This window comes from Garra rufa, chromosome 9 (assembly GCF_049309525.1).
Source record: "Garra rufa chromosome 9, GarRuf1.0, whole genome shotgun sequence".
Classification (NCBI taxonomy): domain Eukaryota; kingdom Metazoa; phylum Chordata; class Actinopteri; order Cypriniformes; family Cyprinidae; genus Garra; species Garra rufa.
In genome coordinates this window covers 40,735,473-40,807,561 of record NC_133369.1, presented here as the reverse complement: position 1 = coordinate 40,807,561, position 72,089 = coordinate 40,735,473, and the positions used below count along the sequence as shown (strand labels likewise).

The window sequence follows — 72,089 nt, the reverse complement described above, 5'->3', positions numbered from 1 at the left end:
CAGCCTTGTCAATAGGACCCCCCACAGAGGAATTTCAATTTCATATATCTAATTATCCCTGTCAGACTAAAGAACTCACAAAAAGCTGCCTTTTGTTCTGGCATCCCATCTCCTGCATCTCACTCTAAATTAATTTTTGCATACGAACATGACTAATTGTTCTACTACATTTGCAATAATGGCATAAATGGTAATTTTGGATAGCATTGTAAGGAGGTTCATATGAGGGCTTTCACCCATCAAGTTATGATATTTCAGCACAATGGGCTATGCACAATTCAGGTGATGGTATAAGCATGCAGATGAAATCACACAATCATTTCTGGCTTTTCACAGCTCATTTTTATAGCCTTTACAATAGCCAAAGCTATTCCAGCCTTTGTAGAGGATGGCCTAATTCACTCACATCAGTCACTGAAATTGCTACTTTGTTCAGAGTGTCGATATTAGCATCATAATTACAGAGAGAAGAAAACAAGCAGTGTGATTCATATAGTTTCAGACAGGGTTTCTGCTTTGTCCCTACAAATCAAAACGCTACTATCTTATGGGTTCTTCATCAGTACAGATGCAAACTTGACACTGACAAAATATTTTTAATAGAAATAATTTGATCAGTGTTAAAATTTGATCAATGTTATTATTATTATTATTATCATTATTATCATTATTATTATTTCTTCATTCGAAAAAACAATGCCATGTTTTAGTAGACAAATACAATAACACTTACAGAACATGTTCTCAAAACAATTATTTACCATACAGGCAAAAAAAATGTTGTGTTTGTATTTATTATTATTGCATTATCTTAATAATAACATTGGTAGTAGAAAAGAAGAAAGGGCCACAACTATTGTCATTGTGCATAACTGTTCACTAGTAGTCTTAAAGCTGAATTAGTAATTAATAGTAGTTCTTCAGTAGGTATGTCAGAATTAATGGTAACACTTTATTTTAAGGGTCCAGAACAATGCATTAGTTAAGCATTAATTAACTGTTAATTTGTTCACAGTTAAGCATTAGTTGAGCACAAACACACTAGTAATTAATGATTAATTTAACATTTCAAGGTTCCCAAACAATGTATTAGTTAAGTATTAATAAACTAGTAAATCACGATTAACTTGTTCACAATTATGCATCAGATAAGCATGAACACATACATAAATAATGATTAACTGAAAATATAGTAAGGGTGTAACAATGGGTCAGAGACGTTCGGATCCATTTGCAGGGCTTTATTAAGAGTAGTTGACAAGCAAGGGTAATCACCAGTAAACGGGAGCAAAGTAGACAATCCAATGGGTAAACCAACACACAAGCAATGTTCACAAAGGCAGGCAGCAGTAATCAGAAACGTAGTAAACAGTCCAGGGTCATACACAGGAAATCCAACACAGTAGAAAACGCTCAGAAATACCTCCATAAAGAACGATAAGACTTCGCGATGACTGCAGGAAAGTTCGCGCCATAAATAGCCGACATAATCAAGCGTGTAATGCAAAACAGCTGAGGCGGAACTGTCCGAGGTACGTGAGTTAAAAGAGTCCGGGTAGGAACTAAAACTCGGGCGAAGGTTCCCGCTGAGATCGTTCGGAGAGGGCCACAGAGGCACGATCGGTGACAGAGCCCCTCCCCTGCGAGCGGCTCCCGACGCGAGCCACTCCTTGGCGCCGAGGTCTTCCACGGGGGCGAGGAGCCGGTTTCCCCGGATGTTCCAGGTGAAACGCGGCAGTGAGTTGAGGGTCCAGTATGTCTTTGGCACTGACCCAGGACTGTTCCTCGGGACCGTATCCCTCCCAGTCCACGAGATATTGGAGAACCCCTCCTCGGCGCCGAGAGTCCAGGATCAGGTTGACCTGATAAATGTCCTCTCCTACAGGGGTTAGGGACGGGGTCTCTGAGGGATCGGCCTCGTCCTGGTCCCCCTCTCCTCCCGGATCTGCAGCGGGCTTAAACAAAGAGACATGGAATGTGGGTGAGATACGGTAATGAGCAGGCAACTCTAAACGATAGGTAACAGGAGTGATTTGTCTTATGATCTTGAATGGACCCACGTACCTCGGACTGAGCTTTCGGCAGGGAAGTCGAAGCCTTAGATTCTTGGTTGAGAGCCAGACCCACTGTCCAACCTGGTACTGCGGGGCGGCTCTTCGTAGGCGGTTAGCTTGGCGGGTCATTCGTCGAGTGGCCTGCCGCAGGTTGGTGTGTGCCAGGTCCCAGGTCGCCTCACTTCTCCGTAACCAAGTGTCCACTGCTGGGAGATTCGTGGGTTCCCCGGACCACGGGAATAATGGGGGTTGGAAACCCAGCACGCACTGAAAAGGAGTTAGTTGGGTGGATGGTTTCCTCAGCGAATTTTGGGCATATTCTGCCCACAAGAGATAGTCACTCCAGTCGTTCTGGTGTAGGTGGCAATAAGAACGGAGGAAGCGAGACAATTCCTGATTAAGCCTCTCCACCTGTCCGTTGGACTGAGGGTGATAGCCCGAAGTGAGGCTGACGTTTACGTTGAGCTGGGACCAGAGAGCCTTCCATACACGTGAGGTGAGTTGGGGACCTCGATCAGACACAATGTCCTCGGGCAAACCGTAGAACCGGAAGACCTGACTGAGCAGAGTATGGGCCGTCTCCCATGCCGTGGGTAACTTGGGGAGAGGGATGAGACGGCATGCCTTAGAGAAACGGTCTATGATGGTAAGGATTACGGTATTGTGGTGGGAAGGTGGTAAATCCGTAACAAAGTCCACAGCCAGGTGGGACCAAGGTCTTTCCGGAATGGGGAGAGGCTGTAGCAAGCCGGCGGGACGTTGGTGCTGAGATTTGGTCTGGTTGCAAGTGACACATCCCTTGACGAAGGTAATAATTTCTTGATTCATGGAGGGCCACCAAAACTTGTTGAGCACTAGCTCTCGAGTTGCCTGAATGCCAGGATGGCCCGCACTGGGGTTTTCGTGAATCAGGGTGAGTACGCGTTGGCGGAGAGAGGCCGGCACGTAAGTGAGCTTGGGAGGACATTCAGGAGGAGCCGGGTCGGTACTGTGAGCCTCCGAGATCTCGGTCAGGATGTCCCACTGCACGGGGGATACTATCACTGAGGAAGGGATGATAGAGACCGGGGAACTGTCAGACAGGGACTGATCATACTGGCGGGAGAGCGAATCGGCCTTTCCATTCTTAGACCCGGGTCGAAAAGTGATCGTGAAGTGGAATCGAGAGAAGAATAATGACCACCTGGCTTGGCGGGCGTTGAGGCGTCGGGCTGTTCTCAAGTATTCCAGGTTCTTATGGTCGGTTAGGATTAGGAACGGGATGGTCGATCCTTCCAGCCAATGCCTCCACTCCTCCAAGGCCGACTTCATGGCCAACAGCTCTCTGTCTCCAACATCATAGTTGCGTTCCGCAGAGTTGAGTTTGCGAGAGAAGAAGGCACAAGGGTATAGTTTGGCTGGGGTTCCATGGTGTTGGGATAGAATAGCTCCGATGCCGGTGTTTGAAGCGTCTACCTCCACCGTGAATTGTCTCTCTGGGTCCGGATGTCTTAGGATCGGCGCCGAGGTGAAGCGAGCCTTAAGATCGCGGAAAGCTTTCTCGCTGGAGGAGGTCCATGCTAGCTTGTTAGATCCATTGCGAGTGAGGGATGTTAAGGGAGCTGCCACTTGACTGAAACCCCGGATGAACCTTCGATAGAAGTTTGCGAAGCCCAGGAAACGCTGTAGGTCCTTGATGGTCTGGGGTCGAGGCCATTGCAAGACTGCGGAAACTTTGCTATCGTCCATTGTGACACCCCCAGCTGAAATGATGTAGCCCAGGAAGGAGACAGTGGAGAGGTGAAATGCACACTTGGGGAGTTTGGCGTATAACTGGTTTTGAACAAGTCTCTTGAGTACAGCTCGTACGTGTTGGACGTGATCCTGTAGGTTCTCTGAATAAACCAGAATGTCGTCGATGTAGACAATGACAAATTTGTTTAACATGTCCCGGAAAATATCATTGATCAAGGCCTGAAAGACCGAGGGGCTGTTGGACAGTCCGAAGGGCATCACAAGGTATTCGTAGTGACCAGTCGTTGTGGAGAAGGCCGTCTTCCACTCGTCCCCCGCTCGGATGCGAATGAGGTTGTATGCACTTCTTAAGTCCAGTTTGGAAAAGATGCGAGCCGAACGGAGCTGTTCCAGTGCTGATGGAACCAGTGGTAAGGGGTAGCGGTATTTGATGATGATTTCGTTCAGAGCTCGATAGTCAATACAGGGCCTTAGGGATCCGTCCCTTTTCTTCACGAAGAAGAAGCCAGCAGAGGCCGGCGAGGTGGAGGGACGGATAAACCCCTTAGCGAGCTCCTCATCAATGTACTGCTGCATGCTCTGGGTCTCGGGTTGTGACAAGGGGTATACTCGGCCCTTGGGGAACGTGGCTCCTGGCAAAACCTCAATGGCGCAATCCGTGTCGCGGTGTGGAGGAAGGCGTGTGGCCCCGGTCTTACTGAAGGCCGTATGGAGGTCGTGGTACACTTCAGGGAGATTTTCCCAGGATTGAGTCTCAGGTGGGGTGGCCGGGGTGCTAGGGTGGTTCCTCTGGGGATAGCTGAGGCATTTTTGTTGACACATTAGTGACCACTGAGAGATGTTTTGGTCCTTCCAGGAGATCAGCGGGTTGTGAAGAGTTAGCCAGGGGTGACCGAGTATGATGGGGTGGTGAGGTGACTGGGTGACATGGAACTGTATGGACTCAGTGTGCATGGAACTGGTGATCAGGGTCAGTGCTTCCGTGATGTGATGGATTCTCCCAGCTCCTAATGGTCGTCCATCGAGGGCTGCGACCGCCATGGGAGGAGTACATGGAATGAGAGGGATAAAATGACGTTTAGCAAAGTCCTGATCCACGAAGTTACTAGCCGCCCCAGAGTCGATAAAGGCTTTAGTCTTGATATGGCGGCCTTTGACTATCAAACACACATCGAGCAGTAGAGAGGGTGACAAATGGGTGACGCTTACCCGGGTGCTAGTGGATCTGGAAGGCCGGTTGGGGCATTGAGCCCGGAAGTGACCCGACTGGCCGCAGTAGAGGCAAAGACGAGACCTCATCCTTCTCTCCCGCTCCTCCTCAGTCAGACGAGTAAAACCCACTTGCATGGGTTCTTCGATAGGGCGAGTGGGAAACGGTGGTGTAGGGTAAGGAGAACGTGAACGACGCCCCCTGCGGGATCGGAGGAGATGATCCAGCTTGATAGCCATCTCCATGAATTCCTCCAGAGTTTTGGTGTCGTCCCGGCAAGTGAGCTCAGCTTGCAGGTCCGTTCTGAGACCCCGACGATACATGGTTTTGAGAGGCTTTCCTTCCCAGCCCGCCCGTGCTGCCAGAGTGCGGAACGTCAGAGAGTAGTCTGCCGCAGTCGAAGATCCCTGGCGAAGGTCCAGAAGCTCCTCCTCAGCCTCCTTGCCATCCTCCGCGTGATCAAAGACCTCTCTGAATTTTGTCAGGAAGTGCTGGTAAGAGGGGAAAGTCATTTGGCGTCCCTCCCACAGTGCAGTGGCCCAGTTTAACGCCTTGCCGGTGAGGAGGGAGCAAACCAGCGAAACCTTGCTATCCTCCGTGGTAAAGCACTGAGATTGGGAACTCACATAAACAGCACACTGCATGAGGAAACCCTTGCACTTGCCTGGAGAGCCGTCGTATTTCTCCGGGAGTGCCAGTCGGGCGGCGTTGTATGATGCCGCTGGGGGTGCGGGAGGTGTGACCGGAACGGCCGCAATAGGAGGATTTATAGGAGCGGCAGATTGACTGATAGCTGCGGTGAGCATTTGCATGGATCGTACAAGCTCCGCGGTCATGGCAGTCAAATGGTCCAGTTGTTGGTGGTGAACCGCGAGCAAAGAAGCTTGTCGTGTGACCTCCGACACGACGGTACTCAAAGCCGCTGGATCCTGTTCTGGCGAAGTCTTCTGTAACAATGGGTCAGAGACGTTCGGATCCATTTGCAGGGCTTTATTAAGAGTAGTTGACAAGCAAGGGTAATCACCAGTAAACGGGAGCAAAGTAGACAATCCAATGGGTAAACCAACACACAAGCAATGTTCACAAAGGCAGGCAGCAGTAATCAGAAACGTAGTAAACAGTCCAGGGTCATACACAGGAAATCCAACACAGTAGAAAACGCTCAGAAATACCTCCATAAAGAACGATAAGACTTCGCGATGACTGCAGGAAAGTTCGCGCCATAAATAGCCGACATAATCAAGCGTGTAATGCAAAACAGCTGAGGCGGAACTGTCCGAGGTACGTGAGTTAAAAGAGTCCGGGTAGGAACTAAAACTCGGGCGAAGGTTCCCGCTGAGATCGTTCGGAGAGGGCCACAGAGGCACGATCGGTGACAGAGCCCCTCCCCTGCGAGCGGCTCCCGACGCGAGCCACTCCTTGGCGCCGAGGTCTTCCACGGGGGCGAGGAGCCGGTTTCCCCGGATGTTCCAGGTGAAACGCGGCAGTGAGTTGAGGGTCCAGTATGTCTTTGGCACTGACCCAGGACTGTTCCTCGGGACCGTATCCCTCCCAGTCCACGAGATATTGGAGAACCCCTCCTCGGCGCCGAGAGTCCAGGATCAGGTTGACCTGATAAATGTCCTCTCCTACAGGGGTTAGGGACAGGGTCTCTGCGGGATCGGCCTCGTCCTGGTCCCCCTCTCCTCCCGGATCTGCAGCGGGCTTAAACAAAGAGACATGGAATGTGGGTGAGATACGGTAATGAGCAGGCAACTCTAAACGATAGGTAACAGGAGTGATTTGTCTTATGATCTTGAATGGACCCACGTACCTCGGACTGAGCTTTCGGCAGGGAAGTCGAAGCCTTAGATTCTTGGTTGAGAGCCAGACCCACTGTCCAACCTGGTACTGCGGGGCGGCTCTTCGTAGGCGGTTAGCTTGGCGGGTCATTCGTCGAGTGGCCTGCCGCAGGTTGGTGTGTGCCAGGTCCCAGGTCGCCTCACTTCTCCGTAACCAAGTGTCCACTGCTGGGAGATTCGTGGGTTCCCCGGACCACGGGAATAATGGGGGTTGGAAACCCAGCACGCACTGAAAAGGAGTTAGTTGGGTGGATGGTTTCCTCAGCGAATTTTGGGCATATTCTGCCCACAAGAGATAGTCACTCCAGTCGTTCTGGTGTAGGTGGCAATAAGAACGGAGGAAGCGAGACAATTCCTGATTAAGCCTCTCCACCTGTCCGTTGGACTGAGGGTGATAGCCCGAAGTGAGGCTGACGTTTACGTTGAGCTGGGACCAGAGAGCCTTCCATACACGTGAGGTGAGTTGGGGACCTCGATCAGACACAATGTCCTCGGGCAAACCGTAGAACCGGAAGACCTGACTGAGCAGAGTATGGGCCGTCTCCCATGCCGTGGGTAACTTGGGGAGAGGGATGAGACGGCATGCCTTAGAGAAACGGTCTATGATGGTAAGGATTACGGTATTGTGGTGGGAAGGTGGTAAATCCGTAACAAAGTCCACAGCCAGGTGGGACCAAGGTCTTTCCGGAATGGGGAGAGGCTGTAGCAAGCCGGCGGGACGTTGGTGCTGAGATTTGGTCTGGTTGCAAGTGACACATCCCTTGACGAAGGTAATAATTTCTTGATTCATGGAGGGCCACCAAAACTTGTTGAGCACTAGCTCTCGAGTTGCCTGAATGCCAGGATGGCCCGCACTGGGGTTTTCGTGAATCAGGGTGAGTACGCGTTGGCGGAGAGAGGCCGGCACGTAAGTGAGCTTGGGAGGACATTCAGGAGGAGCCGGGTCGGTACTGTGAGCCTCCGAGATCTCGGTCAGGATGTCCCACTGCACGGGGGATACTATCACTGAGGAAGGGATGATAGAGACCGGGGAACTGTCAGACAGGGACTGATCATACTGGCGGGAGAGCGAATCGGCCTTTCCATTCTTAGACCCGGGTCGAAAAGTGATCGTGAAGTGGAATCGAGAGAAGAATAATGACCACCTGGCTTGGCGGGCGTTGAGGCGTCGGGCTGTTCTCAAGTATTCCAGGTTCTTATGGTCGGTTAGGATTAGGAACGGGATGGTCGATCCTTCCAGCCAATGCCTCCACTCCTCCAAGGCCGACTTCATGGCCAACAGCTCTCTGTCTCCAACATCATAGTTGCGTTCCGCAGAGTTGAGTTTGCGAGAGAAGAAGGCACAAGGGTATAGTTTGGCTGGGGTTCCATGGTGTTGGGATAGAATAGCTCCGATGCCGGTGTTTGAAGCGTCTACCTCCACCGTGAATTGTCTCTCTGGGTCCGGATGTCTTAGGATCGGCGCCGAGGTGAAGCGAGCCTTAAGATCGCGGAAAGCTTTCTCGCTGGAGGAGGTCCATGCTAGCTTGTTAGATCCATTGCGAGTGAGGGATGTTAAGGGAGCTGCCACTTGACTGAAACCCCGGATGAACCTTCGATAGAAGTTTGCGAAGCCCAGGAAACGCTGTAGGTCCTTGATGGTCTGGGGTCGAGGCCATTGCAAGACTGCGGAAACTTTGCTATCGTCCATTGTGACACCCCCAGCTGAAATGATGTAGCCCAGGAAGGAGACAGTGGAGAGGTGAAATGCACACTTGGGGAGTTTGGCGTATAACTGGTTTTGAACAAGTCTCTTGAGTACAGCTCGTACGTGTTGGACGTGATCCTGTAGGTTCTCTGAATAAACCAGAATGTCGTCGATGTAGACAATGACAAATTTGTTTAACATGTCCCGGAAAATATCATTGATCAAGGCCTGAAAGACCGAGGGGCTGTTGGACAGTCCGAAGGGCATCACAAGGTATTCGTAGTGACCAGTCGTTGTGGAGAAGGCCGTCTTCCACTCGTCCCCCGCTCGGATGCGAATGAGGTTGTATGCACTTCTTAAGTCCAGTTTGGAAAAGATGCGAGCCGAACGGAGCTGTTCCAGTGCTGATGGAACCAGTGGTAAGGGGTAGCGGTATTTGATGATGATTTCGTTCAGAGCTCGATAGTCAATACAGGGCCTTAGGGATCCGTCCCTTTTCTTCACGAAGAAGAAGCCAGCAGAGGCCGGCGAGGTGGAGGGACGGATAAACCCCTTAGCGAGCTCCTCATCAATGTACTGCTGCATGCTCTGGGTCTCGGGTTGTGACAAGGGGTATACTCGGCCCTTGGGGAACGTGGCTCCTGGCAAAACCTCAATGGCGCAATCCGTGTCGCGGTGTGGAGGAAGGCGTGTGGCCCTGGTCTTACTGAAGGCCGTATGGAGGTCGTGGTACACTTCAGGGAGATTTTCCCAGGATTGAGTCTCAGGTGGGGTGGCCGGGGTGCTAGGGTGGTTCCTCTGGGGATAGCTGAGGCATTTTTGTTGACACATTAGTGACCACTGAGAGATGTTTTGGTCCTTCCAGGAGATCAGCGGGTTGTGAAGAGTTAGCCAGGGGTGACCGAGTATGATGGGGTGGTGAGGTGACTGGGTGACATGGAACTGTATGGACTCAGTGTGCATGGAACTGGTGATCAGGGTCAGTGCTTCCGTGATGTGATGGATTCTCCCAGCTCCTAATGGTCGTCCATCGAGGGCTGCGACCGCCATGGGAGGAGTACATGGAATGAGAGGGATAAAATGACGTTTAGCAAAATCCTGATCCACGAAGTTACTAGCCGCCCCAGAGTCGATAAAGGCTTTAGTCTTGATATGGCGGCCTTTGACTATCAAACACACATCGAGCAGTAGAGAGGGTGACAAATGGGTGACGCTTACCCGGGTGCTAGTGGATCTGGAAGGCCGGTTGGGGCATTGAGCCCGGAAGTGACCCGACTGGCCGCAGTAGAGGCAAAGACGAGACCTCATCCTTCTCTCCCGCTCCTCCTCAGTCAGACGAGTAAAACCCACTTGCATGGGTTCTTCGATAGGGCGAGTGGGAAACGGTGGTGTAGGGTAAGGAGAACGTGAACGACGCCCCCTGCGGGATCGGAGGAGATGATCCAGCTTGATAGCCATCTCCATGAATTCCTCCAGAGTTTTGGTGTCGTCCCGGCAAGTGAGCTCAGCTTGCAGGTCCGTTCTGAGACCCCGACGATACATGGTTTTGAGAGGCTTTCCTTCCCAGCCCGCCCGTGCTGCCAGAGTGCGGAACGTCAGAGAGTAGTCTGCCGCAGTCGAAGATCCCTGGCGAAGGTCCAGAAGCTCCTCCTCAGCCTCCTTGCCATCCTCCGCGTGATCAAAGACCTCTCTGAATTTTGTCAGGAAGTGCTGGTAAGAGGGGAAAGTCATTTGGCGTCCCTCCCACAGTGCAGTGGCCCAGTTTAACGCCTTGCCGGTGAGGAGGGAGCAAACCAGCGAAACCTTGCTATCCTCCGTGGTAAAGCACTGAGATTGGGAACTCACATAAACAGCACACTGCATGAGGAAACCCTTGCACTTGCCTGGAGAGCCGTCGTATTTCTCCGGGAGTGCCAGTCGGGCGGCGTTGTATGATGCCGCTGGGGGTGCGGGAGGTGTGACCGGAACGGCCGCAATAGGAGGATTTATAGGAGCGGCAGATTGACTGATAGCTGCGGTGAGCATTTGCATGGATCGTACAAGCTCCGCGGTCATGGCAGTCAAATGGTCCAGTTGTTGGTGGTGAACCGCGAGCAAAGAAGCTTGTCGTGTGACCTCCGACACGACGGTACTCAAAGCCGCTGGATCCTGTTCTGGCGAAGTCTTCTGTAACAATGGGTCAGAGACGTTCGGATCCATTTGCAGGGCTTTATTAAGAGTAGTTGACAAGCAAGGGTAATCACCAGTAAACGGGAGCAAAGTAGACAATCCAATGGGTAAACCAACACACAAGCAATGTTCACAAAGGCAGGCAGCAGTAATCAGAAACGTAGTAAACAGTCCAGGGTCATACACAGGAAATCCAACACAGTAGAAAACGCTCAGAAATACCTCCATAAAGAACGATAAGACTTCGCGATGACTGCAGGAAAGTTCGCGCCATAAATAGCCGACATAATCAAGCGTGTAATGCAAAACAGCTGAGGCGGAACTGTCCGAGGTACGTGAGTTAAAAGAGTCCGGGTAGGAACTAAAACTCGGGCGAAGGTTTCCGCTGAGATCGTTCGGAGAGGGCCACAGAGGCACGATCGGTGACAAAGGGCATATTAACCATTATTTACAAATTATTAAACGTTTAAAAACACATAAATAAGCAAAAATAAATAACAAAAATAAGCTAGTAAAAATAAATAATTAAATGTACAGTAAATATATCTTAGCCCTTATTTACAAATTAATAAGCCATTATTATTTTAATATTTTTTTGTAGTGATGTAAATATATTTCTATGATTTACCATCTATTAAGTTAACCAAATAATAAACTAGTAATTATGTTTAATTACTGCTGGTTTGCAATTATATATGAAAATAGTGTAATAAGGACTATTTGATGCATCAGGTTCTAAAGTGAAAGTTATATCCACATTAATTATGCATCAGATAAGCATGAACACATACATAAATAATGATTAACTGAAAATATAGTAAGGGCATATTAAGCATTATTTACAAATTATTAAACGTTTAAAAACACATAAATAAGCAAAAATAAACAACAAAAATAAGCTAGTAAAAATAAATAATTAAATGTACAGTAAATATATCTTAGCCCTTATTTACAAATTAATAAGCCATTATTATTTTAATATTTTTTTGTAGTGATGTAAATATATTTCTATGATTTACCATCTATTAAGTTAACCAAATAATAAACTAGTAATTATGTTTAATTACTGCTGGTTTGCAATTATATATGAAAATAGTGTAATAAGGACTATTTGATGCATCAGGTTCTAAAGTGAAAGTTATATCCACATTAATTATGGCACTTAAGTGATATTTAAGTTTATTCACCAGAATAAGCCAATAATTATGGCTAACCTGCCATTAATACAGTACTAATAAAGCCAATTTGACCCCCTATTCTGAAGTGAAAGTTATATCCACATTAATTATGGCACTTATTGAGTGATATTCAAGTTTATTTACCAGAATAAGCCAATAATTATGGCTAACCTGCCATTAATACAGTACTAATAAAGCCGATTTGACCCCCTATTCTGAAGTGAAAGTTATATTCACATTAATTATGGCACTTATTGAGTGATATTCAAGTTTATTCACCAGAATAAGCCAATAATTATGGCTAACCTGCCATTAATACAGTACTAATAAAGCCGATTTGACCCCCTATTCTGAAGTGAAAGTTATATTCACATTAATTATGGCACTTATTGAGTGATAATCAAGTTTATTTACCAGAATAAGCCAATAATAATACTGACGTATTTACAGCATCTACACGTACAAATACATATGTATTTTTTAGCATTTTAACGTACAATACATACGTTTTGACATCACCTAAAAACAAATCCTTATGAATACTGAAATTGCGGCATTAATTTCATTATTATTGTTGTTATTAATTGTCATACCAATTGCCTTATGTTTTCATTTGCATTATAAAATAGTTGAATCGTTTACATGAAATTATAACATTTCATACTGTTCTGTGTGATTTCTGCTGCCAGCTCGTTTCCAAGAATAGGTCTACATAATGTTAAGCAAGCCTACACTTTAAACTCAAATACATTTCTGCAGTCGTTTAAGCATTCATGTAATATTAACTTCGTTTGCCTGCGACTAACAACAGAACCATAAAATACACTGAACACGCATCATAATTACAAAATGAATAGATTTTATTTTTGCGCTAATCCAGATCTTCAGAATCCATACGACTGCGAGGAACAGACCCAAATTAAAACCTTTATACGGTGATCTTCATCTCCATCCCGAGCAGCGAGTCCAGCAGCAACAGCAATAAACCCGCGCTGAAGTGATTTTTTCAAATTCAAATATTGCCGCATTAAGAAACAACAGGTTTTACGGCAGGAAAATCGAACACTCATTGGCTCTCGGGTCCGTGTACGTTTTATTCATTTCATTTTCAATAGGGTATATGTCGAACGTCACCTGACCAACCCCGGAAAACAGGTCTCATTGCTTCCGCTTGTCGGAGAACGTGTTAATAGCCGTAATAAATAATGGCGATATCTACGGACTTTTAAGGTAATCAGTTAAACAAGCCAGCTGTTTTTATTGTGGACGTTTCATTCGATATTTATATATAAATGTTAGTGAAAAGAATACAAATTAAAAACTTTTATATATCAATCCACATATGTGATGGACATTGGTTATGATCATTTTTAGTGTCTACTTTGAAGGAATCTTGAGTAAATCATGTTCATATTTAGAGGCATATGCAAAACGCGTGAACCGGAAGCAACGAGACCTGTTTAGCAGAAAACGGAAGCCTGTTGCGCATAACCCCTATTTGAAACGAAATAAGCAGAAATAGGAAAACGGCTCATTTATTCGTTTTTTTCATTTGTTCAGTAAACGAAAAAACGAGATTTCGGCTCGATTTTTCGTTTTTTGATTCAAGGGTAGAAAACGGATAAACGACTTCAAAATTGGTTTTCCACATGTGGGCGGTCACGAGACGCCCCTTTACGCCGATTGGTCAACCAAATCTGGACCGGTGACCCCATCCATTGTTCGTTCAACAAAATAAAAGACTATTATTTATTTATTTTCATTCTTTTGCAGTCTTTAAAACAACAAACATACAAGTGCAATAACATTAATTACATCAAAATATAATACAATATAACTAAAAACATTGTAATAATAATAATTGGAAATGCAATTAGAAAATCACATGTACACAAGACATACAAATAGTGTAAATTGTTGAAACAATAGATTTACGGCTTTAAAATAATTTACAGCTTGTGTCGCGTTATTTCTTGATTATTTTAAGGATTGCATACCTGGCTGTTTCTATCAAAATGAGAGTCAACAAAATGATAGTCCTCTGACTGGGCTTTCTTGTGTTCAACCTAACTCGTTTCACAAATATTTACTTCACAAATATTAATCTGCAACCAGCATGTTTTATTTTGCTGAATGATTTTAAATCTGAGTATCTCCGGTACAGACAGCGCAAAGAAGAACAGATCAGTGTTCAGTCAAGTGTGTAAATGCACAGCAGTCATAACTTTTAGGCATGCTCAGTTTGGACAAGCGATAGTAAGTGCAAATACTGTAATGTATATTTACATAAGGTACCGAGGGTGGAGAATTAAATTTTTTACTGCACTGTGTGGAGAAATCTAAAATATATTAATCTTTTTTCCTGTAATGTTTGTTCTAAAATTGTTAATGTTTTACTTTGTGAAAAGATTCAGTACATGCATGCATTTCTTGCATACTCACAGTTAGGCGATGAGTGTCCAGTGGGTGGCGGTAGCCAGATGGAAATCCCCAGAGCATACCTGAAAAAAGCGGAAAAAAGGAGACGAGTTAGTAGTAGTAGTTTTATGCGTTGCTGTGTGATACGGTGCTCTGCGAGATCTGTGAAATTGCTGACTGAATAAACAAAGAACCCCAAAAAAACTGAATCACGCTTGTTGTCTACCAAGTGTGTTACAAAATACTGGCGACGAGGGATGGGATCAGCGGTGCCGTTTTGAGTAAGATACGAGGACGCTGAGCATGGACACGGAACAACTGCAAGATCGGCTGAGCGAGACATTGCTCCGGCTGCGGCTTGATCAACTGCAAGAGGTGTGTGTGTATGAAAAACTGTCGGTAGAAGGGCAAAGTAAACGGCACACGCTGATCAGATTAATAAGTGAAGCAGTGGAAAATGTAATAGAAACAGAAGAGGATGATGTAGCCCGTCAACATGTGAAAGATTTGTTAGAGTTTGCCAACGAGATAACGCGACGCAGTGATCGCACAGCACAAGATGACGCCGGCGACACAGACAGGAGTTCAGCGGAGCTCGCGTATTTAAAGAAACAGTACGCAGAACTGCAGCATCATTTTGAGTTGTCCACAAGTATGCTGAAAAATGAAATCCAACGCTTAAGTTTGAAAGTCACTGATGTGCCCAGCCCCCCTGTGTTTCCCCAACATCAACAGCCAGTTCCTGAAGTCACAATTAGACGTGATTTTAAGATTAATGGTCAAATAGGAGAAAGGGGACAGAAAGATAAGTTATCATACAACAATTTGATGCACCAAATTGATGCTGGAATAAATAAAGGACACAGAGAGTCTGAGATAATTGATGCTGTGATCAGGGCAATCAGTCCAGGTATGAGCCTGCGTGATATGCTGGAGATTAAGACAGATTTAACCCTTTCCCAGCTGCGCACAATTCTTAAAGGCCATTATAAAGAAGAAAGCTCAACCGACCTGTATCATAGACTGATAAATGTAACTCAAGAAAGCCGTGAATCACCACAAAACTTCCTCTTCCGAGCTATTGAACTAAAAGAAAGACTGTTAGCTGCTGCTCGAGAGCCAGATGGAGAAGAATCATACAGCCCAGATCTCATACAGAGGAGATTCCTACGTGCACTGGGGACAGGCCTGTTAAACGACCACATTAAATACCAACTTAAAGTCTACCTTGATAATCCTACAGTCACAGATGAAGTTCTCATCACAAAAATGAATGAAGCTGCAAGTCTGGAGTCGGAACGCCAGCAAAAGTTCAAGAAAAATGCCCACGTTAAAGAGACCAAAGTCAGTGAGTGTCAGGCAAATTTGCATCAAAGTCAAGACGGAAGGGTTCATGCTGTCACCGGAAAAGAACAGTTCGCGCACACACAAGTAAAAGCTTTAAAAACACCACAGGTCACCGACAAGAAAGACTCAGAGCTCTATGAGGCCGTTAAGCAACTTAAAGAGGAGATTGGAGAAATCAGGAAAGTGATGACAACTTACCGTTGCACGCAGCAGAGAGAGAGAAGGCGGGGATGTCGTGGGTGTCAGGAGCATGGTAGAGGTGACCAGTGTGACCACTGTTTTAAATGTGGGCAAAGTGGGCATCTTTCCAGAGGGTGCCGGGGACAACCTACAGGAAGAACAGAAAGAGGACATTCAGCTGGTAGCATGGCCATAACAGCTCACACAACATTACCTCAGTGGTCGGAACATCAAAATGTACTTCTGTGTGACAGCATCAAGCAGTTGGAGGCCCGTGAAACAGCAAAGCAGAAGGAGACCTACCGACAGCTCATCCGTTCAGTAAGTGCTAATCAGCTATCCACCAAACACAATGCACAGTTACTGAATTTGATTGGAGAGAAATGCCTGGTAAACTGTTTCTTCGATGGTGTGGCAACGCAAGCGCTCTGGGATACTGGCTCACAAGTCTGTCTCATGAATGAAAAGTGGAGAAAAGAACATCTCCCACACACCACGCTACACAGCCTTGAAGAGATCCTAGGTCCTGGAAGTCTCACCGGTCGAGCAGTAAATCAAACAGCCATTCCATTTGAAAGCTGGGTCGAAGTGACGTTCAAGCTGGGAACAGATGAAGCCACACCGCTGGAAGTGGAGGTACCTGTATTAGTGTCTGCTGATGATGGGGTGGCAGAGGAGCCCATTATTGGGTACAATGTTATTGAATATCTTCTGAACAACGGTGTTGAGCAACCTACCAGTGTAACAACCAAAGCCATGAGTACTGCCCTGTCCTGTGATTGTAAGAAAGCAGAGGTGTTGCTGAACTTAGTGAGAAGTCAGGACGATGGATGCAGTGATGGTGTAGCGAAAACAGGAAGGTCAGTAACAAAAATTCCAGCTAAACAGGCTATAGCTGTTAAATGTTGCATCAAAACGGGTCCTTTATTATCTGACCAAGACGCCCTTTTCGTGCCGGATGAGTGTGCACGGTGGCCCGATGGGTTGAGGGTGGAGGAAAACATTGTCCGCCTCCAGAGGGGAACTTGTTCGCGCATCTGCATTCCTGTGGTCAATGATACTGTCCATGACATTGACCTTCCTCCACGTGCAGTTCTGGGTCATATACAGCGAGTAAAGGCTGTATACCCAGCTGAGGTGAGACCAGCAAGAGCCCAGCAAGAGAGTGTATGCCAGACCATAGTACACACCACTCAAAGCTCACCCCTCAAAGACAGTGACATTATTCACTCTACGGAAAATGTTGAGACAACATTAAAAACTCAGAGTAGTTTATGGGACCCTCCTGTTTGCATTGATCACTTAACACCCGAACAGCAACAGAAAGTAAAACGGCTTTTAAGGGAGGAAAGTGGTGCCTTTGCCCATGATGATAGCGATGTAGGATGTATCCCATCTCTTCAGCTTATAATCCGCCTCCATGATACCACACCTGTGAAGCACACATACATGTCTGTCCCGAAGCCACTGCATAAAGAGGTTAAAGAATACCTGGAGGATCTGTTAAATAAGGGATGGATTACTAAATCGAAGTCACCATATTCTTCACCAGTAGTCTGCGTGCGCAAGAAAGATGGAACCCTACGCCTCTGCTGTGACTACCGGGAGCTAAATAAGAAATCCATTCCAGACAGACACCCCATACCCCGTATACAGGACATGCTTGACAGCTTGGTGGGCAGTGCTTGGTTTTCGGTCCTTGATCAAGGCAAAGCCTACCATCAGGGGTTTGTAGAGGAATCCAGCCGACCTCTCACTGCATTCATAACACCGTGGGGGTTATATGAATGGGTGAGGATCCCCTTCGGATTATCAAACGCACCCGCCGAGTTTCAAAGAAGCATGGAGGAGTGCCTGAGGGAACTGCGGGATGAGGTATGTCAACCTTATTTAGATGATAACCTAGTCCATTCAAAAACATTTGATAATCATCTTCAGGACCTTAGAAAAGTGTTGCAGTGTTACCAGAAGTATGGTGTCAAGCTAACGCCTAGAAAATGTGAAGTGTTCCAGAAGCAGGTACGATTCCTAGGGAGGCTGGTGACCAAAGAAGGGTACACGATGGATCCAGCCGACATTGCTCCTGTCCAAGCACTGAAGGAGAGGACCCCTAAGACAGTTGGAGAGGTGAGAAGGTTATTAGGATTTCTTTCTTACTACCGGTCATACATTGAGAACTTTTCCCGCAAGGCCGCACCTCTTTATATGCTGCTCACTGAAACAACAAAACCAAAAGAAAGAGTATTGCTGAAGCAGAAGAGCAAGGAGAAAAGTCGCCAGGGACAGCTTGCATCGTCATGTCCAATCACATGGACAAATGAGCATCAAAAGGTCCTCTCTGAGTTGATTGACTGCTTGTCCAATCCACCCGTCCTCGGATATCCAGATCTGAATCGACCCTTTGTACTTCACTGTGATGCATCACAGGAGGGCCTCGGAGCAGTGCTGTATCAAAGGCAAGGAGGCAAGTTAGTAGTGATAGCATATGGATCGAGAGCCCTAACCCCTCCTGAGAAAAATTACCATCTTCATTCGGGAAAGTTGGAGTTTTTGGCCATGAAGTGGGCCATATGTGAGAGGTTTAGAGATCATGTCTACCATGCACCATCATTTACTGTATACACCGATAATAATCCTCTTACATATGTGATGTCAACAGCTAAGTTAAATGCCACCACATACAGATGGGTAGCTGAACTTGCCGATTTTCGATTTACCATCAAATATCGTCCAGGAAAGTCAAATGGGGATGCTGACGGCCTCTCGCGCATGCCACTGTCAATGGAACAGTACCTGGAAACCTGCTCGGAAGAAGTGCACCCTGATGTCATGGTTAGTATAACTCAGTCAGTGATGGTACAAAGTGAGGAGAGAGGCCCGTGGTTGTGCCCACTTACAATCAAGTCAGCGCTGTCGGGGGAACAGGCGGAGGAGCTGTTCACGTCAGTTGCAGAGATCCCCAAGGAAGTTCTGAGGAAAGCCCAAGAAGATGACCCTGAAATCAGAGAGGTCTTGATGTGGCTCAAGTCGAAATCACGGTCCATGAACAGGAGCCAGGGCAAAGAGTCCCGTGGACTGATGAGGGAAAAAGCCAGACTATATTTGAATGAGCACGGTATCTTGTTCCGTAAAACAGCAACCCGCCATCAGCTGGTCCTGCCAAAAAGATATCATGAGCTTGTTTATAAGGAGTTACATCAAGACATGGGCCATCTAGGGGCAGAGCGAGTGCTGAACCTGATCAGGGATCGATTTTATTGGGACCACATGCAAAGAGAAGTGGAACACTATGTCACACGTGTTTGCAGTTGCCTGAAAAGCAAGCGTCCAAACAGGGTGACCCGAGCTCCTCTGACCAATATAACCACCACTTATCCATTTGAGCTGGTCTCTATTGATTTTTTACATCTAGAGACATGTAAAGGAGGTTATGAATACATCTTAGTTGTGATGGACCACTTCACACGGTTCGCTCAAGCATATGCGTGCAGAAACAAGAGCGCTAAGACAGCTGCAGAGAAAGTGTTTGGCGACTTTGTTTTGAAGTTTGGGTTCCCAACGAAACTGCACCACGATCAAGGCAAGGAATTCGACAATAAGTTGTTTGCAAAGTTACAAGAGTACAGTGGTGTGCAAGGCTCCCACACAACACCACATCACCCTCAGGGGAACGGGCAGGTTGAACGGTTTAACCGAACGTTGCTCGCAATGCTGAGGACCTTGCCTGAAACTGCCAAAGCTGACTGGAAGACATCTCTCGCAAAGGTTGTGAATGCATATAACTGTACAAGAAATGAGGCGACAGGGTTTGCACCCTATTATCTCCTCTTCGGCCGTACACCCAGGTTGCCCATTGATATCATGTTTGGTGTTCCAGCAAAGGACCAAAGCTCTTCTTATCATGAGTATGCTGAGGGCTGGAGGAAGAGAATGATGGAAGCTTATGAGTTAGCCTCAAGAATGTCAAACAGAGAGAAGGAAAGAGGAAAAGCTCTCTACGACAAGAAAGTGCACGGAGCTGAATTGTTCCCTGGTAACAGAGTCCTAGTCCGTAACTTCAAGGAAAAAGGCGGACCCGGGAAACTTCGGCCATTCTGGGAAAAGGAAGTTTATGTTGTCACTCAAAGGAAGTACCAGGATAGTCCAGTATATGAAGTTCGACCTGAAAATGGTAAAGCTAAAACAAGAATACTGCATAGAAACCTGTTGCTCCCGTGTGATTACTTACCTGTTGAAAAGGAACACCTCCCTGGAAGACCTGGAAAAGAGAAGAAAAAAATTGGAAAACCAACGACACAGAAAAATCAAATGCATGGTGACAGTTCAGACGGTGAAGAAGATTGGAGAGGCCTGGTTGGAGTGAGAATCGACGGAGAGAGTCGAAATGACAGTAGGCATCTACAGTCAGAACCTCCAGAACCTCATCCAGAGGACGCAGTGATGTTAAACGATGCAGATCTAGAGGAGGAAGATGAGCAAGGGGCAGGAGAGGAAGAAGATGAGCAAGGAGCAGGAAGGGGAGAAAATGATGTGTCATCCTCAAGAAGAGCAGTCAGAGAAACAGATTATGCTGAAGAGAGTGACACGGAGACTCCTTCACAACCAGCCTGCAAAAGAACATATCCTTTGAGAAACAGAAAAGCAAAAAGAATGTTTACTTATCATACCCTAGGTCAGCCTAGCATTGTAAATAGGTAAGCTGTTGAATTAGATCGAAAGAAAATGAGTTTTAGTTAGAATGTTAATTAAATGAGAGTTCCAGCTAATAGTTTAATCAGTTTAGTTGATAAGTGTAATAAAACAAGAGCACAATTTAAGATTTTTTCAGTTCGAATGATAAAATCATAGCCCTTACATTTAAGAAGAATATACTTACATAGTAGATCGTTTCAATGGTGAAAGGTTACATTCCTTCAGTGAGAGTACAGATTCCTGTTGATGGACAGTGATCGTGGTAGAAGATCATGGTGCACAATGATGTCTGCTGCAAACTCACTACATTGAAAAGGAGATAAATGTTGTGTGTAGCGTGTAAAAGGATAGCACGCGTACTTGGACTTTTTAATCACTGACTCCTAACTAAGAAGTAATCTCACTGGTGAATAACCTAATGTATTCTGAGAATGTCAAGACTACATTCTGTTTTGTAGGGGAGAATGTGGAGAAATCTAAAATATATTAATCTTTTTTCCTGTAATGTTTGTTCTAAAATTGTTAATGTTTTACTTTGTGAAAAGATTCAGTACATGCATGCATTTCTTGCATACTCACAGTTAGGCGATGAGTGTCCAGTGGGTGGCGGTAGCCAGATGGAAATCCCCAGAGCATACCTGAAAAAAGCGGAAAAAAGGAGACGAGTTAGTAGTAGTAGTTTTATGCGTTGCTGTGTGATACGGTGCTCTGCGAGATCTGTGAAATTGCTGACTGAATAAACAAAGAACCCCAAAAAAACTGAATCACGCTTGTTGTCTACCAAGTGTGTTACAACTGTATATCAGCCACATGAACGTTTCATTTCGCCAGGATTTAAGTTAGTATAAATGTGCACAGCCTTGATGGTTAAGTTAAATGTTGCCCAGATAGCAAAATACACTCGGGCCAGTTCCGGTTAGATTCTCGCCTGCCGGAGACTTACCCCACGGTCCGACTCCGTCTGCTGCCTGTGGACTCACTGGCCGATTCCGGCCCGAGTCAATCGGGCCAGATGCGGCGGCCGTTAGCATGCCGACGCTGCCGCATCCGAGCCGGAATCGGCCCGCGAGTAATGTGCGCTGCGCCCCGGAGCTGGCGCGACTAAGTCTTCATACCTTGCTATAAAACCTCACCATCGTTAACGTTATTATAACCATTTGTGTTGATATAACAGCAAACGCAGGCTATAATGTAAACGCAAAGTGTAGGCACTGCGTTTAACCTTTGAATAAAATGCAAACAGTATACATAACGCAAATAATCAAACAAAGGACAAAATAAATTTTAATAATCATTTATTGATTGCACAAGTATTAAGTAAATAATAATAATACAATTGAATAAATAATTTTGTAGTACACAACAATTAAAGAACTTCAATATAAAAGTAACAATAAAACTGCAAAAGACACATTGTAAACAAATTTAAGTACACAGGAAGACTTAAAGAAAAAGAAAAATCTGAAATTGCACACGTACGTTTTTAAAACAACCCTGTTTTCTCAATAGACTTGAATAAAAAGGTTTGAAAGTGCACAAGCATTAAGAAAACAACTTAAAATACCTATTTAAAAAAATATGAAATCACACAAGACATTTTAAAACAGCTGTTTTTATATAAACCTGAATATAGAAACAAATTTAACAAGTAGCAAGAAACATCTTACAAATTCCTATATTTAAATAAGCTTCAAAACTGCAAGTAAAAAAAAAAAAAAACTACAGAATTCTGAAGAAACATCTTGAAACATTTTCAATAAATGTTAAAATAACAACAAAAAAATAAAAAATATAAAATTGCACAAGTATAAAGACTTAAACTGGATTTTTTCCCCCAAGGTGTTAGCCAAAAGCTTTCCTAGGATACGCCACACTGCTTCTTTAGTGGAAAACCCACCAATAATTCCAAAGTATGCTACCTATGAAGCAAAAAAACAAATGAATAAAATTAAACTTCAAATAAAAACAAATTGTTTGAAATACGCAAGAATTTACCAAATGAACTTGAACTTACCAATTTCTTCATTTGTTCGGGCTGCTCCTTGAGTTGATTTTCAAGCTTTTCCAAATCAAACAAATTGGACAAAGGAAGGTCAAATGTGCTTACATCTGGAACTTCATCACGCTGCAGAGTACTGTTTTGTTTTTGCTGATTTTTGAGGATCAGGACCAGTTGCTGCTTTATGACCTCTTGTGATTTTAAAACTTCAGTCAGTAGTGCTAAAAAAAAAGAATAATGAATTAGTATAAATCAACCTGTAGCTTATTCTTATACATTTCAACAGTGGGTTAGATACTGCTGATGTTCTCTAGTTGATCTTTACTTTCTAGCTGCATTAAGCCTTTACAAATGTAGTGATGTTTTGAATTCTTACAAAGACATGACGAGTTGCAATAAGTTCTGTCTTGATCTCCAACTGCACTGGAACAAGGACTGTAAATGTCCCTAGGCAATAGGCATACTGGAACTGGATCTTGATGGTGTTCGTAAGGATTCTGCCATAGTCATTGGTGGTGCTGGTACTTGCGGTGCTGCATCAATTTCTGAAAGATCCTCAATTCTGCCTCTTTTTTTCCAGTCTCTTTCTTCCAAATAAATTTTCTTCATCACTGTCACTATAGTTGTGTCTTTAATGTCCCCTGATCAGATACATTTACAAAACAAAACATCATTTTTGTATAGTGCCAGGGCAAAACTCGCAGGTTGTAATAGATCAATGAAATAATGTTGACAGTATTTGTGTTTAAAATAATTGCAAACAAACCTGTTCTTTCTTTTGGTGTATGATGGGCGATCATCATCCTCATCTGTCTGTAAGTCAGACATCGCAGTTGCCTGTCGTGGACTGTCGAACAAACAAACATGTATTAAATTATTTATCTTCACTAGAATCAATATAAACATTAATAATAACAATGCAGAAAAAGCCTGAACTAAACATTATACCCCTTGAGCATAAGCCCAAAAAATTATATTTAAAACCTAGACATTATTGGATGATTACAGATACTTTTGATTTAGCCTATAACAGTAAATATTCCAATCACTTTGTGACACAATGCACAAACAAGTTCATGAAACCAATTGGAAAGTGGAACAGGTCACAATCAGTCATATTTCTTTAAAATAAGAAACATTTTGTATCAGATAGTTGTAAGTCACTAAACACTGTTACAACCTAACTTTGTGAAAAATGTTTGCTGATGATAGCCAATAACAATAAGACATTTCAGCAGTTTGTGAAGCAATTGGTAATGTAAAGTCTAAAAAGCTCAAGTATGTTGAAAATGTATCCGTTTACAGCTTGTAATGGACTATGTGCAACCCGATAATGTGCCTATTTACATGTTCATAAGTCATTGCCATCTTTTGTCTCTGAAATGTGCTGCAAAATGACCTCACTAACCTCTGCTAAACAATAATAAGACTTAACTGAAAAATATTGTTACAATCCTTAAATCAGAATTTATAACTGTCAATAACCAAGAAATAACATAAAAATTTGCTTTAAGACGTTCAGTTTTACATGAACATAAGATAAAATTGATTCACATAGGTTAACACATATGAATAAAAGCACATAACAAAATAGGCTTATACGTCTAATAGATAATTTAAAGAGTATGGTAAACAGTATCGAGTTTTGATCATTTTCGTGATGCACTGCACAAACAAGTTCATAAAACCAATAAGAGGCGGAATAATGTTATTTTAATTATTATTATTATTAACATTGCTTAAAAGGAACATGAACTTTCAGGAAGTTTTTTTAGCATACACATCAATTCGTTTAAGTCATGTTGCATTTTGGATCAAGTAGTTTTAAGTTGCTAAACACTGTTACAACCTAACATTGTGAAAAATATTTTCGAACAGTAAAGTCGCATAGTATACAGTATACAAGCAGGAAAAAACCTTACCTTTCTGACCTGAATCCAAAAGCGTTGCGAGCTCCAAAATGTTTTGAGAAACCAAACAACTTCTTCTTTTGAAAAACCAAACTTCCTGGCGCGTCACCTTTATCGGACGTTCTGGGTAAGACCGTCGTCTAATCAGTAGCCACCTACTACGGAAATACGTCACAGTATTGTTATGAAAGTCGCTGCAGAACAAAAGTGGGCTGAATTTTCTTCTTTAATGTAGTTTTTAAAATGTTTTCAAAGTTTCAATAACCTAGTGGACAAATGCTAATAAATACATAAATGGCACCAAGCAACTAATTGTTCATTAGTTCATTTTTAAAACTACTTTAAACTATTATGTTTAGTTGATAAGCACCTACCGGGATTTCTTAGCAAGCAAGTTAACGTTAGCAGCTGTGCGTGTTATCCGAAAGGAGTGGCTACTCGAAAATAAGCGCATCTTACCCAGTTTTTCACTAGATGACATGTACATCCATTATCCATAATCCATTTATAAATAATATTGTTTTGTTTGCGTCTAAACAGTACAATTGCGACCATCCACACAAAATTCTTATTTTGTTGCTGTCATACCATTTCTCAAATTATCATTAAACGTGCAGCTAATTACTAGATAAAATAAGAATTTATAAAATCGGTTTTCATCAGTTAAAAAAATCTGAGTCTTTGCCAGAAGCGGTCCGGACTCTACAGACAGACTCGGGCCAGATATGGTTAATGGAAATCGGGCCAGTGCTTTACAGCCTCATCACAAACACATGCGCGAGAGCGAGCTGTGGGCCATACTCGGCCCGGATAACACTCGCCGATGCCGAGTCTGAGCCGGAGGCGCCGAAGGGCAGCCGAGCTCGGGCCGATTACCACGTGCTATCTGGGTGATATCAGCTAGATTAAAAAAAAAAAAAAAAACGGTTTAAAAAGTAGCTTTTCACGGTGTTCGGACATTTAACGATTAAATTACTGCCCCACAGTCATTTTTTTATTGAAATATTATATAGAAATAATTTTTATAGAAATAATATGAAGGTAGTTCAGCGGGACAACAGACAATCGTCTGCTTCAAATGCATCAGGAGCAACAGCGAGATGATTGACAGGACCATAGCGGAGGCAGGAGCACAAGAGCGCAAAGTGAACTTTTGTTAAATAAGAAAAAATATATAGGTGCATGTAGGTATATAGCCAAAGGAACATTTTATTTATCCCAGGGAAATAAAATATTAGAGTTTAAAAAAATGTAAAAAAAAAAAAACTGTCATTTTATACTGTATTATATTTACACTGGATCACCAAATTAGTACATTTTTTAATCTACAATAAAAAAAAATCTTACTTGACAACCAAATTTATAACACTGTATCTATCTACAGATCTGGCCATTTAAAATGCGCGCGGGAAGTAAAGTGGTCTCGCGTATCTATCTATCTATCTATCTATCTATCTATCTATCTATCTATCTATCTATCTATCTATCTATCTATCTATCTATCTATCTATCTATCTATCTGTCTGTCTGTCTGTCTGTCTGTCTGTCTGTCTGTCTGTCTGTCTGTCTGTCTGTCTGTCTGTCTATCTTAATCGTCGTGTCAATCATCTCGCTGAATCACTCGTCTCTTGCGCTGTTGCTCGTGCTGTATGAAGCGGATGATTGTATTGTATAACTACATTGATATTATTTCTATAAAAAAATATTTCTTTATAACATTTTTATAAAAAACGAAAGGTGGGGGGGGGGGGCAATTAATTTAATCGGTGGATGGCCGAACACCGTGAAACACCGACTTTGCACCAAATTTTTTTTGTCTAGCTAATTATTTGAAACTTGTTTTTTCGTTTTGTGAACAAATGAAAAAACGAATTAATGAGCCGTTTTCTTATTTCTGCTTATTTCGTTTCAAATTGAAAATTAAATGAATAAAACGTACACGGACCCTCTCGCCTGCCTTCGTCACAGATTACGACATGACGTGTTTCTGGTGAGATGAATGAATGATGCGCGGGCCCAATCACGGAGTGGATCAAGACAATAATATGGATATTATTTTCAGCGATTATCAATTTAAAATATGGCCAGCACCTCAAACAAACCTACTGCATTCTGCCAGAGAGGACTGCGGCTGCAAATGCATCGTCATTTGGATTACTTTTTGGTACGGCTGTTGATATTTTTGCAATAAATCGATGATTGTGATTGCACTTTTAAGTCTGTCATGTTTTGTTTTCTTTATTACTGTACTGAGAGAGTTATGGTTAACGTTAGGTTTAGAGGTAGGAGTGGGATTATAAAAAATATGTTTATTGCAAATTCTTACTGAAATGGCAATTTCTCTGCATATTTTGGTCAGTTACGTTTTATATGCTTTTATATTCGCTATAAAATGGGTAGGTTTAGGTTTGGGGGTAGGTTAAGAGGGCTAAAAATCAAAATCGCTTATTAATAAAATTATAAAATTGCAATTGCTATAAAATCGGTTTCGTTTTGGGGGTACGTTAAGGGGGCCATGTATAAACAATGAGATCAGACTGAATTATTGGCTTATTCTGGTAAATAAACTTGAATATCACTCAATAAGTGCCATAATAAATGTGGATATAACTTTCACTTCAGAATAGGGGGTCAAATCGGCTTTATTAGTAGTGTATTAATGGCAGGTTAGCCTTAATTATTGGCTCATTCTGGTGAATAAACTTGAATATCACTCAATAAGTGCCATTATTAATGTGGATATAACTTTAACATTAGAACTGTAGAACCTGATGCATCAAATAGTCCTTATTACACTATTTTAGCCATATATAATTGCAAACCAGCAGTAATTAAACATAATTACTAGTTTATTATTCGGTTAATTTAATAGATGGTAAATCACAGAAATATATTTACATCACTACAAAAATATTAAAATAATAATGGCTTATTAATTTGTAAATAATGGCTAACATGTATTTACTGTACATTCAGTTGTTTATTAATTACTAGCTTATTTTTGTTATTTATTTTTGCTTATTTATATGTTTTTAAACGTTTAATAATTCGTAAATAATGGCTAATAAGCCCTTACTATATTTTCAGTTAATCATTATTTATGTATGTGTTCATGCTTATCTGATGCATAATTGTGAACAAGTTAATCGTGATTTACTAGTTTATTAATACTTAACTAATACATCATTTGGAACCTTAAAATGTTAAATTAGTCATTAATTACTAGTGTGTTTGTGCTTAACTAATGCTTAACCGTGAACAAATTAACAGTTAATTAATGCTTAACTAATGCATTATTCTGGACCCTTAAAATAAAGTGTTACCGAATTAATTAGTTATTGATTAGCTGTAATATGCAGTAATCCCTTATTAGTGTCAGTAAACCAAGTTCCGCGTGGAGGCGCGGAAGGGACGAAGCCGCAGGAGATGCCGCCGCCCCTAGCGCTCCGGTCCCAAGCGGGGGAGCGTGTGCGGCCGCCGGACTCCGCCCCTTACCTAGACCCTTTCCTTCTGAACACTGCCCCTCCTTCATGGAACCCCTTCACACAAGGACACCAGATCCCCTGTTTATTTGGACACTTTATTTCCCCCTTTTGGACACTTTTCTTTCATTTTCTGTTTAATAAAAGCCTCTCCGAGGCCTGACGCCACACCCACTGTGTCTGTCGTTTGCTCCTCCCGCCACAGTGGTGGAGAATGCGGGCAAGGCGGGGCTTAGACAGCACAGTGGGCAACACCTGATGACGTCATCCCCTCTCGCTCGCAAAAGTTCGTGAAAACCCGGACGGGGACGGAGAAACGACGGAGACGGCCTCCCAGCCGCAAAAGGGGTAAGTGATGTTTCAGTTAGTCACTTATCCTGCGGTTGGTTGAGGCTGTCGACTAAATACAGTTTTTTCTGTCCCTGTTCCGGTGTGCTGCGAGAGGGAGCGTTGCCTTGGAGAGGAATCCCCGCCCACTCCGACTGCTGGAGCCTGGATGAGGAAGGTAGCACTCCTGCGTGGGCGGCGACCAGATGACGGGGATGTCGCTTGGGTGGGGGGATGTGACGAGTCGGCTGCCTCCCCCCTAATTATCATCACCACCCCGTCCCTTATTCGCCGCCCTTCTCGAGGCTCCCGACGGGAGTGGGTGTGAATGGGAGAGGAGGGGTGCAAAAACGTCTCGGGCTGGCGGCGTGTGATGAGGAGCACCTGAATGGAATGAAGCCTCATCACCGCCGCTGTTTAAATGCCGAGCGCGCCTCTCCTCAGGAGACCGGTCTCTCCCCTGTGCATGCACGCTGGTGTCCTCGCGGGTCCAGGAAGGGTTTAAGAGGGAAGCCAGCGCCGCCAGAAGGACGAGCCGCCAGACCCATGGTCCGGCTGAAGACCGCACCCGTGACGGCCGACGGGCCAGGATGCCGGGCCGTAGACATTTTGCCAAAATAGTTTTACAAAAGGGTAATGCCAAAATAATGTACCATGGTTTTAGGGCAACTGACACAAAAGGAGCAACTAAAATCAATATCAGATTTAAATTTTACCAAATAATATTTGGCTGGGTAAATCCTGTGTATAACTTTGAATGATACTTCCTTAATCTTGTTTGTAATTAAATATTGATTAGGTATTACCCAAACCTTTTTCCACACTATATTGTCTGTCAATTGATTACAATATGAATAAACATAAGGCAAAGACACAATGACTCATTGAAATAAAGCTTTTAAAGAACTGTTGTGTGATTTTTATTCTCAAGTCTCAAGAGATTTTGTGAGATTTCCTGTGTTCACAGTCGGGACTCTGGTTGAAAATCTGTTAGTGTGTGCTGTCTTTGTCACATCGCGGCATACCACACTATAGGAGCAAAACTGTTAATTCTAGGATTTTTTGTCCTCAAGTTTGTGGTCTCTTACATTTTGAAGATCTTATAAGATTACTTCACTATATTACAATTAAATTCTAATGTAATCATTACAAACTATATACCATTTCGAAGGTCTAAGATTCCTAAATAGATATTCTACCATTTTTGGTTATTACAAATTTTGTAGGAACAGTAATAGATTAATTTATGATAAGAGTGCACCAAGAGTATATGACAAATCTACATCATAACAGTTCTGACTCTCGACAAAATACATATCGTTGGAAAGGTCTGACTCTCCAGATTCCATATTTGGTGGTTATTTTGTTATAGACAAAATTTTTGGTATAACGCCTAAACAAAATTGCATATGAACCTCCGTTTTTTTTTTATATCAACTTTGATTGTGTTCCAAAATTTGGAACACAACTTATCTAGACATATGGCTTTAATTTTATAGCAATTTTGTATTTTTTTTATATTTTTTTATATATTTAATTTATTCCTATGATTTGTTGTAGGTGGGGCCTTAATTTGTGGGACACTGAAGGAAAATGTTCTCCTTTAAGTGCACGCACTTAGACACAGTGTATCTGAACGGGGAAGCAGAGGTAGTTTTGCTGTCTTATATTTATCTTGCGTTTATTGTCTCTTTGTAATTGCTGTATTTATGATGTTAAAGCACTGTTAAGAGTTGCTGTCATAACGTGTATCAGTGTGATCAGTGTATTTTCCTTCAAAGTGGCACTTTTAACTAAATGCATTTAGTGTTTCATTTGCACATGTATTTCTCCATGCAGGGATGAGAGAGTAGGCCTTCCGATGTCTGTGTATACTAATTTTGCCTCTCTACTCTGTATAAGATATATTATTTTGGTTCATTATTATTAATTCCACTAGATATTGTGAAATTTGTGAAATTAATTTGATAAGCATGTGTACTTCAGTGTATGCTAAGCTGTTGTTATACTAATTGTCTTGTGTTATATTTTCATGCAATGACATGGTTTGTTCGTGCAAAAAAATATTTTATTGTACACAGTAATTTTACAACCTGAGTTTGATGCAATTTAGAATTACTGTATGTTATATGTGCATTCCTATGAGTTTTCAGCGTATTTGAATGTTAACTTTTACAAGTATGTTATGTATTTACTATTTCTATCAGTAAATAATAATTCAGTAGCTACATTTGCATGTTAAGTAAAATGCATTCCTCTCCTTCAAGTGCACGCGCTTAGACGCATAGTGTATGCGAACAGGGAAGCAGAGGGATGAGAGAGTAGGCCTTCCGATGTCTGTGTACACTAGGGACTTCAAATGTTTTTAAGTCAACATTTATGTGATAAAAGTCGAGTTGACATCGATTAGTCGCTTATGACGTCATTATTGAACAAATACGCCTAAACCTTGAGCTGAGACTCAAACACCTTGTGCACAGTTATGGCATATGACACAGCGCTGCGTACACATTTATATAAAGTCATTAGTGAGAGAGCGATTGCGTGTGTGAATTAATTCCACCTGGCAGCGTCTCTCTACTAGCCTAATAATAAAACTGTGGGTTTTAATTACTAATAAATATATGCTAGAACTTTTCAGTTTCTAAGCTATATTACAGAGAAATCATAAAACAATGTTGACAATTCATTTCTGCACCGCACTTTTGAATGATTGTGAGCGTGTGATCTGCATGTGATGTACAAGCTATTGTCTTTAGCCTATGTGTGTGTGTTACAACACAGCAGTGTATTAGATTAGAACGGCAATTACAATAAGCTGTTTAAAACGTGCATTCTCCTGATCAGTTTTAAGCATCAAAAAGGTATAATCACACGTCTTGTGGAGCGCTTTCGGAGTATGCATTTATCTATAATTTTGGCTGTTTTGAAACAGAGCGTACTTCAAAAACTTCTTATCCTGTTGCGCCCTCTATAGGACCAGCGACTAGTCGTTGTCAAGCTTAAAAATTCAAGGCAGAGCATTAAAGTCGACTAGTTGGTTAGTCGGTGCAACCCCTAGTGTACAGTCGTGGCCAAAAGTTTTGAGAATGACACAAATATTAGTTTTCACAAAGTTTGCTGCTAAACTGCTTTTAGATCTTTATTTCAGTTGTTTCTGTGATGTACTAAAATATAATTACAAGCATTTCATACGTTTCAAAGGCATTTATCGACAATTACATGACATTTACGCAAAGAGTCAGTATTTGCAGTGTTGGCCCTTCTTTTTCAGGACCTCTGCAATTCGACTGGGCATGCTCTCAATCAACTTCTTGGCCAGATCCTGACTGATAGCAACCCATTCTTTCATAGTCACTTCTTGGAGTTTGTCAGAATTAGTGGGTTTTTGTTTGTCCACCCGCCTCTTGAGGATTGACCACAAGTTTTAAGATTTGGGGAGTTTCCAGGCCATGGACCCAAAATATCATAAAACGTTTTGGTCCCCGAGCCACTTAGTTAACACTTTTGCCTTATGGCACGGTGCTCCATCGTGCTGGAAAATGCATTGTTCTTCACCAAACTGTTGTTGGATTGTTGGAAGAAGTTGCTGTTGGAGGGTGTTTTGGTACCATTCTTTATTCATGGCTGTGTTTTTGGGCAAAATTGTGAGCCCACTCCCTTGGATGAGAAGCAACCCCACACATGAATGGTCTCAGGATGCTTTACTGTTGGCATGACACAGGACTGATGGTAGCGCTCACCTTTTCTTCTCCGGACAAGCCTTTTTCCAGATGCCCCAAACAATCGGAAAGAGGCTTCATCAGAGAATATGACTTTGCCCCAGTCCTCAGCAGTCCATTCGCCATACTTTTTGCAGAAGATCAATCTGTCCCTGATGTTTTTTTTGGAGAGAAGTGGCTTCTTTGCTGCCCTTCTTGACACCAGGCCATCTTCCAAAAGTCTTGGCCTCACTGTGCGTGCAGATGCGCTCACACCTGCCTGCTGCCATTCCTGAGCAAGCTCTGCACTGGTGGCACTCCGATCCTGCAGCTGAATCCTCTTTAGGAGACCATCCTGGCGCTTGCTGGACTTTCTTGGACGCCTTGAAGCCTTCTTAACAATGCAGTGGAAATTTTTTTTCGGGATTAAGTTCATTTTCATGGCAAAGAAGGACTATGCAATTTATCTGATGACTCTTTATAACATTCTGGAGTATATGCAAATTGCTATTATAAAAACTTAAGCAGCAACTTTTCCAATTTCCAATATTTATGTAATTCTCAAAACTTTTGGCCACGACTGTACACTAATTTTGTCTCACTACTCTGTTTAAGCAATAAATTCAATGAATCCGTCAACCCATTCATGGTGTAACCGTGTTTCTGTGGTGTGGTGTCCGTAGGTTACCATTTGAAATCTGCTACAACTAACTGGTGCCGTGACCCGGATCCATTGGTCAGCTGCAGCCGATCGCCGGGGTCAAGCAGTGTTCTGTAACATCTTGGTGCTGTTCCATGTGACGAGGATCTACACAGCAGATACTCAAGTGATTTTACCTGCACATTTGCACAAACACGAACCCACTTAACTGTAGACTGTGACACACATTTTATTTTCATGTACATTTTAGATATTTGCACATATTGGACATTTGAATTTGCATCCTTCTGAGAACTGTTTTTTCCCCTAATTCTACAATTTTGATTTGTACATCTGTGTATTTTGCTGTTTTATCCAAACTTTGAGTTATTGTACCACATAAATTGACTGAAAGGGGTCAAGATACATCACATGTATTCACCCCATTACCTGGGAGGAGTAGAGTAGGGGAGTCTGTACAGAGTAGGGGAGAGTACAGGAGCCATACCAAAGCTGTTGTTCCCAAGTACTTTGTCAGTCTCAGAGGTAAGCCCCCATCCTGAGTTAGCACAGCTGGGATGCTCGACTACTTCCGACAGTAACAACGATGTCACACAGCAGTTACGAGAGTTGATAGGGGAGTTAAGTAATCAGATTGGTGAGTCCATAGTCAGCAACTTATTAGCCAGTCAAAATGTCCCCAGCCTATTGCCCACAATGACATCAGGGTTAGCCAAGTCAGAGCCCTTGTTTGAATCTTCAGAGGAGATGAATATAATTAAAGTGGGACTAAAAAGCACTGCTTACACAGGTTCAACAAGTATTGAGAAAATTTATGACATGTTAAGACAGTACTTGAGCAATCACCCTCTGTCACTTTTGCCACTGGAAGAATTCTACACGATGCAGCCTAATGCTGAGGAAAGCCCTGTAGATTACTGGGTAATAGTCATTTAGAATGCAGTGGGAGTAACATGACAAATATGAGTGCAGAAGTGTCCATGATGTTCATATGAAGTTGTCCTGATCCTGAGCTGTCCGGTGTGTTTAAGTGCAAGCCCATGAGCAGATGGTCCATTGAAGAGATTCAGAAGGCTATTGATGAACATCAGAGAGAAAGTCAATGTTGCAGAATTTCCAGTACAGTTAGGCCCCGCACCTTCCAAGTATTGACAGCTAAGGCGGTCCCTAGCTCCGAGGAAGCTTTGGAAAGTGAAATCACTGCCATTAACACTGCAGCATGCATCTCTAGTAGCCATCCTGAGGCAGTCAAAACAGTTCCATCTAATTCTGATGCATTGGAACCTGTCCTTAGCATGCTGGAGAGAGTCTTGGAGCGAACCAGTCAGCCTGCACACAGTTCTTCTGGGTCCTTCCAAAAACAGGGCTCACTTCTCATCTTGCCATTTTTGTGGAGATTCAACATATTCCACACGTTCACACTGCATGCAAAAGAAGCTGTGTCTCATCTGCATGAGGAGTCCAGCGTAAAGACTGTCCTAGTGCTTTGGAACCAGACTCTCAACCAACTGGCGCATCACACTCTCAGGTAAACAGACATTCTCGCATTGGAGAGGGGATGATGTGAGCGGGAGGAGTGAAACCCTCAGCAACAAAGATGATCTTCTGTTGTATGAAGAAAGTTGCAAAGCAATCGTGCAATCCTCGACAGTGGGTCCATGGCCTGCACCATTAACAAGGAGATCGAACGAAAGATGAAAAGCGGAGGAGTTTTGCTTACACCCAGTGAAACACATCCTGATATCATGCTTGTTGGTTGCGGCAGTGTCAGCATCCAGCCTGAAAGTATTTACCAACTTGAGATGGAAGTGTACGGACATGTGGTCAGTGTTCCCACTTTAGTTGTTCCTGGTCAGCGAGATGAAGTGATCCTGGTACTAATTTCATCAAGTACATTGTCAGCCAGATGAAGAATGTACGAGTGTACTGGCCTGTCCTAAGTCGACGTGAAAGTTTGGAAAATGAAGAAATTGCACAGTTTTTGGACATGTTGTCTGGCCTCCACCGATAGAAAGGCCCTGAAATGTCTAGTAAGGTAGGGACAGCTAAACTTACCCAGGCTGTAGATCCTGAGAAAGTCCAGGCCATTACAGCAATGACTGAAAGAGACCTCATGATGGAAAATGGGGTTACACCATCTAAGAAAAAGATAAAGCCATTTCTTGGGATGATTATTGTCACAGAACGGTCAGGCTCTCCCTCCTGCCAATTATCACGATCCGCCTCACCTGAGTACTAATCTCACCCACCTGCATCTCATCGCCACAATCATCAAGCACAGCATAAAAACCAAACACTTCACTACCACAGTTGTCCGATCTCGTTACTACAACGTGGACTACTCTCCAGCAAGCTATTGTCTCTGAGTATTCTTCCTTACCTGTATTATACTTACCCGCTGTTCTTCTCCTCGTAGTTCCCAGTCTCCCGATCCTTCGACGCTGTGGTCAACTGCTCCATACCCGTCCTACTCCGTTGATGTTCCTGCGAGGAATTAAGACGAAGTCCTGTTAATCTGTCGAAAACCCATCTGGCTTCATATCAGTCTCCTCTGACACGCTTCATCTAAACCACCTACTCTCATCTAAAATAAAATTACTGTGCTTCTACTTACCTCCGAGTCTGAAGTCATATGTATCTGACAGAAGATCGGACCGACACTAATTTAAGATGAGTTTTACCGACCCGTTTCAAGAACTAGTCGACAATCTTAAGAAGATCTTGCTAAACCCTCCGACTTCAACACCATCAATGGTTTCCGCTCCCCCACAACACAACATGGCCGGTAATCCTTCTTCTCCAGCATTCTTCGCCAGCCCTCTAGTCCGACCAGCGCCCTTCGCTGGCGATCCCGAGGAGTGCAATGGATTCTTACTACAATGCTCACTCGCCATTGACTTACATCCACAGATGTTTCCCACCGAACGATCAAAGATCGCCTTCATTATTACCTCTCTCTCTGGTCCAGCGCTGAAGTGGGCGGAAACCATCCTCAATCAAGCCGGTCCTGTAACCCAGTCTTTTTCTCTGTTTATGGCTCATTTTCGCGAAGTGTTCAGCAGTTCACCAGGAGATTCGTCAGTGGGTGAACAGCTATATCAGCTGCGACAAGGGAATATGACTATCCATCAGTACACGCTAAAATTCCGCACCCTTGCGGCGGCAAGCGGATGGAACGAGCCGTCTCTTCTAACTGCTTTCCGTCAAGGATTAAATCCTCGCCTACGGCTCCACCTAGCGGCCTACGATGATACATATGGTCTCGAAAAATTCATCCAACTGTCTATGAGATGTTCTAATCGGATGCAGGCATGTTTATCAGACCAAAAATCTTCACCCTCCTTCACCACTCATTTCAACTGTCAACCAGAGACCAAAGATTCACCTGAACCCATGCAAACAGACACATATCGGCTTTCCCTTCTGAAAGACGCAGACGATTATCTCATGGGTTATGCCTGTACTGTGGAGGAGAAGGACATTCTATCCAGTCATGCACTCTTCGACCTCCTCGACCGTTGGTGAGTGGAATACGGCCTAATATTCCTAGAATGAAACCTCTAACCACCAACGCGATACTGACTACCAAACAATTTACTTTATCAGTTACCATCCTTCTCGACTCTGGGTCAGCGGGGAACTTCATTGCTGGAAACCTCTGCCAACAACTCCGGCTCCCGACCATCGCCACTGAAACCACCTACCAAATTCAAACCATAACAGGTAAACCCCTAAATCGACAACATGTTAAACACTGTGTTGGACCCCTTCAACTTCGTATAGGTCAGCTCCATCAGGAGAACATCCATTTGCTCGTCCTAGAGGGTTCGACAGTAGATATCATTTTGGGTCTACCTTGGCTGGTCCAACATAATCCAACGCTCTCGTGGAAGTCAGGTGAAGTCCTTAAATGGGGCGATGGCTGTTTCCCTCACTGTTTCCCTGATTTACCTCTGCTATCTCCTCAGAAAACGATCCCTCTACTTCTCCAATCCACCTCCATTGAGAGTCCCCTCGAAAAACAGTCCATAGAAATCCCTCCTGATTATATACACTTCCGTGATGTCTTCTGTCCCAAAAAGGCCTCCCAACTTCCTCCTCACCGACCTTGGGATTGTGCAATCGACCTTATCCCAGGTGAACCAGTACCCCGAGGTAAAATTTACCCTCTATCCTTACCCGAACAGAAGGCCATGGAGGAGTACATAGAGGAGGCGCTGAAACAGGGCTATGTTGTACCTTCCACCTCCCCTGCTGCTTCCAGCTTCTTCTTTGTGGCCAAAAAGGACGGAGGCTTACGACCCTGTATAGACTACCGCAAACTCAATGAGATCACTGTCCCCTATCGGTATCCACTTCCTCTTGTCCCGGCAGCCTTGGAACAACTCCGCGGAGCCACCATATTCACCAAATTGGACCTCCGCAGTGCTTACAATTTGATCCGTATACGAAAAGGAGACGAATGGAAGACGGCTTTTGTGACCCCTACAGGTCATTATGAGTACAGAGTTATGCCCTACGGATTGGTTAACGCCCCCTCAGTTTTTCAGGGATTCATGCATGAGGTACTCCGAGAATTTCTCCATCGATTTGTTATCGTATATATCGATGACATCTTAATCTATTCCCAGAACCTCAGCGAACATCGCCACCATGTTGCGAAGGTCCTCCAACAACTCCATAAACACCAATTATACCTCAAAGCGGAAAAATGTCTCTTCCATCAATCCACGGTCCATTTCCTCGGCTACATTATCCATAGAGGCGGTATCCGCATGGACGAGGGGAAGGTGGAAGCCATAACCTCCTGGCCACTCCCAACCACCATTAAAGAACTCCAACGCTTTCTAGGGTTTGCCAATTTCTATCGCCGGTTTATCCACCATTTCAGTAGTATCACCAGCCCACTCACAGATCTACTCAAGGGAGGATCTAAATCACTGTCCTGGAACCCCACGGCCACAGAAGCCTTCAAAGTGCTCAAGAAAGCGTTCACCTCTGCTCCTCTCCTTGTACACCCCGACCCAGAATTACCTTTCACCGTGGAAGTAGATGCTTCAACCACAGGAGTAGGTGCTATCCTCTCACAGCAGCAGGGAACGCCTCCCAAACTCCATCCGTGCGCCTTCTTCTCTCGTAAACTCACTCAGGCGGAAAGAAATTACGACATAGGGAATAGAGAACTTCTGGCCATCAAACTCGCCCTAGAGGAATGGAGGCACTGGTTGGAGGGAGCTGTACACCCTTTTTTGGTCCTTACTGACCATAAAAACCTCCAATACTTACGAGAAGCTAAGCGGCTGAACCCTCGCCAGGCCAGGTGGGCACTATTCTTCACACGGTTTCATTTCAAAATCTCTTACCGTCCCGGATCCAAGAATGGGAAAGCTGATGCACTATCACGCCTGCATAACCCCATAGAACAACATGAAGAACCAGAGGGAATCCTCCCCTCTAAAATCATCACAAGCCCCATACAGTGGTCTTCTCCACCAGCGGCATCCGACAATCCTCCCGTCAACCCACCAGGCTGTCCGCCTGATCGCCAGTATATACCTAGGATTCAACGCATTCCTCTTATTCACTCCACTCACACCTCTCTAGGTACTGGTCACCCAGGGGCCAACGCCACTCTCTCGTTGCTACGAGATCGATTCTGGTGGCCAAATATGGCCAGGGATGTGAGAAGGTTCGTTCAGGGCTGCCCGGACTGTGCCATTTCCAAGACTCCCCGTCATCTACCCGCCGGTAAACTCCTTCCACTTCCCATACCTAACCGTCCTTGGTCACACCTAGGAGTGGATTTTATCACCGACCTACCACCATCCGATGGAAACTCCTGTATACTGGTAATAGTGGACCGATTCTCCAAATTCTGCCGTCTTATACCACTCCCGGGACTACCAACAGCTTTCCAAACAGCGGAACTCCTATTCAACCACATTTTTCGTTGTTATGGAATTCCTGAGGACATTGTATCCGACAGAGGACCCCAGTTTATCTCCCATGTCTGGAAGGCCTTCCTTAAACTCCTAGGTGTGACCGTAAGTCTCACTTCTGGCTATCATCCACAGGCCAATGGACAGACCGAACGCAAGATCCAGGAAATCGGACGCTTCCTGCGAACCTTCTGCCACGGCCGCCAGAACTCTTGGAACCAGTTCCTAGGCTGGGCCGAGTACGCCCAAAACTCCTTACGTCAAGCCACCACTGGACTCACTCCCTTCCAATGCGTACTCGGTTTCCAGCCACCCCTGTTTCCTTGGTCAGCAGAACCCTCCAACGTCCCAGCTGTTGATCACTGGTTCCGAGAGAGCGAAGGAGTCTGGGACACAGCACACCATCAGCTGCAGCAGGCAGTGCGCAGACATAAAATCCTGGCTGATAACCGACGGTCCGTCTCTCCCACTTACCTACCAGGACAAAAGGTCTGGCTATCAACCCGGGATATCCGTCTACATCTACCTTGTCGGAAATTAAGTCCCAGATTCGTTGGCCCCTTCACCATCCTGGAGCAGATAAACCCAGTCACATACAAACTCCAACTACCCTCACAATACAAAATTCATCCTACCTTTCACGTTTCACTATTAAAACCTTTCTTTCCCTCTGTTTCCCCAGAGCCTGACCTGATCGAGGAACCCCCTCTCCCACTCATCACGGATGAGGGCGCCATCTACAGAGTTCGGGAGATCCTGAATTCCCGACGCCGTGGTGGTAAATTAGAATACCTAGTAGACTGGGAAGGTTACGGTCCCGAAGAACGGTCATGGGTGTCAAGAGAGGACGTTCTTGATCCAACCCTCTTGGAGGATTTCTACACTTCCCATCCTGATCGCCCTGCCCCACGAAGCCGAGGCAGACCACCACGGCGCCGGGGTCGGCCCTCTGGAGCGGGCCGTGGAGAGGGGGGTAATGTCACAGAACGGTCAGGCTCTCCCTCCTGCCAATTATCACGATCCGCCTCACCTGAGTACTAATCTCACCCACCTGCATCTCATCGCCACAATCATCAAGCACAGCATAAAAACCAAACACTTCACTACCACAGTTGTCCGATCTCGTTACTACAACGTGGACTACTCTCCAGCAAGCTATTCTCTCTGAGTATTCTTCCTTACCTGTATTATACCCGCTGTTCTTCTCCTCGTAGTTCCCAGTCTCCCGATCCATCGACGCTGTGGTCAACTGCTCCATACCCGTCCTACTCCGTTGATGTTCCTGCGAGGAATTAAGACGAAGTCCTGTTAATCTGTCGAAAACCCATCTGGCTTCATATCAGTCTCCTCTGACACGCTTCATCTAAACCACCTACTCTCATCTAAAATAAAATTACTGTGCTTCTACTTACCTCCGAGTCTGAAGTCATATGTATCTGACAATTATGTTCTATTAGCACTTTATACAGAACTGCTCTAGCATAGCCAAGCCATTATTCACATTGACTGCTGCACCAAAGGGGCAAAAGGACCACGTAACATTTAGGAAGCTAAGCCCAAGCGACTGGAGAGAAGTACAGCGTGACTCCTTCAAACAGCTGAAGTCTGCCCTTTTGGAGTCTGTGGTGCTTGCACAACAAGATTTTAATCACCTGTTCATTCTATCAACAGGTGCTTTGTTGGATGGATTGGGCACTGTGCTTTTTTTCAAATTCCAGAAGGCGAGGCTAGAGCCCATCCTGTCGTTTTTGCCAGCAAGGCCCTTACACGCAGGGCTTAAAAACGAAAAAAAAAAATCCAATCGGTTCACTCCGAGCAGAATCGATATTATAACGTTTCTGTTCTTGCGTTCCTCATTAAACAATACGTTTTGAAAACGGTTTTCTAGGAAAAATACCGGTTAATAACGTTATTTTATTAGATAGATAGATAGATAGATAGATAGATAGATAGATAGATAGATAGATAGATAGATAGATGATAGATAGATAGATAGAGTGTGCCTTTTAATAACATGTTTGGCATTATGTTTACAAATGATTAAACCAAATTCCGTGTTTGTGTCATTTGAACTTAATGTCTTTAAAACCGAAAGTAAACGAGTTCACCTGGAAACTCGTAACAAATGCGCCAATAATTTTTTTAAAAATTATTTTCTTGTTTCATAATACTATAGCGAAATAAGCCCCTTCAAGACCATCCGCTTAACATCCTGACCACACGGCTTAATCTGCGATAAAAACCTGTTGACTTATTACCTAATATACATAATAGCCTATTATAGGCTATTTTCACTCAAACAAAACAGAACTCCAGATAGTGGATATGATTTTACATTTAATGGATAAAAGTAAAAGAAAACATAACGCATTGTAACATTATAAAACAACAATAGATTTTTTTTATTTTTTTTTTACATTTAACACAACAGATCAACAACTTCAATTATAATATACCAAACAGGCTACTGGAAAAACTGGATGGGCTTCAGCAAAAGTGAATCTATAACCTACCAAGGCCCCGATCACACAGAACGCGTCTTTTAGTTCTAAAAACGCGAGGCGCATAGCACTGCCTTTTTTTGGTGACTTTTAAAAAAGAGCAGTGTGCTGCGGTTTTTTATGTTGCTAGGCAACAACCAAAACAGCTGTCCTGTCAGTCAAATCAAAGAATTATAGCGGGAGCGCTCTAAAATCTTTGTTTTTTGCTGTTAATTAAACTGTCATATTAGCAGAAACCCCAAAAAATACAGCTCAGGTTTACCCACGACAGACACCAAAAGTTTCTCCTCCATTTCCTGCAGTCTCCGGAGTTTTTAAGCAACGGTAAACTTTCGTCACCACAACAGAAGGCCCGCTCAAATGACCTCGTCGTTTTTCCGCTCAGAATTACTTTTTTTTTTCAACTTCAGGCGCTCAGAGCGCTTCTGCAAAAACGCGAGGCGACCGGGGCGCATAAGCAGCGCGTAGAACACTCACTGCCAGCAGAAAACCATTCAAAAAAGGCGCCTCTCACGCGTTCGGTGTGATCAGGGCCTTAAACTACAAGTTTTAATTAGGCTACAATAACTTAAACCTAAACATACCTTTGCACATGAAACAGCCAGGTGCTTGGTAACCTTAAGCTCGTTGCATCAGAAAGGGCTCTGCTAATGATGATGACGTCTGCTTCGCGGGCATTTCACGTTGTATGCGTCACCGTCGCATTTGCGCACACAATTTGAATTCATGTTTTTGGTCTGCCAAATTGACATAATAAAGAGAACGATAAAAATACCGTTATTAACCGGTTAATTTGGAATTTCTGTTTCCGTTTCTGTTCAGAACGATTAAAATTGATTTTGTTTTCATTTTCGTTTTTGTTCCTGTTCAATGTCATTTGTTTTCGTTTTTCGTTTTCGTTCCTTGAACCGGTTCAGAGCCCTGCTTACACGTGCCCAAAGCAACTACCCTGCCCACTGCTTAGAGTTGCTGGCCCTAAAATGGCCTGTCTGTGATAAATTCAGCGATTGGCTGAAGGGCCATTTCTTCACTGTTTGTACGGACAACAACCTGTTAACCTACATCCTAACTAGGGGTGGAGCCGAACCCGAATACGGTATTCGGAAAGGCACAAATAGCGTGTTTTTAACGAATACTTATTTCGAACAAATACCTTAATAAATATTTGTATTCGGGAACAAGAAAAACTTTCTATCAAAAAAGCTGCGTTTCCTCAGGAGACCGCAGTCAGTGTATGCCCGCATGAGTGAGTGAGTGACATTCAGGAGTCGGGGGGTGGGGTGGGGGTAAAAGAGGTGACTGACAGAGGCTGCTCCACACAGCAACAGAGAAGACTCGGCTGGGTGAAAAAAGACTTCACTGCGTCACTATTTTTGAGGAATATATTTCTGTACCTTAACTGGGTTTATAACTTTTTATAACTTTGGGAAGCAGAGTTTGATCGGGAGATTATTCTATTAGGGGCCGTTCAAATGCGCGCTAAAGTTCGTCGTTATTTCAAATGTAGACGCGCGGTATGCGCGCTCATAATGAAAGCAACGCTCACACGGTGCTACGCGCTCGTTTTTTTTTGCATCCGCGCCGCATCGAGATAAATATATTTTATCTTTGGATAAATACATCTCAACTTTTCAGAATGCCACATGCGCACGCAGGTCATGTGACAAGAACCAACAAATCAGCTTCACCCTTTCCCTTATACCATTGAAAAAACAGCCAAGTTGGAGGAACAGCTGATCATATCTGTACATGAATAACCATTTTTAAAGACATTTAATAGCAGAGCTAATGCAACCGATTTTTAATGCTGGAAATCCATTTATGCTTTGCTGAAACTTCCGAGTCGTCATTGAGAGATCAGGTCATGGTTGCTTAGCAACGGCAGACGCCACGAGAAAGAAGTTCTTTCAGAAGAAGAACATTTTTATTTTTATTTTAATTCTGTCTGTTCAGCATCCTCCAACAAGGACAGGTGGTGGTGGGGTTCATAATGTTCATAATGGTATTTTATTAGTTGGTTTAACCATGGATGAGGTAATGGCTGTCATGTTTTTTTTTTTTTTTTTCAATGACGTTCCTTGTTACATATTCAAAAACATCAACCAATATTGCATATCCATAATTATTATAATGGATATAATTAAAGAATACTTACACTGTAACGTAAATTAAAAGTTTAGCGCACAAAAAAAACAGGATTTTTACACCTATTTTGAATTTTACTCGAATACAAATACAAATACTTTTCCCCCCTCAACAAATACAAATACAGATACAAATACCGGCTGCTTTGCACACCCCTAATCCTAACAAACCATGGCTTGACACATGTGAGCAGAGGTGGGTTGCAAAGCTAGCACCGTACAACTTTGGCATCCAGTACATCCCAGGGAGGAAGAATGTGGTAGCAGATGTGATGAGTCGATAACTTTTTGTCCAAATACGTGTAAGTCAAAGGCTGGTGACAGAAACCTACGAGACCTTGTTGGAGGAAGCAAATCATTTCAGGGAAGATGTAGTTTAACACTCTTTCCACATTAGTTCCCAGTGCCAGTCTATTGAACTTCGATTCTTGGGTCAAGAGCGAGAGACACTTTCCTCAGATGAAGTGTCAGCTGTACTGAAGAGCCAGACATAGTGGAGTGCAGGACCAAAGGATAAAGTGCATCACTGGCTGACTCAGGATGTACAAAACTTGGCCCCAGCAGGTCAGAGCACACTACCAGTATTTACACTGAGAGAGCTTCAGGATAAACAGCTAGAAGACCCTGTCCTGGCCCGAGTTCTTTCTTTTGTTGCCCACGGCAGAAGGCCATCAAGATGCGAGAGGACAAAAGAAACATCAAGGATCCTGAAGACTCTTAAACAGTGGGAAAAATTAAAGAAGTTCTGGTGCACAGAGGATCGCAAAGGCGAGGGGTGTGGATGCACTAGTAGTTACCAACCACTTTGCGAAGATGGCACATGCTTTCACATGTAGCAACCAGTCAGCTAAACAAGTAGCTTGCCAACTATGGAATATATATTTTTGCATCCATGGGTTCCCAGAGAGGATTTATGCCAATCAGGGTGCGAACTTTGAGAGTGAACTGATCCAGGAGTTAATGCAGCTTGCAGGTGTCAAGAAGTCAAGGACAACAGCTCAAAAGTGAGCATTGCAGTTCTCCCCTCATGTCGAACGGTTACTTCTGCACATTTCTGCTCTGTGAGAGCTTAGAACCTCCCTCTAATAGGGACTTGTGTTCTCTGCTTTCCAGAGCCTCTTTGTATGAACAGTATTTTAGTGTCCAGGCTAGCCTGACAAATGATAAGTGCCGACGCAATGCGCTCTCTGCGCATTTTCTGAAATCCTGTATGGTATGGGTTAGGCAGTAGACCATTCTTGAGTTGGTTTAAAGCCCCAGTCACCTTGGGCCCCACTCCACTTATGTATCCTCTCTGATATCTCTTGAGCATCTGCTACCTAAGAATTGTCAAAGCACTCTTAAGCTTGCCCTGTAGTAACGGTTTTCTTCTAAAATCTATGTTTATGGTAAGTATGCACGCAAGTCTCTGCACACTTTCTAAAACCCACGTAAGTGGTAAGTGCGCACGCAACTCTCTGCGCACTTTCTAAAATCCATGTAAGTGGTAAGTACGCACGCAAGTCTCTGGGCACTTTCTAAAATCCTGTATGGTATGGGTTACATGCTAGACTTCATTCCCATTCTTGAGTTGGTTAAAAGCCCCGGCTTGCTTGAACAGGTTGCTGCTACATGTGTTCTGCGAGTCAGTTCCTGAGGGAACAAACCTATGCAGAGCTAGCGGTAGCCCCTGCATGACCTAGACACTTATCCGTATCCCCTTAAAGGGTCCAGCTTTCTGATCCCTTGCAGGTAAGTCTTAGTTAACAGCTCAGGCCTTTGGCCGACGGGGATAACATCACAGACAGCCGTCACTAAGGTATTTTAGCACTCCCCTCAGCATGGCAGCATGGGTATATCGTTCCCCATAGTGCCCCCTAGAGGATGCAGTTCGATGTTCCCTCTAAAGGGAGCGTCTCAGGTTAGGGCTGGGGCCACTTTTAATCTTAATGTACTTTCAGGATTATTATTATTTTTTTCTCACTGTCATGTAACACTCTGCAGTCTATAAATGCAGAGGCAGAAAGTGTACCAACTGTACTCAACCAGCGCATACACTGAACAAAACACATTTCAGCGATGACTGAAATTTGACAACATAAGCAAATCCAAATTTATTGCCACAATCGAAACTTCTCATTAACTTTTTGCTGTAGCTTAACTGTACAGGGGCATTTTTGTTCAATATAGTTGTTGTTTTTTTCCAACCAAAATTGTTTGGTGTGATACTATTTCAAATGTAGGGGGGCCAGAGGTGGGGCCAAGCTTGTTGACATGGTGCCTCCATGTCAACAAGCTTGGTCCCACCTCTACCCCCTCCCCAGAAATGCCCCTGCTCAGACACTTCCCTCCTAACACATATAGGGTTGTTGTAAAATAAGATTTAAAAGTGAACTGTTGTATGCGAACATTTATGATCTTTAGGGTGCAGTCTAGTGCAGTTCAACTTAACTTTTAAAGCAGCAAAGAAGAACCTTTTGGATGTGTATGCTAAGTCCACCTGTTATGCTGGGTGCTTAAGATGCACTAAGCACCCCCTAGTGAGGTTGTGTGCTTAATAGACCAGTTCTTCTTAGTCTTTTAAGGCTACAGTCCTTCTCAGCATTAAGACTCTCAAGTAAGTGTGCATGGCTACGTCATAATTGTTTCCACCACAGCAGTCATGGCAAGAAAATACAATTAGAATTATAGAACACTTTATATTGATTTTTTAATTTACCTGACTTTCTCCCAGTGGTTTACATTACACACAGTTTAGCATTATGAGATTTATTTACAAGAAAACAAAACAGAAACATAGCTTATAACATAATATAACATAGTAGAATACTTTTTGTTACTTTTATGGCATTTATTTTATCACTTTTGGAAATTGAAAGGTTACTATGGAAATATGATGTTTTTTATTTATTTATATATTTTTAAACTCTTGTGTTAAAATGGAATTAATATATCATATACGTCTGGACATATGATGTGAGGTGATCTTTTAAAAAAAAACATTAAAAACATCCTTTAAAAACATTTAATAAGTGAAGAAATTGTGTTATATGTGTGGTGTATGAAAAAAGTAAAACCTCTATTAACTCTATAAGTAAAACTACTTTACTGAAAAGAACTGCAAACTTATTGCTGAACATAGGCAGCTGTTATTATTGAAGAGAAGCAGGTTGCCGCAGGTGGTTAAAATAGAACAATGCTGAGTGATGATACACAATAAAAAAAATAAAAAAATAAAAAACACTTGAACATGGCATGACAGTAAATAAAACGTTCCTTTATAATAGACACGTGTGCATGCTATCAGATAATGCAGAGCTAAATTCAGCAAATAGAGAAAGAGAGAGAGTAAAGCATTCCTCTTAAAAGAGGCAATTCATTCATTTATTCATTAGCGTTTTTTTTTATTTTTATTTTTTTTAAGTAAATCACCTGAGGATAAAGAGAATGTTTAAAATCAAGAGTATTCTACAGTCCAGGTGTTCATCTTCACTCATCAAGTGCTCTCATCAGCCTCAAATGTTATTCTGTTTGACTTATAAACAGCATACATGTTTTGTTTTAATTTTAATTTAATAATATATGTTCATATATAATTTGTAAAATAAGCTGACATGAATCATCTGGCAGAGTTTCTATAAAAATGAGCTATGTCTGACACTTCTCTTTCTTCTTTTTTATTTATTTTTTCTCTAAAGTTTTTCTTTTTCTTCTGTGGTTAGGCATATGGAAAGCCTTAAAGTTAATACTAATATACAGCATTGAGATGCATTTGCTTGTTAGGGTATGTTTCCACAGCTGTGAATACCATTCTTTCATAACTTTCTTTTGTCATTCAAAATAACTTGATCTAGAAAAAGCAGTTTGAATTAACAAAAGAATCTTTTAATCTGAAGTTCCAGTCATGGAATTCCTTTGTACTTCAAGTTGTCACGTTATTAAACACACATATTGACATGTGTGAACAACTGACACAATGAGTAAGAAAGATGGAGGAAAATGTATTAGCATTCTATGTATAAATAGCTAGTGACAAGGACTCTTAAGTGTGAAATTAACATGTAAACAGTTGGGAAACACCCCAACCACCTCCCCCCATTCTCCCCCTCCCCCTTCGCCCTCCCCTCATAAAACACACACACTCCCTCCGCCTCATTTAAACCCCAACATTCTTGATAAATATACATAAAGCCTTACACAAAGGCCTCGTTGTTCTGGTAATGGGCAAGCTTCTAATGGAGATATATTTCCAGGATTATATCAGCATTCAATTGCAAATTCTGAGTTTTAATACTCTGGTCCTTGTCTATGAATAAGAGCATCCTTTGAATGCTTCCGACACCTGGTGCTGTGGGTTTGAGATGTGTGGGGGCTCAGTACAGACCCGTTTGCTTTGCCAGCACAGCTTTTTCCCACACTTTCTTTCACCCAAGGAAAAAAGCTGCTATACAGCACACTTGTTAGATTATTCTCCTTCAATAAAGAAAAAGCACCTTACAAAGTCGAAGAAAAAAAGGACAACAGAAAAAGAATTTCCGTATCACTCCTGGTTGGGTTTAGAATTTTAAAAGTGTAAGCTGATCGAGGGGAGGGGGTGGTGGGTCGCTAAATACTGCTGAGGGGCTTTGTTTTGTTCATTTGTAAAGACCTAACTCAACACACAATCCTGGACATGTATCATTTTTTTTTTTACAATAAGTGTCTGCTTTTGTGAGTGAGAATAATACAGGAACATGGAGGGGAAGTCATAGGGGGGCATAAAGGACTTGAGGCCATTAAGTCTGTGTTGAGGTGTTTTCATTTAAAAAATCCAAGAAGAAACACACTACTTTATAAGCTTTATATCATTGATATATATATATATATATATATATATATATATATATATATATATATCAAAGAGTTATTTACAAGTTTCACATAAGAGCTTTTACATGCATCCTAAGTGATAAATGGTTTTGTATGTGTGTGTGTGTGTGTGTGTGTGTGTGTGTGTGTGTGTGTGTGTGTGTGTGTTTTCTTAAATTAAAATTATGAATGCAAAAGTTTCAAAATAAATTTTTTGATGAATATTTCTCATACATTTTTCACATATTATATTTGATATATAATTTGGATTTTAAATCAGTTATGACTTCATTATATATACAATTATTCATGTATATCTCTACAACAGGTAGGATTACACATAATACATTTAAATAAAAGAAAATTAGAACAAATGAAGAGACTTGATAAATATTTCATGCTGTTAAAAGGCACTGCTGATTGATTAATGTTTTATATATAATGTTTTATATACATTTGTAATGATTGTAATGAAAAAATTGTAATGAAAAAAAATGTGAATTTATTGATAGATGATTAGAGTTTTAGTGGACTTGTTTTGTTTAATATTTGCTTTAATGATCAGTGTGATGATATGTGGATATGACAAATAAGTGAACACACACACACACACACACACACACACACACACACACTGTTTACATTAATCTTTGACTCCATGCAGCAAGAAACTGAGAATTTCTGAGCTGGAGAGTGTGTTAGCATTAATCACTGGCTCTAACGCTCCCAGGGTCTAGAGCATTCAGCCTAAAGCCGATTATTGCTCATAAATAAGTACAGCAGCCCTGGGCACTCTAGAAGACTATTAGAATGTGACAGGGCCAATCAACGAAGCACTTATCATATTACATTGGGGTAACCCCCCTCACGTTATATGGTAATGTCGGCAGGGATGTTTAGTAAAGATCTATTTCCAATAGACTGCACACATGGGACAAGAATCATTGAATATAGCAAAACAAATTTTCAAATTAAAAAAATAAAAATAAATAATAATAATAATAAATAAATAATTTTTTTTTGGGTTGTCAACGAAGCACTTATCATATTACCTTGGGGTAACCCCCCTCACGTTATATGGTAATGGCGGCAGGGATGTTTAGTATAGATCAATTTCCAATAGACTGCACACATGGGACAAGAATCATTGAATATAGCAAAACTTAATTTTCAAAAAAAATAAATAAATAAATAAATCAAATAAATAATAAAAACAAATAATAATAATAATAAAGAAATATATATATATATATATATATTTTTTTTTTGGGGGGGGGTGTATATATATATATACATATATATATATATAGCAAGGCACCAATTATTACAGTTAGACAGATATGGTTAGAGTTGTGTATGCAGCTGACAGTTGAATGGGGTCAAAAGGGAGCAAACTCTGAGCTCTAGCTTTTCTAGTGGGCTGTTCAGACACGCTGAGTGAGATTTTAATTTACAGACAACCTTCTGCTGCTCACTTCACTGTGCACGCTCCACAATTAGCAGCAAACCATTGCGGACTAAGTCCCTCTAAGCCAGCCAAGCCCATCTAACTCTCCTTGCCCTAGTAAGGCATGGCTGCTTCTGTCAGAACGGCCAATGGATTGAGCTTACTTTATCCTATATTAGAGAACTGTTGGTTATGATTGTTCACACTAGTTCATGCAGCGCATAAATGGAACATGGAATAAACGCCTTTCACGCTTTGCGCTGTTCTTATACGGATCAGTTCGACAGCATGTCCACCAATTAAATTACTTCCCATATGACTACCATTAGTACCAACCTAGAACATACACACACACACACACACACACACACACACACACGTTGGGGTTTACATGTTTTATGGGGACATTCCATAGGCGTAATGGTTTTTATACTGCACAAACCATACTTTCTATCGCCCTACACCTACCCTACACCTTTGGTCCCCACAACGTGATGAATACCAGGTACACACACACACACACACACACACACACAGACACACAGACACACACACACACACACACACACACACACACACACACACACACGTTGGGTTTACATGTTTTATGGGGACATTCCATAGGCGTAATGGTTTTTATACTGTACAAACCGTACTTTCTATTGCCCTACACCTAAACCTAGCCCTCACAGGAGATTGTGCACACTTTTACTTCCTCAAAAAAACTCATTGTGCATGATTTATAAGCCTGTTTCCTCATGGGGACCTGAAAAATGTCCCCACAAGGTCAAAATCTACTGGTATTCCTATCCTTGTGGGGACATTTGGTGCCCACAACGTGATGAATACCAGGTGTACACACACACACACACACACACACACACACACACACACACACACACACACACACACACACACAAAACACACAGTGAACAGATATTTGTCTTTAATTTCTGTCCTGTTTGGCCAAACAACCTAATGGTACTCAGAACAAGGTGGATGTAAGGTGTAATTTTACATTGGGAGGGTGCTGAGGGAGCCTACCTAACACAAATTAAAACTTCACACACATAACCTCTAACTGTCTGTGATTTTATACCACCAATTAAGGCTCTCTTGACAGTTGTGTGAACAGTTTCATTAGAGGAGATAATAATGCAAAGTGAAATGATAAGCAATCATTATTATAAATCCGCAGACATTACAAGCCATGTTAATGAGGTGTAAATGATCTCATTATTTTTTGAAAGAGTAGAGATTAGATGAAAGGAGAATGGACATGATTCTGTCATGTTCAGAAAACTCAATGCTAATTAGGAACCAATCTTCAGCAGCCAATGAGGCACAACACTTTGGTAAACAATTTATATTTTATAGCTCTTAGAGAGAGAAAGGGAATTAGAATACAGAAAAGAAATATCTATATATTGACAATGAAATGCTATATTTATTAGGGTTGTGTGGCATTCAAAAGTGTGATTTTACATTTCAGTTCACATTTAAAAGCTTAAATTGAGTTTTAAACAGAAATATAGTACATGATATTAATCATATCATATACTAACAACATTTGTTGTTACTACTGTAAATCTATATTAAAATATTATGGGTTCTCCTTCAAGGCTTTCAGAATCTTTAAATAATTTTGTTTCTGTATTTTAAAATGTATTTTATATTAACATGTTTTAATTACAGTATATTTATTTAACAATTTAATTATTTTATCTATCAAAATAAACAGAAAATAGTACAAACTTTGCTAAAGTGATTGTATTGAACAAGTATCAACTTACACATTATATTTTAAATTAGGAATGCAGAATTAAATACAATTCAATTAATTTTATTCATTTGCTTTAAGTGTCAAATTTAATAAATCATACTTCATCTTATGACATGTAAAAATTAATTATACACATTTATAGGGTACAACCTTAAGAAAAAAAATGCTTTTTACTACGTACAAAACTAAACATATTTTTTATTTATTTATTTTTATTACTATTATTATTATTATTATTATTATTATTTTACTTAAACAGTGGTTTACTTAACAAGTTGCTCTTTCTTTAAATAAATTCAGTTATAATTAAAATTTTCTAAAATGTTGAAATTAAAAATCTACCTCAGCTTACATTTTAAATTATAGGAAGCCCTTTTTTTTACTATAGGGTTACAATTAACAACAGAGCCCAAACTTAAATGTAATCACTATTTATTTTTAAATGTAATAATCAAAACTCAACTTAAAAAATGTATAATTGCACATAATGCAGGTTTTAAATTATATAATTTTTTTTTTTGAAAATGTCTGTTTGTTATATTCAATTACACAGTGGCTTTTATAACTTGTTTCATAACAGATTAATTTAAACACACATTAAATAATTAAATTATCACTAACAGGTAAAGTAAAATATAACAAGTATATATTTATATGTAATATTTCACAAAATGCTATTCTCTAGATTTCATTTCTCTAGCGAACTAACAAGCTGTGGACACTGATGACTTAAAAGGTCAATGAAATGTTATGTTACATTTTGTTTAGAAGCTGTTTTATTGACATCTTTCTGTGGTTGAAACATTGATTGAGCAATTACATGAGGCATGAGATGTTCATTCATGTTTATTTTAGACATAAGAGCAATTTTTTTTTAAACCTATACATAGCTAACTTACTGAAGTGGTAATCTAACTATACATATACTATAAACAGTTGACTATACACATAACCTAAGAGAGAAGAGTGTGTTTGTACATGTGGTTTGTCCAGCCCACTCACCTGTGTGTAGCACACTCATAATTGCACTAATGTTTTTTAGGTTTTCAACAGTTTTCAAGTGGTGGGGGGGAGGATCCTGGTTTCAGTCGGTAGGGTTGTGGATAAGGTTTCAGAGGGCGGTGAGGTGATTGGAATTGAGATCTTTCACAGCTTGGGGGAAAAAGCTGTTGAGTAGTCTAGCAGACCGGGCTCTGATGCTTCGGTACCGTCTTCCTGCTGGCAAGAGCTGGAAGAGACTGTGGGAGGGATGGGTGGGATCTTTCACAATACTGGTGGCTTTACTGGAGCATTGTGCAAAGGAAAATGTCCAGAATGGATGGAAGAGGGGCACCAATGATCTTTGCAGCTGTGTTCACTATCCGCTGGAGGGTCTTGTGGTCAGCAGCACTGCAGTTTCCATACCAGAGAGTGATGCAGCTGGTCAGCACGCTCTCAATGGTTCCCCTGTAGATTGTAGTGAAGATGGGTGGAGGGAGACTTGCCCTTTTCAGCTAGCGCAGAAAGTGTAGGCACTGTTGTGCCCTCTTGGATAGTGACATCGTGTTGGTGGTCCAGGTGAGATCTGTGATGTACACCCCCAGGGTGTTGATGGTCAGTAGTGGGTGGTCAACAGAGTTTCTCCTGAAGTCCATCACAACCTCCTTTGTCTTCTCCACATTGAGGGACAGGTTGTTAATGCCACACCATTCAGCCAGCTGTGCCACCTCATCTCTGTAGTGCCTTTCATCATTGTTGCCGATGAGGCCTACCACTGTCGTGTCATCAGCGAACTTGCATAGTTGTTAGCCATTAGACACCCTTTAGTACCTCAGTGCCACCAATTTCCAAAACTGCAACCTACTTGGAGTGTCCTGAAGTACAAGGTGTTAGTGCTTGGCTTTATAGACAGACTGAGAGTTAGTCTCGAGAGTCCAGCACCACGTCCTCCTGTACCACTTTTTTGATAAATTTATCTTTTCAGAATCTGACAGTCAGTTTTGGGATGTGCGCCTTTAGCCCCGTTGTACCCGATATGTATACAAAAGTATAACAATGTAAGGAGCTAAAAGTTAAAGGACTACTATAAAACTATTTGAATTGAATATTGATTTATGGATTTTTACTTTTAAAGTATCCGATTATAAGTAACCAATTGTTTAGCTAGATAAGACCCTTCTTTCTTGGCTGGGATCGTTTAGAGCCTTTTGAAGCTGCATTTAAACTGCATTTTGGAAATTTAAACTCGAGGGTGCCATAGAAGTCCACTATATTGAGAACATTCCTGAAATGTTTTCCTCAAGAAACATAATTTCTTTACAACTGAAGAAGGAAAGACATGAACATTGTTCTGGAAGTGAACTTCTCTTTAATTCAAATCTGACTGTATTTGATCAGCTGTCATCAGATGCTGACTGTCAAAGTGATACAGCTACTGTGGTGACGGTTGAGTCTATTAACCAAAATGATGTTGGAGGCTTGATGACTTCAGTTAGATCAAGAGCTGAAAGAATTATCAGACCAGTGTTGAGGATTATTAAAACAATACAAGTACATATAGTAGACAACAGGCTAATGTGCCTGTGTTGATTTAAATACATGATTTCTTTCTTTTTCTTTCTTTCTTTCTTTCTTTCTTTCTTTCTTTCTTTCTTTCTTTCTTTCTTTCTTTCTTTCTAATAGTTATCTTTCCATTTTGCACTTTGGATTTTTGAAATGGAATTAAATGGAATGCTTATATTTTGATTGAGTGTTTTTATAGTGAAAAAATGAATAAACAGCTTAAATTTTCGATTTCTACACATGGGTGGGGACAAAAAGACCCTTTCTGCTGATTGGTCAGCCGAAAATTAAACAGTGTCACCATCATCAGTTCTTCCTAAGCTTTGCACAGCAGAATATTAGTCCTATTCTTAACGCATTTATTGCAACTAATTTAATCTTTTTCCATCAAACAACCACACTAACGAATGGCTCGACACAACCGATACTGGGGCAGAGGCTAGACAGGGCTATATTCTGTGTGCTGTTCTTAGAGTCCCAGGGATCCACAAAATAATTAGCTATAGCCTACCATATTGTCTGGACTGTTAGTCACATTTTTTATCATGAAACATGCTGTGATTTTTTCTAATGTAACCTATATAATGTATTTAACATCAAATAACTATTGTAGACTGTTAAAAGTAGGCACGTCAGTGTTTTGGTTCATTTTTATGGCATATGCCAGAAAGATGTCCACAGAGACTAAAGCAGCGCATTCTGTTTTTTTTTTTTTTTTTTTTTTTCTCAAAAGGATGAATTTTGCAGTCATTTTGAATGTACACAAATAGCATTTTTTTTTTTCCATTGGGAACGATGTCCTGCTCTTATCTGTATGACTATAAATGACAGAGTATTAAGTTGTTTCTGCTGCTGAGGTAAGACATTCAAATGATCATGCTGGAGCCTTGCACGCTCACCCAACAGTCTGACTGTTCATTATCAAAGTAAAACAGTCAACCAAATATATAAAAAGTCAAAATGCTTAATTTAATTTGTCTGATGTACAACATCAGACAAAGATACAAGGTATCATCACTTGGCTAGTTGCTGTTATTATAAATGCAAATGTGTGTGTAAAAATAATGTGTCATAAAATGATCCTCTGCAAATCAAAAGGTTCTGAGGGTACTGTAGGGTTTGGTGGGAAATTTGTTAGTGTGATAGCTTGATAAGAAAAGAAGAAATGTAGTTGCAATAAACACATTAAGAATCCGTACAACTGCAGCATTGGAGGACTATTATACTGTGCAAAACTGAGGAAGAACTGACTAAGGCTGACCAATCAGCAGAATGAGACGTTTCGTTCCCGCCCACGTGTAGGAATCGAATATTCAGGCTGTTAATTAATTTTTCCACCCCTGAACGAAAAATCAAGCTAAAATCTTTTTTTTTTTGGAAAAAATGACAACAACAACAACAACAACAACAACAAAAATGCAGTTTTCTCATGTTTCTTCTTTCAATATTACACGAATGGTACACATAGGGGTTGTTTGTTGTTTGACACATTGGTCTTTTGTGAATTCTGATGTTCTTTTTATTGTTTTTATTTAGTTCTCTGAGCAAGTGGAGTTCAGCAGGGGAGAATGTAACATTCTAATGTAGTTATAATGTGTGTCTCCACTTCCTAATAATTAACTGTTTAAATAATCACACTGGAAGATGATTGGGTATGAAGTAACTAGTTGTTTCTCTGTGCTGTGTGAGAACCCTGTTACGTTAATCCATTCATTTGTGTAAGGCCATCGGTAAGTAGTGTGATTGGTATGTGTTTTATTTTAGCACCAACACGAGGACTGTTGAATATTCTGGAAGATATCACCTCACTCTGTTTCACTCAAGTGCATGGTATGTTGTGATTTTGTAAGAATGCATTATTTTGAACAATGTTTTATATTTTTTAATTGTCCAACTCAGTTATACTAATCAGTACCAGTACCTTGCACCAGCAAGAGGGCTGTCGAATATGCTGGAAAATTTCAGCTCACTCTGTGTTACGCTGTTTCTTGGTGAACATATTGGAGGAAGACTTCTTGAACCACAATCTTTATTAATACAATGCAAAGAGAGCAAAAGACCAGTTACATCAACACACTTGTTTGGCTAATCCGTTGAGATTTCCAGAACTAACTATTAACTATTGTGGAAAAAAATAATTAGTCAAATTAATTATGTAAATATTTTGTTTTGGAATAATGAAATTGTTCATTTTCTTTGAACTGCAGTTAAATCAATTCTTCTTCTTGTTATTTCACTTCAACATCCTGTGGGGGTAGCCAATTCAACTCTTGAGCTACTTTGCACCTGTTTTCAAGGTAACAGAGTCTGTGAGTGAAGACTCTTGCAAACTCAAGTGGCTGTTGAACAAATGAAGAGGCTTTCAATTTGTGTATATTTCCAACACATTTCAATAAATGCAGTCATTTATATATGAAGGTATATATTTACATTGACATTTTAAATGTATAAAATTGTGCAACATTGAAAGGAAAATGTGGTAGGAACAAAGGGTTCAAAAGCTAAGAATTTGCTATCAGAAATAGTATTATTTATTATTATTATACAGTAATATTTCTGACCAATATTACCTGAATGAAAAGGTGGATTGGACCTTGTGCAATATCTCTTACAAATGTTTTTAGCTCACTTCTTTTCTCATATTCTAATAGGAAACACATGTGTGTCTGTGATTCTTGTGTAAGATTGCAGTTGTGTTTGATAAGTGCAGAACATGTTGAAACCCAGTACATCAATATTTTCCCAGCCACTGAAGGTGACCCTTGGCTTCAGTGTTTAGAGTTTGTGCACGGATGCCTTTGATGGTAAATTTGTTGAGTTGGTTACGTGGAGAGGCTATTATGGATTTACTATCTGAGCCCGAGGTGCTGGCTGCTGATTATGTGATTAAATCAATAATCATTTCTGTTTGGGCTCCTTTACTTCTCGGCTTCAAGACTCTTTTTTTCTGTGTAGCTGAGCAGAACAGAGAGAAGACAAAAGAGCATGCACACACAAAACCATTTAAAATTCTGTTCTGTTTTTTTCTTGATTATTTTAACATCAAGATCATCTGAACATTAATGGAACAAGTAAAAAAAAAAACAGTACCCAGTGGAAACAAATCTTCATTTTTTTAGTGGTGACAGAATACATGTTATGTCATTTTGTCTACTGTGGTAGGAAATTAAGACTGATGTTCATGGCTGTAGTGAAAAGTTGGTGTTCATTAGGTGATTCACAATAGCAATAATAATTACTCATAAATCCAATGAGATTTTTGTTTGCACAAGGAGACTGACAACAGCCAGTGTTCCACACAGAGATTTGATCTCATCATCATCCAGTCTGTCGGGAATGACATAAAGAAATAGAACAAACTGAGACAGACTATATTTAGAAGAACAACGTCTCCAAGATTCTTCAAGAGACCTACCTGCAAAGCTACCTGAAAAACTAAGCTGACACCAGATTCGACTGTAGCTCTGGATGGATTTCAGCGGATTTCAATATGTGCGGACAGAACGATGGAGAGTAGTAAGAAAAAAGGGACGAGGGTTGGCAGTATTTGTGAATAATAGATGGTGTAAACCTAGTCACATCACTGTTAAAGAGCAGATCTGTTATAAGGACATGAGCTGTTAACCGCTAGCATGAGACCATACTATCTGCCCAGGGATTTTTTTTGCATGTTATTGCGATAGCTGCGTATATTCCCCCCTCTGCTGACGGTGAATTGGCATGCAATGTTTTGCATTTGGTTAACAGACTGCTGACATGGAGCCCAAATGCCCTTCTCATTATCTCTGGAGATTTTAATCATGCCCTTCCGTCCTCCACTCTGCCCACATTCACCCAGTATGTTTCATGCAACACCAGAGACAGTAAACTATTGTATTTATTTCACGAGTTCCCACTTACTGAAAATAAACAGAGTAAAAGGATAGCGTATAAGGTTAAGCGTATTTGGCGTGCTGTCCGGGAGAGGGCTCCGAGCTCGAAATTCGTTCCCGAGCCCGGGGCACTCCCCCTGCCCGGGGAGAGGGTCCGAGCTCGGCAATCGGCCCGAACCCAATAGCTCCCCCCTATAGAGAGGAGACGGGGTGGTGGAGGGATGTTGAAACGAGAGATAGGAAGGTAAGGCTGCTTTGATTATTTATAGTGATTCCCTTTAACACTGATTGGATAGGGAGTGATTACTGATGATGCATTGGCCGTGTTAATTATCTGTGCGTGCTCCTCCCGAAATTAGTTAATAAAACATCACTTCACGAGTTCCCACTTACTGATAATAAACAGAGTAAAAGGATAGCGTATAAGGTTAAGCGTATTTGGCATGCTGTCCGGGAGAGGGCTCCGAGCTCGAAATTCGTTCCCTAGCCCGGGGCACTCCCCCTGCCCGGGGAGAGGGTCCGAGGTCGGCAATCGGCCCGAACGATCGCAGGACAGCAGCCAAGGGAAAACCGCTGTAACCCCCAAAAGGTGCTTAGTTTTTTGGCTGAAGGCATGCTTGATGATTGTAGCAGTGGGGCTGCTAAGGCAAAATATGAAGAAAAAAGGGGGGGCTCCTGCGGGAGCGGGTACTGCTGCGGCAGTGGGGAAAAATGGGGGGTGCTTCTGCGGAAGCTGATACTGCTGCGGCAGTGAGGAAAAGGGCGGGGGGGTGCTTCTGCGGGAGCTGGGACTGCTGTGGCAGTGGGGAAAAAGGGGGGGGGGTGCTTCTGCGGAAGCTGATACTGCTGCGGCAGTGGGGAAAAGGGGGGGTGCTTCTGCGGAAGCTGGTACTGCTGCGGCAGTGGGGAAAAAAAGGGGGGGTGCTTCTGCGGAAGCTGGTACTGCTGCGGCAGTGGGGAAAAGGGGGGGGGTGCTTCTGTGGAAGCTGGTACTGCTGCGGCAGTGAGAAAAAAAAGGGGGGGGGGGGGTGCTTCTGCGGAAGCTGCTGGGGCGGCACCTAAATCAATTGATGAGGGCCCGGTGGGCTTCTTTAATATGGGATCTGTCTGTTCGGATATAACTCTTGAAAGCGTCCGATGACCAGCGCCACAGTGTTTGGATTTGTTGCTGTGACATACCTTTTTGGGCTGCTGTTGTAGCTGCACCTATTCGAAAGGAGTGGCTAGAGAAGTTATCAGCTGGGGTACCTGATAGAAGCAGCACCGCCTTGAGATGCTTTTGGAACCAGAATCGAGAGACAGGACGGTTGAAGTCGTCTGTGAAAAGGGGGTCAGATGGATTTTTTGATTGGGATCTTCTGAGCTGGAGGAAGGCTAGGAGGGTTTGGAATGGTTGGATGGGCGACTGGAGATTAAATATATAGATAAAATGGCCTTTCTTTAATTGGTCTGACTTGCTTTGCTTTATGAAGTAGGAAATAACTTCATCATCTAGCACTGCTAGGTCGGAGATGGTTGGGTGCATGTTCGGGTTGAAAATGGATGTGGTAGTGAGTTCAGAGCATCTGAGGAAGCCGAAGAATGCCAGGATGAACATGGCGTCTAAGGTACGGGCGGTGTGTAAAGATTGGTAACCTTTACAGAGAGTAGAGACGCATTTAGTAAGAATTTTCAGGGTTATAGGTTGGCGGGTGTCGGGGCGGGTAGGGTGGGTTTTTTGAATACCTTTGATGAGCAGGGACGTCTGGGAATTGGATATATTGGGTGAAAGTGAGCCGTATATGAGCTTATGAAAAAATTGGATCCCGCTTAGGTATCCTTTGATTGAGCTGATCTGGAGGTTTTTAATGATGTTGAGGTAAGAGATGAAGGAGGTAATGGCTAACAGGGAAAAATCTGGGAACGCTAGATTATAGGCGGAGTAGAAAGTTTTAAAACATTTCCACGCTGTTAGGTATGACTGAAGTGTGTTGGGGGAGACGGCTTGTAAGATGGACTCCAAAGATGCTGTTAGGAGAGGTCTCAGAGGATGATTTAAGGGAATATCAGCTCTGAATAGGGAGGTACTGGGGTTGGGAGAGAATCCGCCTCCGGGGCCAATGCTCTGAATTTCTGAAAGGAAAAGCGAGAGAGAGAGTCAGCTATTACATTTTTTTGAGCCAGAGATGTGATGAGCAGTCATGATGAATTGGTCACGAGCTGAAATCCAGATCAGCGTCTTAATAAGGGCATTAATGCGGAAGAATGGGAACGACCTTTATTAATGCAATGCACGGTGGCTTCGTTGTCGCAATGCACGATTATACTAGTGGCTGACCATTCTTTACCCCATAGAGCGGCAGCGACGACTAGAGGGTACAGCTCGAATAGCGCTGAAGACGATAAGTTCTGCGGTAAGTCTGTTAGCTGGGGGGGCCATGTGGAAGCGAACCACCGGCCGTGGTAGAAACCTCCGAACCCGACAGAGGGGGCGGCGCCGGTAAATAACTGAATGTCGACTGGGGAGGAAACCAAATTTTTGTAGAAAAAAGATAAGCCGTTCCATTGTTTAAGGAAGGATATCCACAGGCTAAGTTCGTTACGGCATGAGTCATTTAAGTATATCTGATCTTCTAGCGCGTGAACGGAGGACGCGAGGGAGAGGAGATGCGAGATGAAGGGGCGGCCTTGCGGAATAATGCGCATCGCAAAATTCAGGTGGCCGAGGATGGATAAAAGCTCGCGTTTGGAGCAGCTGGAGGCGGTTAAGAGAGAGGAGGCTACCAAAATGGTCCTGTCGATTTTCTCTTTAGGAAGGGAAGCCTGAAATTTTTGGGAATCTAGATTGACGCCCAAAAATTCGATGTAAGTGTTAGGACCTGTGGTTTTTTCTTGTGCGAGAGGGATCCCTAGTTCGGCAAAGAGTTTTTGGGTTGACGCGAGATGGGCGGTGGGAAGGGAGTCGGGGGAGAGATAATTAAAAAATCATCCAGGAGATGAACCAGGAACGGTAGATTGTAATTGTTAGAGAGGATCCAGCAAATCACCTCTGACAACATATCGAAAATTTTAGGGCTGCTTCGACAGCCGAATGTGAGGCGGACGGAAAAATAAAATTTTTCCTGCCAGCGGATTCCGAATAAATGCCAGTAGTCAGGGTGGATGGGCATGACTTTGAAGGCAGAAGTAATGTCGACTTTGGCCAGCCAAGCGCCACGACCTGCTTCTTTAATCAGGGTGATGGCTTGATCGATGTTGTGATAGTGGAGAGAAAATTCTTCAAGGGGAATGAGGCTGTTAATACTTGGGAGCGGGGAATTATGTGGGGATGAGAGATCGATTATGAGGCGTTTTTTACCTGAAAATTTTCTGGTTGCGACGCCGATGGGGCTGACTCGAAAAACATCAAAAGGCGGAACGGAAAAGGGGCCGATCATGAAATTTTCTTCTATTTCTTTTTTAATTAAGATGTCGACTGTTTCGGGTTCGGTGAGAGCAGATTGAAGGTTGGGACAGATGAGACTTTGGGAGGGGAGGCTTACGACGCCCGGGTTAAAGCCATGCGAGAGACCTGAACGGATATAATCTGTAAAATTAGAATCAGGATGGTGAAGCAATTCAGCAGATAAACGAGAAACATTGACAGGAGTCGATAAGTACTGTTTGTCTTTTTTATTTGCAGCTCTCTGCACTGGACAGATCAAACGGGCATGGGAGCCGCCACAGAAATTACATACATGCAGAAAACGACAGCGTTGTCTAGTGCACCTTGCGTTATTAAAGTTAGCGCAAGCTTGACTGCCGGAAGAGGAAGAGCGGCGGTGAAGAGAGGGAGAGGGGAAGGAAGAGGTGTCCATGAGGCGTGGGACATAGCTGGTAGATTTGGGTTGGGATGGTTCGGGACACGGAGGGATAGAAGGGTTGACGAAGGGGCAAGAGATGGAGGAGTGCGAGAGGGAGCGGAAAACTGCTGTGGAGCTCGTAATCCAAGGCCCCCCAATAGGGGCACTGATTCCACTGAGCGGTACGGATTGCACATTTTGCCGAGAACATTTTGTGGTAGTCACCATATGAAAGCGCGAGCTCAGTGATTATCGTAAGGTAATCGCTGAGCTCGCGTCTCCTGTGGGGAAAAACAGAGCATATTACCTCTGAGAACCGGTTGAACGCGATGGTGAATTCAGTAAACGAAAGAATGCGAGATGAGTTGTGAGTGGAGTTTTTTAGGGTAACAGAAAATTCGCCGCAATTTATTAGGCGATCCGGGTGTGAAGGAGAGAGAGGGGATAGAAGGGTGTAGAGGTCAATGTCTGCACCTGCTAGGATTTGTGTCCGGATGGAATTGGCAACGGGAGGTGGATCCAGGGCGATTGCGTTTGGAGGGATGGGCAGGGGTGTGGCTGAGGCTAGCGTGAAAGTATTGCGAGAATGTGCGGAGAGAGAGACTGCCGGGAGTGATAGCGGAGGCGCGCTCACGCTATTACTGACTCCTGGGGCAGGAAGGGAAGAGGGATAGATGAGGGGGTTAACAGGCGCCGGAGCTAGAGACGAAAGCGGAGGCATGCTCGCGCTGTAACTAGCTCCTGGGGCGGAAGAGAAAGAGGGATAGATGGAGGGGTTAACGGACGCCGTGGCTTGCGCCGCAAGCGGAGGCATGCTCGCACTATAGTTAACTCCTGGGGCGGAAGAGAAAGAGGGATAGATGGGGGGGTTATTAGACGCCGGAGCTTGAGCTGAAAGCGGAGGCATGCTCGCGCTATAGGTAGCTCCTTGGGCGGAAGAGAAAGAGGGATAGAGGGAGGGGTTAACGTACGGCGTGGCTTGCGCCGCAAGCGGAGGCATGCTCGCGCTAGAATGGGAGGGCGGCGCTTCCGGCCATGGGTAGGGGAGAGGATTGGGAGTGTGAAAAAGTATCGGCTGTAACTGTGTCTTTGTAGCCGGCTGAGGGTTCGCACTAATGCGACGGCTTGGAGGGGCGACGGCCTGAAGATCGGTGCTGTCATCGGCGCGCTGATGCCCATGACGGAAGTGGGGGCGCGCACTGGCAGGTGCTGCGTTCGGGGCGCGGCCCAGGCTTGCTGAAGGCCTTTTAGCATTAGCATGTCCTGGCCGTGAATAAGGGGCGCCGCGGCCCGTGCCTGCGGTGTACGCGGCTTTAGAAGGAGGGGTGTAGTTTGGCGGATCGCCCGCCTGCAGTGAAGTGAAGAGGTCGAGGAGCTCCTCTTTAGTGGCTCGACGCGGAAAAGTCGCGCCGGCACTGGTGAGTGCTTGGCGCAGTCCAGCCACGGTCCATTTCCCTGTAGCTGGGATGGAGGAAATGGCTGAGGAGAAGGAAGACGCCGGCGAAGGTGGCTGATGCCTCGAGGGTGAAGGTGATGGTGGGGTTCGGCGAGCGTGAACGGTAGAACGGGAGGTTTTACGGCCCCGTTTTGCAGCCGCAGGCTCGCTTGGAGGGTCCTGCGGGACGACGTTTGATTTTTTCCTTTTGAAGATTTTCCTCTGGGAGAAGTTCGATATCTGACATTTTTTTCTGGCGGTTGAAACGAGAGATAGGAAGGTAAGGCTGCTTTGATTATTTATAGTGATTCCCTTTAACACTGATTGGATAGGGAGTGATTACTGATGATGCATTGGCCGTGTTAATTATCTGTGCGTGCTCCTCCCGAAATTAGTTAATAAAACATCACTTATTATAACTCCAAGGAGGCTTATACCCCCCCCCCCCCCCAGTGAGAACATGGTCTGATGAGACCATAACTTTTGATACAACTGTATTACGGATTATATTAAATTTTGTGTGGAGACATGAATTGGTTTTTGTGAGTATATATATTATTATTATTTAGATCATTCTGACTCATACATTCCAGACAGACTGGATGATGATGAGACCAGATCTATGTTTGGAGCACTGGCTGTAGATAGACTCCTTGTGCAAACAAAAATCTCACTGGATTATAACAATTAATGACAAAATGGATGTTTGGAAATGTAAATTTCTGTATTTTAAATGTATTTTCAACTGAAACTACAGCAAAAGATAGAAATAACTGACTTAAACCCATTTTTAGCTGGTAAAAAATACTAGTGTTATAATAATTTTGGCCACCAATGTATTCTTTTTTATATCTTGTTTTTCACTGTGAAACAGAATGCACACTAGGAGAGCCAGCTTACAAGGTTGATTGTTCTCCATTTGGTTTTCTTCTCTAGTCATGTTTGATCTCATGAGTCTCTGTGAGATCATGTGTCACTGTGAAATTGTTCCTACAATCAACAAGTGTGTGGTGTTGTGGTCTGGTCAATTCGTCTAGATTCATAGGATTATAAGGTTAAAAACATGTTTAAACTCTCTTTATGTCTGTGGTCTCCCATGGTTTCAAAATCGGTTAAGATTTGAAAAATCATCTAGTGTGTGGCCAGCCTTAGGAACCATACATGTCTTGGAAGCTTCCTGTCTTTCTGAGGTTTCTTTTGTCCTTCTGACCATCATTCTTGGAGAAATCTGAAATACTGTAAGTACAGTATTCCCCAAATTTTGCACTGTAAACAATAAATAAACATAATAGAATAAGTGACTTTTAATAACTTATCGCATCTAAATTTTTCATTTGGCCTATTTGAATGTGTATGACTTGAACTTTATCAATTGTGGCAACAGTCTGTTAACATATATGTTAAAATTAGTTTGACACATATGTTAAAATTTTGTTGTGACAAATACATGTTTTAAATTGTAGTAGTAACTAGTAGGGGTGGAAATCTTTCAGTATGTTACAATTTAATTTATATTGATTCTTGGGGTCACGATTTGATTAAAAATAAAGATTTTTTGATTTTTAATGACAATTTACATTTTTTCCATCAATTGTTTTGTGTAGAATGGACATCAAATGCACCAGTATTTTGATACAAAAACACACCAGTCTATTATAGGTAGTCCTGATTCAAGAAACCAGTGTTTCCTAAATCAAAATAAATAAAAAATACACTTGACCAAAATTATAAATGCAACACTTTTGTTTTGCCCCTATTTTTAATGAGCTGAACCCAAAGATCTGGTCTGAAAACCAGTCAGTATCTGGCGTGACCACCACTTGCCTCACACAGTGCAACACATCTCCTTTGCATAGAGTTGATCAGGTTGTTGATTGTGGCCTGTGGAATGTTGTTCCATTCCTCTTCAATAGCTGTGCAAAGTTTCTGGATATTGCCAGGAACTGGAAAACACTGTCGTATACGCCGATCCAGAGCATCCCAAACATGCTCAATGGGTGACATGTCTGGTGAGTATGCTGGCCATGCAAGAACTGGGGTGTTTCCAGCTTCCAGGAATTGCGTACAGATCCTTGCAACATGGGGCTGTGCATTATCATGCTGCAACATGAGGTGATGGTCGTTGATGAATGGCACAACAATGGGCCTCAGGATTTCGTCACGGTATCTCTTTGCATTCAAAATGCCATCAATAAAATGCACCTGTGTTCGTTGTCCATAACATACGCCTGCCCATTCCATAACCCCACTGCTACCATGGGCCACTCAATCCACGTTACACTGGTCTGCGGTTGTGAGGCCGGTTGGATGTACTGCCAAATTCTCTGAAAGGCTTTTGGAGACAGCTTATGATAGAGAAATGAACATTCAATTCATGGGCAACAGCTCTGGTGGACATTCCTGCAGTCAGAATGCCAATTGCACGCTCCCTCAAAACTTGTGACATCTGTGGCATTTTGCTGTGTGATAAAACTGCTCATTTTAGAGTGGCCTTTTATTGTGGCCAGCCTCAATCATGCTGTCTAATCAGCATCTTGATATGCCACACCTGTGAGGTGGATGGATTATCTCGGCAAAGGAGAAGTGCTCACTAACACAGTAGGGGAAAGTGGGGTAAGTTGAGCCAGTCAGTAAGTTGACCCACCCTCTTTTTCTTGGCAAATACTCCTTTACATTTGACCATGTATTTTGGAACCACCCATAATTTCTGCCAGACTGTGAAAAGGATAAACACTTGAGGGAATTGAAGGCACCCATTTACTTTAAAAACTGTTTTTGACTGAATTTTAGCATAACAGATATAGTGATTGTTTTATCAAAGCAAATGTATCCAGGTATTTATGATACATACAGGTGACTTAGCAACATATAAAACCATGCAAACCATTTAGCTAATTATTAGCCTGAATTGGTAAGCTAGCTTTGAGTCAGCTTTTTAACTTAACCCATTATAAGGCACTGTAGTTAAGTTAAATCTCTGAATTATAAAGTGGTATTTTAATGTAACATTACTAGTTTAGTTTATCATATGTAGGATCTCAGCGCGAATCAGACAATTCAGGCGATTCAATTGGAATTTTTGAAACACTTCTACAGACCCAAATTCCACAAGAGACCCAGCATGACAAGACTCCTGTCGTAAAATGTGTCATTTGACACCCTGGCGCCAGCCAGCTTGAAGCAAACCTAACCAACTAGGAACTTGCAACATTAACACAAAAGGACACTTGTTGATCATCCCAAGGAAGAAGATTGTCAAATTTGGGGCAAGTAACCAAGATTAATGGTCAAAGAGATGCACATCTTGAACATCACATGAGAATTATTAGAGATTTCGGTTGGTGGGCTCCCCACCCAGGGGACACAGACTGAAATTCCTTCTACACCCTTTTGACCTTTTTGTTCCTCACAGAACACATCATTACATTCACAGTATGGCACAGGAAACTGCCTTTTCACATATACACCTAAAATGATGCTAAAAAGGACTCATGAGCAACTCATCATTTCTATGCACATTTCCTATCATTTATGTAACCCACACTTTTGCCTATTATGTTCAGTGGTGTCAAAAGTATTCACATTCATTACTCAAGTAGAAGTATAGATACTAGGATTTAAAAAGACTTTTGTAGAAGTTGAAGTATCAACTCAAGCTTTTTACTCAAGTAAAAGTATAAAAGTACTGGTTTTAAAACTACTTAAAGTAAAAAAGTAAAAGTAATGTATAGAAAAAAATACCATTAAGGACAAAAGATTGGGCCGCGCCACAGGGGCCTATTGTGCACTACCCCACCTCCCCAAAAAACATTTCTAAAGGCCATAGTGACTATGTTATATTAAAATGTTAATGTTAAAAATAATTGGGATGCACTAGGCTACCTGTTTCAGCCACATATATGCCCAATGAAAATAAAAGCATTTTATTACAATGCAAATACATTAAAGACCCATAAATGTGTACTACTGAGCATTAACATGTTTCACAAAGCGGGAGATATGATGACTAGTTGCTGACTATAAGTATTGTGTTATCACAACATTGTCAATCGCGTTGTCAATCGCAAACGCTAATTTATTCAAACATCCCTCTACCAAACTACCTACTGTAGCTTCATTTGCAGAGGATGAAGAGAAAGCACCCGTTTGATAAATAAGCTAGTAGTGGAGAAATAATAACTTGAGAGAAATCATCTTTTTTGAGTAACGACCCGGACACTGGCTATATCCTTGCTGGAGTGCAGGGCTGGACTGGGGTTAAAATTTGGCCGTGGACAAATCCAGCCCACAAGTTGCCCCGTGAGTTTTGTTTGGGTTATAGGGCCTTTAATTTAAGTAAATAAATGTATGAATAAAACAGGACAGAATCAAATAATGATTGATACTGAATTCAAATGCAACAAATGAATAATGCATTTTTGTCACATAGAAATACATGCAGTAAAGCACAGATTTTGAGCTAGAATGCAGGACATGCTAATAAATTCTGTAAAAATTACTTACTTTTGTAGAACACAAAATACATTTTGTAGAATGTAACCAAACATATTCATTTATTGATTTCTACTCAAAATTCTACTCTATTGATTTATACTAAAGACAAAATTTTTGAATTTCTCAGAGTATCTTCCTTTATGTACCACAGAAGAATGAAGAAGTTCATACAGGATTAAAATTACATGATGTTGTATACAGTATAATGACAATTTTTATTTTTGGGTGAACTGTTCCTTTAAGAACTTTAATATGTGTAGTAAACACCTTATTTATATAAGGCACTGATATTTATCCTTAATCAGGCTCTTACTGAATTAACATTTTTCTCCAATTAAAATGAATTACAACTTAACATTTAAAAAAGAAGAAATTTTTGCTTAAAATCCAGATATTAACTGACAAGTATTAGTACGATATCGTCACAAGAAAACATTACAATAGCTATTTTTTTATTCATAATAATAAACAATAAAATTTGTTATAAAATGACAGTAATTATGTATTGGCATTTATCACTTTACCTCATCATGCAGCTGTTTTCAGCAGCCCAGCAGAACCTACAGAACCTTTAATGTTCTCATATCACACAACTGCCTAACACAACTCTTTTTAAATCTGAATGCGTCAAGCAACTTGCGCTGTTTATCACTTTACATGGTGGTGGAAGCGCAGCTTACGTTCGTCAGCGCTGTGCGGGTGACTGATCCCGCCGCTTCACACATTTGGGCTATTTGCAGTTTCGAATGTCATTTAAAATAGCGCTTAATATGGAGGAGGTCTGCCTCGCTTTGGCGATCGGCCCACTACTCCACCGGCCCACCGGCAATGTCCCGGTTCTCCCCGATGGCCAGTACATCCCTGCTGGAGTGTGACGTGATTTGTGTCACGTGCAGGTGTGATGGATCGCGTACAAACCAATAGGGTGTCGGAATGGGATATGTTTATACTTCTCATCCAACCACAACCAAATTCACAAATTCATGTGAATGGCACAATTTATCTGGATAGTTTTTTTTTTTCTTTTTTGAACATGACATGAATGAACATAATTGAGCCGAAAAAAATAGGAGTAACGAGTCTATTTTTAAAATGTAAGAAGTAGAAAGTACAGATAATTGCTTGAAAATGTAAGGAGTAGAAGTAAAAAGTAGGCTGAAAAATAATTACTCCAGTAAAGTATAGATACCCAAAAATTCTACTTAAGTAAGGTAACAAAGTATTTGTACTTCGTTACTTGACACCTCTGATTATGTTTTAATTACTTATTGAGTTTGTCCCTTTTAATAACTATTGAATAGCTTAAAGGTTTATATTGGTGATGCCTGAGCTTGAAATTGCATTCTTAAAATGTTTCTATAAGTCAATTCTTTGTAAAATCTATTTTAGTCTTGTTATCGAAATCAGGTCCAAATTTAACTCGGGACCACGGGACTGATAAGATAACATTGTGATTTATGGTTTGGGCAGAGAAACTAGCAGTACCCCGAGTTAGGACAATGTTTTAATTGGTCAAGACACCATTTGGGATGTGTCCAAAAGCTGAGTTTAAATACTCAGGACACCATCAAATCTCTCTCTCTTACGCTCTTACTCTTACTTCTTCATGCCGCCGCGTTTTGATGCTGCTGTTAGCGTTCTTTTTGAACGCTCCCTGGCCTGCATGCCAGCCGGTCCTCTAAAGGAAACATGAGGTGATCTTTACACTTCTTACACTCTTACTTTAATTTTTTTATTTCTTTCCGTTGAGAGTTTCGTGTTCTAGTTAAGTTTTGCCACAAGCCGTGACCCAAACGTCTGTGCCGACCTGAACTTTAACCAGCGCACAACTCCGCATCCTCAGCCAACGCCCAAGACATCACATGAACGACCACCAAACTTCAACACAAAGGCAACACAAGTACAACCTCCAGATTCTAGCTGAACTGGTGCATTTGATATGAAGTTTAATAACCTCATTGAGAGACTCAATACGAGGGTTAATTAAGTGATTGATGGTTGTTCAGTTCTAAGCAATTGCACATATTGCTATAAACTTGGGACTTCATATTTTCATTCCTTTAAACTCATTCTTTCCTCACTTTCTCTTTCTGCAACCTGTGTGAATGCGTGTGTTTATGTGTTAGATTAGTTTATGTGTCTTAGATTTAACCAATAAAATCTTATTTTTAATAGAAAAGAGAAATATCTTGTGTTTTGTGCTTACAAGTTAATGCCTTAAACTGCCGATCTTGCTACTGTGCTAATAAATAGTGTTGTCACTATATTCTGGATAGTAATATCCATTGCAGAGTTTCTGTTACACGACTCGTTCAATGAATCACGCGCCGACTCTGAGCAGCCGTAGAACAGCGACTCTGTTCAAATTCCCTATTGAATCATATTTGATTCCCTTAAATTAATAATGTTAATATCACTACACATGTATATACATATTATTTGTAGTTTATTTGATAGGGACAGTGCACAAGTGCACCAAATCCTTCTCTGATAAGAACCAGAAAATGCTTTTCATGACATTATAACCAGATATATCTTTTTACTTTTAGTTGCTAATGGCCAACAAACTCTCTGTTTAATCTGTTTTAGGAAGTGGGCAGGAAAACACGGAGCTAAAGATCTTCGATCTTTAGTGGAGCGGTAACAGAGCGTTTTGAGCTGGGATGGTGGGGGATTGGTGAGAGGAGCACCTCAGCTGATGAGGGCAGAGGGGCAGTGGCTCTAGCCACCAGGCCACCCCCTGTGCACGGCTCTGAAACTCAGGCTAGTGTGATCTGGTGTGTGTTGTGGCTGGTGACTGAGGAGGCTGTGACTGTGTGAGATCGCTGACATTACGCCCTCCTCCAGGGGCTTCTGACGCCCTCGAGTGGCGAGTGACCATGGCCTTTGGGTGTGGGACGATCAGGACGAGTGCAGCATGGGGTCTAGAATATCGTCCCGGGCCACCCAGGATCTCTCCTTCAGTCCATATCCTTCCAAATCCACAACATACCCCGTGGCCGTTAGTCCAGGATCTCTCACACTCAGACTGATGGTTGGTCCAGGATCTCAGGAGGAGGAGGTTTATTTGGTGCAGTGGTTCCTGGTGCAGAGGGAAACATGGTTTAAGGAGAGATATGTGAAAGGTGGGATGAATTCTGTACCTGGGTCGGAGTTGAAGCTGGTAAGTGACCTCGTTGATCTGCCTCACAGTCATGAACAGACCAATGTAGCGGGGACTCAGCTTCTTGCAGTGCAGGCAGAGACGCAGATCCCAGTTGGACAGCCATACCTTATCTCCGAAATGGTAGATGGGAGTGAAGGAACACAGCTGGAACCTCCACTGGCTCTTCAGTCCCTGGGAAGAGTGGCGGTTGGTAGCCGAGTATGCTCCAGCTGTGCTGATCTTCATGCCAGTATGGCCGGAAGTAACGTCCGAGTTCTTGGATCTTCCACTCAGTCTGGCCATTCATCTGTGCATGGTAGCCAGCGGACAAGCTCACAGTAACCTCTAGTAGATAAAAGAAGGCTTTCCAGACATGTGAGATAAATTGAGGTCCCTGTCCGACACAATATCCTCAGGGATACCATAATTATGATATGCATGATTGAACAGACATTCACTGTGGGAGACTGTGGGAGAATCCATCAGCTCAGAGCTTTCAATGCGTGTGGAGGCAATCTAAACATTACTGTGGTAGTGGAAAAACAGTTTTGATGGCAAAACTCACTCCTGAGAGTTCCATCTGATTCATCAAAATAGCGGCACGCATAGACGCAGCAGCTGGGAGCTCTCTAAAGTGGAACTATATTTTGTTGTTACTTTGGTTTGTAAAAAAAATATTTGGGGACACTAGAGACTATTTGTTATTCCCGTGAATCATTGATTTACATTGGGATGACTCAACAACAATCAGTTACGATCACCCTCCAGCAGACACCTGACAGGGCGTTTATAGTGGCTGGTGATTTTAATCATGTCAACTGGAAGACTGTGCTTTCAAGGTTTAAACAACATGTGAAATATACCACCAGAGCGAGAAACACACTGGATTGTGTTTATTCTAACATTCCTAAAGCCTTTAGAGCATCACCCCTCCCTCACCTTGGACAGTCTGATCACTTGTCACTTTTTTTAATTCCAGCATACTGCCCCAGCATTAAGAAACAACAGGCTGTTGTTAAAACGGTTAAAACCTGGTCGGACTGAGCATCTTCACAGTTGCAGGACTGCTTTCAAAGAACTGATTGGGACTTGTTTTCCACTTAGGACTTCGATGAATATACATCTACTGTGCCCTTCTATATCAGATGCTGTGTGGAAAATGTAACTATTGACAAACGCATCCGTGTCTACCCAAACAGGAAGCCATGGATGACAAAGGAGGTTCAACTTCTCTTTAAAGATCTGGTAGCAAAGAACTGTACTGCGCTTCTAGACATAACTTTAAGAAAGAGATAAAATCAGCCAAAGGTGCTTATAAAGAGAAGATAGAGGACCACTTTAACTCTAGGGACTCAACACGCATGTGGTAGGGTCTGCATCATATAACTAACTTCGGGGGAAGCAGAGTACTTATGACAAGTAGTATCACGCTGGCTGAGGAACTGAACTGTTTTTTTTTTTTTTTTGCCCGATTTGAGAGAGAATCAGACAGTGCAGTTTTACTACAGCTGTAGCCTGCAGACCGCTTGCTCATCTTTCAGGCCCATCAG

The 72,089-nt window shown here is 42.4% G+C and overlaps 1 pseudogene; it reads right to left on the bottom strand.

The window, feature by feature from the left end:
- Positions 1-20,721: 20,721 nt before the first annotated feature.
- Positions 20,722-33,075, bottom strand: LOC141343266 (uncharacterized; annotated as a pseudogene).
- Between the last annotated feature and the right edge of the window lie 39,014 nt (positions 33,076-72,089).